At 45.0% G+C, this 68,661-nt stretch overlaps 6 protein-coding genes across 11 annotated transcripts in view; 3 read left to right on the forward strand and 3 right to left on the reverse strand.

The window, feature by feature from the left end:
- Positions 1-311: 311 nt before the first annotated feature.
- On the reverse strand, positions 312-19,328 carry GTPBP1 (GTP binding protein 1). 3 transcript variants are annotated; one of them, XM_059472298.1, is made up of 13 exons: positions 19,119-19,328; positions 13,835-13,946; positions 11,474-11,654; positions 10,094-10,442; positions 9,538-9,661; positions 7,504-7,618; positions 6,902-7,046; positions 6,577-6,759; positions 5,569-5,704; positions 4,844-5,022; positions 4,147-4,344; positions 2,998-3,039; positions 312-2,567 (listed from the first exon to the last, which is right to left on the reverse strand). In XM_059472298.1, exons 1-13 carry the CDS (start codon positions 19,311-19,313, stop codon positions 2,475-2,477), a joined length of 2,052 nt encoding a protein of 683 aa, XP_059328281.1. In that variant the 5' UTR covers positions 19,314-19,328; the 3' UTR covers positions 312-2,474. The 3 variants fall into 3 exon arrangements, with proteins under 3 accessions (XP_059328281.1, XP_059328282.1, XP_059328280.1); XM_059472299.1 differs by lacking the exon at positions 2,998-3,039; XM_059472297.1 differs by lacking the exon at positions 312-2,567 and having other exon boundaries at positions 2,575-3,039.
- Positions 19,329-20,328: 1,000 nt separating this feature from the next.
- JOSD1 (Josephin domain containing 1) lies at positions 20,329-30,711 on the forward strand. Of its 3 annotated transcripts, none has more exons than XM_059471946.1 (5): positions 20,329-20,430; positions 20,696-21,501; positions 26,653-26,781; positions 26,890-27,084; positions 28,306-30,711. In XM_059471946.1, the coding sequence occupies exons 2-5, from the start codon at positions 21,317-21,319 to the stop codon at positions 28,403-28,405; spliced, it is 609 nt and encodes a 202-aa protein (XP_059327929.1). In that variant the 5' UTR covers positions 20,329-20,430; positions 20,696-21,316; the 3' UTR covers positions 28,406-30,711. The 3 variants fall into 3 exon arrangements, 2 of the variants coding, with proteins under 2 accessions (XP_059327929.1, XP_059327928.1); XR_009418473.1 differs by lacking the exon at positions 20,329-20,430 and having other exon boundaries at positions 20,577-21,501; positions 28,306-29,189; positions 29,335-30,711; XM_059471945.1 differs by lacking the exon at positions 20,329-20,430 and having other exon boundaries at positions 20,577-21,501.
- Positions 30,712-30,934: 223 nt separating this feature from the next.
- TOMM22 (translocase of outer mitochondrial membrane 22) lies at positions 30,935-32,843 on the reverse strand. Its single transcript, XM_059473178.1, has 4 exons — positions 32,701-32,843; positions 32,482-32,600; positions 32,066-32,183; positions 30,935-31,662 (listed from the first exon to the last, which is right to left on the reverse strand). The coding sequence occupies exons 1-4, from the start codon at positions 32,809-32,811 to the stop codon at positions 31,588-31,590; spliced, it is 423 nt and encodes a 140-aa protein (XP_059329161.1). The 5' UTR covers positions 32,812-32,843; the 3' UTR covers positions 30,935-31,587.
- A 135-nt stretch (positions 32,844-32,978) lies between these two features.
- On the reverse strand, positions 32,979-36,227 carry CBY1 (chibby 1, beta catenin antagonist). 2 transcript variants are annotated; one of them, XM_059473177.1, is made up of 5 exons: positions 36,109-36,227; positions 35,363-35,472; positions 34,556-34,661; positions 34,357-34,472; positions 33,008-33,533 (listed from the first exon to the last, which is right to left on the reverse strand). In XM_059473177.1, exons 2-5 carry the CDS (start codon positions 35,438-35,440, stop codon positions 33,453-33,455), a joined length of 381 nt encoding a protein of 126 aa, XP_059329160.1. In that variant the 5' UTR covers positions 35,441-35,472; positions 36,109-36,227; the 3' UTR covers positions 33,008-33,452. The 2 variants fall into 2 exon arrangements, with proteins under 2 accessions (XP_059329159.1, XP_059329160.1); XM_059473176.1 differs by lacking the exon at positions 36,109-36,227 and having other exon boundaries at positions 32,979-33,533; positions 35,363-35,542.
- Positions 36,228-53,092: 16,865 nt separating this feature from the next.
- Positions 53,093-66,038, forward strand: DMC1 (DNA meiotic recombinase 1). The gene is made up of 14 exons (XM_059472572.1): positions 53,093-53,325; positions 55,568-55,655; positions 56,275-56,319; positions 58,522-58,668; positions 58,971-59,053; positions 59,659-59,711; positions 60,585-60,626; positions 61,824-61,896; positions 62,532-62,623; positions 63,131-63,204; positions 63,295-63,409; positions 64,194-64,254; positions 64,787-64,903; positions 65,346-66,038. The coding sequence occupies exons 1-14, from the start codon at positions 53,093-53,095 to the stop codon at positions 65,413-65,415; spliced, it is 1,293 nt and encodes a 430-aa protein (XP_059328555.1). The 3' UTR covers positions 65,416-66,038.
- A 2,082-nt stretch (positions 66,039-68,120) lies between these two features.
- DDX17 (DEAD-box helicase 17) overlaps positions 68,121-68,661 on the forward strand; it is a 19,638-nt gene continuing 19,097 nt past the window's right edge. The window contains exon 1 of the mRNA XM_059473425.1: positions 68,121-68,518. Coding sequence (XP_059329408.1) covers positions 68,475-68,518 — 44 coding nt within the window. The 5' untranslated portion in view covers positions 68,121-68,474. The remainder of the gene's footprint in view (positions 68,519-68,661) is intronic.

Below are 68,661 nucleotides of genomic sequence, written 5' to 3' on the forward strand. Positions count from 1 at the left end.
TCACACCCACTCACATCTCACACAGCACAGCTCACACCACACCCGTGTTCTCATTTTACCACTCTGCCCCTGAGGTGCACTTCATTTTGGCTAGAGTAAAACCTGTCAGGGCTGTGCAGAAGCTCAGTAGCAGCTCTCCTGTGCTGTGCTGTGCCATGCCCTGCCCTGCTGTCACTATAAGCACAGCCTCCTCTTGTAGCCAGCAAAAGAATCTGGAGCCAGGCAAACCTGCTTCCTCGGGACTTCAGCCTGGTTTTCCAGAGAGACAAAAATCAGGAAGACAAGACAAATCAAGACTTTTACTTGGAACAAACTTTTTTAAAATTTATTTTATAGATCACACCAGCCTGAGTGATCTGTAAATGCTGGTCACAAAAGAGAGATCACACCACCTCCTTTGCACAAATTGAAGTGAACCTTCTTTCAGTCTCGGCAGTCTCCTTCATTTGGAGCACAAGGAATGGAGAAAGAGAAAACCGCCTGGAGCTCCCTGCTCCCTTCAGAAGCAGAGGGCAGTGAAATCAGATGCAGTTTGATGCTGCTACAGGGCCAGAAGACAAACAAGCCAGGCCCTGGTGCCCTGCTTAGCCACACCTCACACCCCCTCACAATGCGGGTGCTATTAGTGTTGTAGCCGCCTATAGTTCCTCCCTCGCCAGGAGAGTGCTGGTATTTAGGCACATAGCTTGGAAAAGGACTGTCTGACCTCCCCTTCCACCCACTGCAGTCTCTAAGGCAAAGGATCCTGCTCTCCAAACCACCTTTCTTGCCTCTCCCGTGCCGCTTAATGCTCTTGGAGTGCTGGTGTTGGCAGCGGGAGATGCGCTCTGCCACTCAGCCCGCGTGGAAGCCCACCCCGAGCCACAAGGTGAGCTGCAAAGAACTCCACACAGGTGACACAGAGTGAGGAACAGGAACAACCTGCTAAGGAGGGACAGAAACTTTGCAGTCTCTCTCTGATTAAAATAAAAGTCCTTCATTGGAGGAGGAAGCCCTCGGAGAAACCGAGCCTGACCGCGCCTGCTGGGGGGAGCCATGATTTGCTGAGGATGCCATCTCCTCCTCAAAATGCTACCACGCTCCCAGAGCTCACCACAAGCTGGCAGAGGATAATTCCTGTCCTCACCAGAGCCAACGGAGGAGGTAGGGTTAGAAGAAAAGAGATCAAAATAAGCAGGGAATCAATCACTTGAAAAACTCATTAAATGGTTAAAGAAACCATTCTAACAGTAATTCGTAAACTGTGCTTGCAGGGCCTTCTCGGAGAAGCCAGAATTTCTCATTAAGAAAAATAAAATCTTTTAAAAAATTCAGTGAAAATCAGAAAAATTACCATGTACGTCCAACCTTGAAAGCACTTCTATAAATTTGGTACCAATTTGTCACTGCCCTCTTTGGCCAAGAGGGGAGAAGACAAATCCTACTTCTGCCATGGCAAAGTTTGGCCAGTGAGTTCCAAAAAGGTTTTGGAAATCTTGGAGTAAACAAAATGAAGGAAAGGTCATGTTAGCCTGGTGTCTCTGTTCCAAAGGTATCTTACCACCTGTGAGCTCTGTCCGCCCAGGTGAGAAGGCTTTCTCTGGCTCAAGGACGGACTGAGTGCTCCTGCACTGTTCTTAATACTGTCAGTGGAGTTGCTGCAGCCTTGGGAGGCAGGGAAGATTTGCTCCAATGTGCACTGAACAAACACTGGGAAAAGCAGCAAAATGGGAAGGGGAACTGGGTGGGTAAATGTCTGCCCATTTCACTCTGTCGCTAGTTAAAATTTTAAGTGCTTTCAACATTATTTGAGAATATTGAGCATAGGATCCCTGAACTTAATATCAACGACTGCTTTCCAATTTGTTTCCCTCTTAGATATCCAACTAAGGAACTTTCTCACCATCTCCTTCAAACTTCAGTCATTACAACATTAAATTAAATCCACTTAGAAATAGTTTAAGAGGGAGGGAATCCAAAACATATTTGGCACAAGGCCACAGTGGTGATGAAACGATGTTCCATGGAGCCATCCTAAATAACCTGTTTTAACCTTTGCAAGTCTGAAATTTCTGGCATCTGATAACCCCTGGATCTGAGACAGCAAATAGGGGAGAGCAGCAAGTCCTGTGGACAGAAAGGGCTGAGGAAGGAGGGAGGCAACTAACTGGCTCTTTGCAGCTCTATCCAGACTCCCCTCTCATCTTCATGCACACAAAATATAATAAAAACTAACAAGAATAAAAACTAAGCCCATGATGTACAAAAATGTGTCGACAGGGGGAGGAGGAAGGTGTCAGTTACTCAGTTCTCTGTCTTATCACCTTCATTAGCTTATAAATTATGCTCCTCTCCATCGCTTCCTGCAGGGAGGAGGGACGATTCTTCTGCAGCCAATCAGCTGGGATGGGTTTTGGTTTACGCTGCTCTGGATCTTTTGGATAAGAAATGAAGGGATGGGGAGGAATTCTTCAGAGAGAGGAGGAATAAGAAATTCAGCAGCCACTGGCAGGAGTCACACAGGCTCCCTGAGATTTCACTTTATGGCGCTGACCCCCACGTCGACGGCCTCCTCCTCCAACTTTTGACTGGAAAACAAGACTGACTTTAGTGCAAAGCAACCCCTCAGTTGGGATATCAACACAGCAGGAATTCAGATGGATCACACACACATTCAGACAGTGGCAGGGCAGTTGTGACTGAACAGCTTTCTACCACTGCAAGAAGGAGATAAGGCAGGAGGGAGACAGACACACCATGAGGGAAGGAGGAGAGACAGATGCACCATGAAGTTTTGCCCCTCAAGCTGGGAAGACTTTGATTTCCCAAATTTCTAAATGCTTCACTCCCATGAGAGCCAGTATGTGCCATGGAGTTCAGCATACAGGAAATCAAGGCCTCAGGCTCCCTTGACTTTGTACAGAATTGAAGGAGAGCCCCCCACCCCCTACCATGGCTCTCTACCTGACTTTTCCCAACCTCAGCAAACCCACTGTTTCTCTCTGAGCAGCCAAATACCTTATTGCCCTCACGGCTGTGGGGCTCTTCATCCAGGGCAGGCTGAGGGGACGCAGCAAGGAGAGAGAGGAAGACATAAGCAAGAACAAAAGCAACTCAGAGTCTCAGGGGAAGGGATGAAACAAAGAGCAAGCCAGGACCACTACTTACAACCACAGTGACGCTACAGAAAGACGAGGATGAGGTGAGGACTGGGGTGAAGCCCCAGGCATATGCAGAGGGAGAGAACCCCTGCTAGGGGCCCCCTTTGATGAGCAGTCTGGCTCAAGAGGGTGAGATTTGACCATGGCAACTAATCTAGCTAGAATTAAGAAGGGGAGCACCCTGTCACTTGACAGAGTGGGTTCCTGAACCCTTCACTTCCTGAGGAAGTACCCTCCAAGAAAAGGACCTTTCTTCTATCAGTAATAAAGCTGATCAGTAGGCCTGCAGTGAGAATTGAGTTTCCATTCCTTTCAGGCCAGGTAAAAGACTAGGTATCCTCCAGGGACAAGCTGAACTGAAGTTCTAACCAACAAAACAACCCGGATAAATTTCTCTAAAGAGAAATTTAAAGTCTTTCCTTCTTCTTGGATGTCCCCTCCTGATTTTTCGACAGGGCAGATGACCTGTACCTAATACTTAGGTTGTAATTTCTCTAGTGTAGGGATATTCTACCTCTCATTCAGACATCAAAGACTTGTTCTGTGACTGGTTGTTATGTGTTTCACTAGTTCAGCTACTGGGTATACAGAGACACTTCTTCATTGTGCACATGGTCAAAGCAGTGAAACACATTGCCAAGGGACATTGTACAGTCTTCCTCCCTGGGAGGTTTTTAAGACATGACTGGATAAAACCCTGAGCAACCTGGTCTGACCTCACAGCTAATCCTATTTAGAGCAGGAGGTTAGACTAGACACTTCCTGAGTCCAACCTGAACTGTCCCAGTACCCTGAGCTGCTGTCTGCTGGAAGGTCAGCCATGGAGTCATCCAGACATCAGAGAATTATGATTCCTGCTGTGAGACTACTTATATTTCTATTTGTTCCTGTGGCAAGGTGAGTTCAAGGTATGAGGGGATAATACTTCTGCTTTAGAGCACCCTTCCTCAACAGATGAAACCATGACACAAACAGCTAAGACAGAGATGGTATTTTCCTCACTTACCAATGGTTGCAGGGCAGTAGGTGTTAGTGGTGCTGCAGCTGTTGAGGGGGCCTCATCCCCAGCTGCTGGGCCTCCAGCTGCCATCCCAGCGGCGGGAACACCATCCTCTCGTTTCGTAACAGCTCCCTTCTTTGTTGACTGCATCTTGATCTGCTGTGGCTTGGAGTTCATTGGTGAGTTATTGGTGGTCTGGAGTAGCTGCAAATTGCAAATTGCCAAACTCAGCATTAAAATAGCCAGGATGATCTGGCAAGGTTCAATGCTGCTTTTTAACAAAAAGCCTCTGGAGAATTTTTAAAAGTAACCACAAAGAGAAGGATGCAGCAGCAGCGGCTGTTCAAAGAAACCTAGACCTCTGATCTTCCACCCTTGGAAAGGGCCACTTGGCTGAGGTGACACTCTAGCCTCCACAACATGACTCAAATGGAGCAGCTACAGGATGTCAGAAAGAGACTGAGCCTTAAGAACCAGCAGCATATGGCTCAGCCTCTCCCTTTACCTTCCCTCATTCACACCAGCTAAAGACCCACCACATGACAAAGCACATCGGTCATCCTCGACCCACGTCAGGCCTGATGCTTTTGGTTGACGCACAACCTCTCCCCTCAATCTTCCAGAGCTATCTGGATTCTCCTGCTGGCTTCTGAGTGCAAGAAGTCACTAATGGGCAGAAGCAGGTGGGACTCGCAGCCCTTACCTTAGTGATGGTACCCACGGCTTTGGTGCGGCCTTCCCGGAAGACGAGGCGCTGGTCTATGTGTAAATACTCCGGGGTTTTGATGAAGCGGAAGTGCACGGTGGCCTTGTCCCCTGTGCGCAGGCAGTCCTTGTCCATGCTGAGAATCGTGGCTGTCTGACGGATGCTGCCACAATGCACTGTCAATGTAAAGCACACAGCTTTCAGCAGCCAGGCCCATTAGTGGAACCAGCTTCAGAGACACATCTGAGGCAGCTCTTCACCCTACAGCAAAGACTGTATGGGTTACGCAGCTGCCTCTGTTCCATCCCCAAAAAGAACATGCACATCAGCTAGAACAGCTGCCTTCAAATCCTGCCTTCCCTGAAGTACCCTCAACAGAATCCTACACACCAAGCAGCTGGGCTGGAGGACAGCACACAAAACGAGCATCAGCACTTTCTATCAGCACTTGAAAGTGAAGAATCTTTGCACCATGGAGATACAGCACAGATAGGCTCCAGATACATTTGAGAGTACATATCTCCTTTTTACCTTACAGCTACCCCACTCTCCTCTGTAAGCACCCTTCCCTCTCCCTTCCACAATGCTGGGAAAGGCAAAACCAGGAACTATGGCATATATTCAGGTTGACAGAGACATCAGGAGCAAAATTGTCTTAGGCTAGATCAGATACAAAATGCTACCACTGGGAAACAAAGACAATCCAGCACTGACACACGTACCCATGGCCTGGTATCGTGGGCTGATGGTCGTGGGGTGATGGAGCACCAGAATCTCTGCTTCAAACTCCCACGACGCTTGTGGATTCAGGCGGGGTGACACCATCACCATGCCTTTCCGGATGGAAGAACGCTTGATCTGAAAAGCAGAGACACAAAAAACCTTAGCATGATTCTCTGGGGAAGAAATCTGCTGCTCTGCCTGACTGCATCCAGCAGAATCCTAAGGGATTTCACAGATACTACCTCATGCCCAGTAAAAGGCAAAGCAAGAGGTGCAGAACTCTGTATGTTATGTATAGGATACTATACATAACTGTATCATAACTGTATGTTATGTTATGTTATGTTATGTTATGTTATGTTATGTTATGTTATGGATATCATGTAAAGGTTGTAAAAATCAAATTCAGCTGAAGTTTATAAGGAAGCTTTAGAGTACTGGAAATGCTGGACACTTGGCACATTTACTTCACTGATCCTTTAAAAGCAAAACCTACATCCTGGTTGCACATTATCCAAGGAAATCTCTCCTAAATCATGATGTTTGTTAATACAACATTGTAAGCCTGATCACATAAAGTATGGTGTAGGTTAAACTATATCCCCTTAAAATCAGTGAAGATTGACAGAAACCTTTCGCAAGAGGAGTAATATCAAATATTGATTTTTAAATCCCAAATCATGCAGCTGACCCTACAAGCCAAGAGTAGTGTAAATACACTGTGCAGGCTACTAATGCAGTTCCAGCACAAAAGGAGACTTTTCTTGAAATTCCTCCACTTTATTAGATATCTCTAGCATCATTATCTAGTGGCATTGCTATCCCCTGGCAGCTGCTAGGAGGAAAAACCAGGATGTGGAACCACAGAAGTTCTATGGGATTCCATTCCACTGCAACATGAGGCAGCTGATGTTTACAAAAACAGCCTTATTGCAGCTGATCTTCTAGAACAATCTAAAATTAGGAGGGCAGTTCCTGTTCTGGGGGTCTGGAGGAGATCACCTCACCTTCTTCAAGGCAAAGGAGGCAGTCTGGCCTCCCCGCACCTCCTTGACGGGCATCCTCTTGCGGTGGATGGACTTGACAGCAATGGGGAGGAAGTTGCCAAGGGGATCTGGCCCCAGCAGCAGGGTGTCATTTAGCTTGATTAAGCCTCTCAGCGTCGTCCCAGAGACAACTGTTCCTACACCCTATGCCAAAAAAGAAAAAAAAGTAATTGTGGTTACTCTACCAGGCCAGCAGCAGAGCTCTGGAACTCTCCTCTCTAGAGAAGATCCCTGCTTCAGCCTAAAAAAGGGAACACAATGTTCTTCCAAACACCAGGATCCTTACCGGGACAGAGTAAGTATCATCTATCTGGAATTCTGCTGGCTCTTCTTCCCTGTAACTGGTCCGTGGAGACAAGAGATTAAGAAACATCTTCAGCAAATCTAGATTCTCCCCAGTAACATTTGAAATCTGGAAAATTGGGCACATCCTGTAAAGGAAAATTGATGAAAATGGAGTTAGTTCACTTTCCTACCCGGCTTTCCACATGTAGGGAGACATCCAAAATCTTGGGACTAATTCAATATACTGTGCTAGAAAGGGAGAGCCTGGCAAGTAGTCAGATGCACAACACCCCATGTTTGAAAACCTGCAACATTGCCTCTGCCTTCCAATGAAATTTGGGAAAAGGTGTAAGGTTCTGAAGAAAGGACTGAAGGAAGCCAAATGCCCTGCTGTCTTCTGCAGACTGCCCAGAAGCAGCCTCTCATTTCTGCCTCAGAGAGGGGAACACAAGCAGGTCAACCTCAAAATCAACACACTCTTATGGAACACACTCCACATGGCAAATGCAACCTTCACACATCTAGACAATGGGACTCTCTGAATCTCCTCACCCAGTCTCCACATAGGATTGAAAGAGAATCATTCTCCTCTACTCCAGTTACCTCTCTGAGCTGAAGTTGGAGGCTGTTACAATGACATCATCCTTGCTCTGAACCAGCACGGGAATCTTCCTGCACCCTGGGGACTTCAGCAGTCGCTGTAACAGCTTCAGGGTTTCTTAAAGGGTGAAATGAATATTGTTAGGGCAGCATCTCCCCTCTTTACAAATCACCTTTGTGGGGTCTCTCCCCACAGGGAGACAGGTGCTCTGGCCACAGATAAGACAGGAGAAGATGGCTAAAGGTGAGACTGTGAGTTTGCTGCAGCCCAGGTAGGACTTAGGAGCCATTCCATCTTCTATTTCATGCCAGCTAGCCCGCTGCCAAGCGACGCCATGAACAGACAGACAAGTTTGCAGTGCTGTGAAGGAGACGTTTTTGTAGCTGTCTATTAGTAGCTTTAAGCAGTTACAAGGTATTTCCTCTTTCTAGAAAGGATTTTTCATAGTGTATTAATTGAAAATCACAACTCAGTCACAGAAATATTTGAGAACATGCTAATTGCAAATCAATTTTGACCAAACAAATCTCAATACATTTTCCCTGGCAGTCAACTTGCCACAGGAGGCTGGAGAAGCATGAAAGAGGTAAAGATTATCATCACAGACTAGGACAATGTGGGTGGACCACATTCAGAAATCTGTGTTTTGGAACAAATCTCATGGCTCCCAATTTTCAGCTTTTGCCGCTTTTTAACTTATTTTCTAAGCCTCATATCCAGCAGCCAGCAGGGTCATTACCTGATGCACTAGTATCAACCTCCTACAAAGTGCCTGACAATAAATAAAGAAAAACCAGAAAAAGGTACTAAGGGCTTAAAAGAGCAAACCATTTATGTTCTACAATTGTCATCCAATTAGACAGGTTTTTGTAAACAAATGATTGCCTATGGGAAAGTAATGTTTTGGATACAGAAACACAAACATCTAATCAGGCCATCTGCTCTTCACAGACATACTTGAGTCAAATCTTTAGTCTATTTACTTTAAACAGAGCATGTCACAGGAGTAGCTTCTCCCAAGAGCAGCTCTTCTCTCCTCACGCTGAGCCAAAGGTTCTCCTTCCTTCCCAGTTATTATCTTATGGTCAGGCCTTACATTTCTTTTGCCAAACATCTATTATAGAGATAAACAGATTATCATCTGATCACATGCATCTATTTGCCTGAAACATATTTAGGATTTTTATAATAATGCACTGAACTACAGATAGTACCAGGAGCATTCACTTCTCTGATTCTTAGGACTGATTATCAAAAAAACCCATTGCTCCAATTAACCACAGCACGTTTCTGAAGGCATGAGAAATGCTTAAAGGGAATTTTAAAAGTGAGAATAGGTAACAGCCTACAAAAAGCATCATGCATGGGTTAATGGGATACTGCTGGGGTTAGAGTTGCTTCTTTAATTCTGCTGAGAAAAAAATCACTAGCCCATGCTACTTATTGCCATCCCTGCTTGTGTCTAGTCCTGCCTCACAGCCTGCATATGTAGCTGCTTTAAACCATGATTTATTAAGTGTTGGTTGGTTGTTCAGACAAGAGGAAGGAGCTGCTGTAGTTATGCCAGCATACCTGAGAAGTGCCCAGGTGAGCAGAAGGTAACAAGCAGTTGCCCCTTTACCAACAGCAGGGGGAGATCAAGTGCAATCACAGCTTAAGATCACACTCGAACTGTGGGCAGGGAGGAAAGCAGCTTTCAAAAGAACTTCCAGACTTTCCCTCCATACCCAGAGAGAAAGCAAAGCCCAAACCCCAACTGTATGCTGCTCTTCTTAGAGCTCAATTAGGCAAAACCTTGTAGCAAACACTTTTGGGCTGCTAAGTTGAGTCCCCAGCATGGATAAGTTTGACATAGTGAGTGTAAGTCAACCACCTGCAAAATGAGCAAGGGAAAAGGATAGATTTCTGGAAGGTGTTTAGAATGCAGTCAGAACCAGATTAAGCAGCTCTCTTCCAGCAGTAATTGCTGAACCCAAGCAGAGGACAGCAACACACAGAGGTCAGAAACAGCCCTGGAGAGAGCCTGTAAGACTCACCTTGCAGGATGTTGGCAGGGCACATGTCAATCTTGGTCACCACAACAAAGACAGGAACGTTAAGTGCAAGCGCCAGGCCTAAGTGCTCCTTGGTCATTCCAACAATCCCAGCATTACTCCCAACCTACACCAGGGATATAAAATACAGGGATGTTAATGTTCCTGCTGCAGTAAGATGGATTACCAAGAAGGCCTTGTGTCACACATGCAGTAGACTGTGGTTAAGTTACAGATGTGCCACTGGGGCCATATGACCAGACTCAGCTCATCTCAGATGTTGCTGGACACTGGCAGAGGACTGACTCATTTCTACTCAGTTTTAAAATTCAGAAATCCTTCAATTTTCAAGAATCATCTTGGGCCTGTCTGGGACTGACAGTTCTGGGGCACTTGCCTCACAGTACCGGAAAGAGAGCCACAGAGGCTTCTGCTCTCCTGTGAGATGCTGCCTCCCTCCAAAACCCACAGGCACTTTGCAACAGGAAAGAAGTCGAGGCTGTTAAAGCTGTGAACAGCCCCACTCCAGCTGGTACGGTCCATCTTTCTTGCTACCTACCATAAGCATGCAGAAGTCAGGCAAGTGGCCGGTCATGCCAAAGACTGTGGTTTTCAGGTATTTTTCGTGACCAGCCAGGTCAATGAAAGTAATGACCTTGGTGGATTTCTCACAGATCTTTGTCCATTCCAAGCTGCCACCGTGGCTGTCAGGTTTGTTCACCACGTTGCCCTCGCTGTCGAAGCCCAGAATGTCATTGCCCACGCTGCTGGTGCGGCCTGACTCGATCTCGTGCTTGTGGCGGAAGAGCTTCTGCCGAGCAAAGCCGCGGCCATTGTCTAACTCGCCGTGAGTCAACACACCCAGCAAGGTGCTCTTCCCTGCGTCCACATTGCCAACTACTGCTACCCTGCAGGGGAAAGGAGAAGCAGCCTGGTAAAATATGGTACCTGAACAAATGAACAAGTGAGCCAAAAAACCCAAACATCACTGCTCCTGCAAATAACTGGCTTTTGCTCCCTATCCTTCAAACAGGGATTAAAAAATGTTAGAGCCTCACAAGCAGAGCAGAGATCCCAGACTCTGGGGACTGGGATGTGGAAGATTGTGGAAACACTGTCACAGGTGTCCATAACAGTGAACTGAATGTGACGTTGCTTGATGCCACACAGAGTCTCTATTCCAACTCCTCGTCTCTGCAGTCCAACATAAACAGTGTGACAATTCAAAAGGAAGACTAAATCCCAACTTGGTCTAGAACACCTCTGCCTTTCTCACATTTCTTATGTTGCAACAGCACCAAGCGCTAAGAAGAGCACAAAAATTAAAATTGTTGTTCCCAGAAAAGGATAAGCTAAAAAAAAAGTGAAATATTTTAGGAGAAAGCCATGTCCTACAGCAAGTTCCTTTTTTGATCAATGTGGCTATTATGGCTGTTGGCAAATGTTGGAAATCCTCTCCATCTAGGTCTGGGCAGACTCTCAAGTCATGTTACATAAGCTAGTATAAGTCCATTAAAATGTGACTTGGATCATCACAGTCTTGGAACAGAACTGGACCCTTTGTCAAAAGTATTGTGTTCCAGCAGTGTGCATATATACACACATACATACCAGCCACATGTGCACACGTCCTCTGGCAACCCAGCACACTAAAAGATGCCCCCACCTGTGAGGTTGTCACCCAGAGAGCCAGCCAGCTGTCACCCAGCCCTCTGCTGAACACAGGCAAATTTCCACCAACAGTTTGCTCACAAAAGAGACAGCAACAACAACAAAAAGGCAATTTCATCAGCAAGGAGTGGTCAAGCTTGACTCCCTTTGTTGGGTAGCTCCAACACCCAGACCTGAAGCGGCGTTGCTGGCTCAGCAGCACGCACTGCTCACAGGGTAAAAATGCAGCTGAGCTGCTGACTAACCCTGTCTCCACCCAGCTCCTCACCTGACCTCCAGGAAGTCGTTGTCACCCACACGTTTCCGAACCAGGTAGTCGCGCACCTTGCCCCCGGCCTCCTGGTGCTCCCTCAGGAGGATCACGTCTGCCTCGATCTGCTCGGCCATGCTCTTCAACGTGGCATAGGACGCCTCCATGTCTGCCTCGCTCAGCCCGTACTCAGTCCCATCTGGTGTGGTGTGGGGGAGACAAAGGCAGGCAGTGAGCACCACCTTGCAGCAGGCACAGCATTGTCATCCTGCCTGCGACTTGCACACCCATCGGGATTTATGTGTGGACCAGAGGTGTCAGCCATGTACACAGAATAAACACCCTTGGCCCAAAATAAAAAGGGATGGTCTTCACTCTAAGTCCTAAATGACAGTAGAAAACCGCCATCTTTAATCTAGAGGAGCTTTCTTCACAATCTTTACAAGCAAATATGTAGGAATTGGCAACAAAGACACATTTCTAATTCCCTTACTTCACCTGCTGAAGGTACTTTGTGTCCTTCAGTCAGATAAAGTATCTCCTCTCCCATTGCAAGAAGAGGTAAAGCATTAATAAAAGGAAAGTTCTGAGTGAAGCATCACCACAATTAGCCAGTAAATGTGGCACTGCAGCTCACCCAAGCAAAAGAGCTGACAAACCACACCAGTGGCAACTATCTAGACAGGGTCAAGGAGATCACTATCTCTTTCCCAATCCAGGTGCTGTGAAGGTGCACAGATTTGACCCCAGAATCTCCTCTGTGGGTGAAAAAAAGCCCACAAAACAACAAACAAAGGTGGAGAGCCACACTGCCCCTGGATGACCAAAGTTATTGCCATGTGTACATGCTCACATGCATGGCTGACTCATCGGCCGGTAAGCAGGAACTGTAGTTTGCATGAACTTATCAGCATTTTAATTACTGCCCAGCTCTAAAACCAGCTGAGTTACTGGGCAATTTCCAACCTGGCTCATAAGCTGGCTGAGACTGAGGAAAACTAAAACAAGCCTTGGGTTATAGAAGGGGAATGAGAAGTAGGGGACAGGAGATAGCAAAACCCAGGGGAGAAAGGGAAAGGTCACTACTGCTGAACTAATAATCTTCCTATGGCAGTCTTCAATTGCTTCTCAGTCAGCTGACCTGCGTATCTGGGATGATCAAAATCACACATGCTGAAAGGGAATGAGAAGGAGTGACAATGGCAGAGATATCAAGATCCTTTCTCTGTTGAAAATATCCCCATCTTCCTCAACTACCCTGCAACCCAAAATGAAGTCAGAAGTTTAACCGCATGTTTTAAGAAACAAACGCCTATTTCTAAGTGAATCACTGCAACAGCTACCAGCTAACACTCTCACAAGGTATCCTAGAAAAGAAAGCAGGTACTAGCCTGTCTAGCTAGATCTCCACTGCAGATGTGCTTATCCCAAACACCAAGGATATAGTCTACATGTGGGATGAACACTAGCCATCTAATTCTGGCTTCTCCTCTGTGTTGGCTGCTTCACAAAACTCCATGAAAACCCAAAAAGCACACAGTTCTGGGCTTACACTCCCTCTGTCCATTATTTCAGCCAGTCCTGGCAGGGTTTCATACTCCTCCTCAAACACAGCAAATGTCTGATCATGACAACTTCATATTCAGTAGATATCCAGTGTTCTTGAAACATGTCTTTTGCCTTATGATAACCATAAACAATTATTTGATACTCAGAAATTTCTATTTCAAAGCAAGGGCATGCTTTGCCCTTTACCAGCATTTACCAGCATCAGATGCAAATACTGGAACTGTCAAAAAGAACAAAAATGTAATCCATGCTAACTGCTAAAATCTGCAAAGGCAAATGACTGCAGTCACACGCAAATTAATGTGACAGTAAAGGTCTCATGCTGAGCAAAGGAAAACCTTTCCCTCCATAGCAGACACATACTACTACAGAAAGTCAGCAGCATATATTTTGGCTATGTGAAGTATCTATCATAAATTCCTGTGGGGTAAAAATATGTTATTTCCAACAGAGCAGTGAACAAAATCAGACAGAACAAGACCTTCACAGAAATTGAGGACATCTGTACTAAAGCTGTTATTATAATTTTAGATTTTTGTCTTTTCCTGGTGTGCTCAGACAAGACATGCATTATTTCCAAAAAAGAACTTGCATAATTTTATAAAAAATATATATTTAGCTCCACTACATGAGACAGTTGTCGGCAGGGACAAAACAAAAGAATTCTGTCCCACATATTCTGCTATATTTTATGAACATTTTCAAGTCATTCTGGAAAAATAAGTGTTAACTTCAGTCTAGTTAGATGAACCAGGTTTTTCTTATAATTTTAATAATTTTTTGTTGTTTTGCTGGGGAAGCTATACTCACCTGATCCTTGTCCAATGACATAGATGGTCTCCCCACATCCCTCATCAATCCTTTCTGACATCTGCTGGAGCAAACTGTCATACTGCTCTGAAGTTGGACTCACCATCACCAGCTGGAAAAAAAGATTGAATATCTATTTGCAGATGTCAGGCAAACAATTTCTAAACCAGCTTCAGTTACAAGCACAATCAATCTATGTGCTTTATTGAAAGAGAAGGACTCTTTTCCCAGGACCGCTTTGTGGTGGTTTGGTTTTGTTTTTTAAACCAGTTTTGCTGACAGCTACTTCCTTGTGACACTGCATAAGATTGTTTGTCTGAGCTCAGAGTTCATTTATGCAGGAAAATACACTTCAAAGCAAGTAAGAATACCAAGCATCTCATTTTGATGTAACCAGTGTTTAAAAGCCACATTTAAGTGAACACCCCAATGTGTTTTCATTCAAGGAAAACAGAAAGGGGAGCAGATATTTTCTCCACAGAAATTCCCTAGCTGGGTACCACAATCTCTGCTGCAAAAAGTGCTGCTGCTCCCCTGAAGCATGACTGGACAGCCAGAGAAAGCCAACCAGACCTCACCGCAGAGAACACCTGGGCACCAAAATCCAGAGCATCTTTTAAGTCTTTCACACATTTATGTCCCCTTCTGTTTTCTGAGGGGGCAGAAGGAAAGGAGAGAACACAAATAAGCATTATTTTCAAATTTTAGGTACTTTACACAATGGTACCGAGGGGCAGACATGCAAAAGCAATTTGTATGAGCACATCTGGAGGTTTCAGCAGTGGAGAGCTGCAGTTCTGTAGGCCAGCAGCTGTGCTACCAACAAACTTTGACTGCAGCTATTGCAATAATCAAACTTCCTTTGCCCTTCCCTGCAGGAACATCAAGGGAATGAAAAAACAAAAAAGAAACAAAGCAGGAAACGAGGACAAGAGAGTGCTTTAGGAATGATTTTTCCTAGAATGGAAGAGCATCATTTTTGGCAGAAACCTGCACTGCTCACACAGTACAGCAGAGGACACTTGCACAGAGCAGCCACAATGGTGGCATGGCAGTGACAGACCAAGGAGACCTCCATCAGCCACTCTACCTGCTCTCTGGCTGCCTCCACGGTTACAAATCTGTTGCTGGCTGAGCATCCCAATGCAGCAGCCTAAGAGCTGAAGCAATTGATACAGATTTCTGTGAAAAAGGCACTTTTAGTAAGTTATTAAAGGCTGACACCCACCAAGAGCCCTAAGGGTAGGCACATCTGTGCCAACACTCAGTGACATCCACAGCTGTCCCTACATACACGTCCCAAAAATCACACCCAGAAAGAAGCACTTCCCTTCACTATGCACTGAGACTGAAAGCTGTGCTAAATTAGATGTTTGCCTAAAACATATGGTTTAGAGCAGTTGACAATAACATCCTCAAGTCTGCCCAACAAGCCCTAACACAGCCTGACTTGCTTAGCACAGTTAACACAATGTGTTTTCAAGGAGAAACTGCCTTTACCACCACTATTACACACTTGATGAAGGCTTTTTTGGAAATATAGAATGTGAAGGAACCCAACCCCTCACAAATAATGTTGATGCAGATTTCCAAAACCATAGTGACGATGCTTGGAGACTGAAGCACAGACAGCAGGTGCTGGTCAGAAGGTTTAAGGCTGCCAAAGCAACTTTTTCCACAGATGTTAAGGGTCCCAGACAGCAGGGATGTGTGTGCAAGGGCCAGACAGCTACAAGAGATACAACCACCTTCACGTGCCCCTTTTGGACACATGCCCTACCTAAGCCTTTCAACTACTTGGCGTGGTCTGCAAAGTGTACCAAAGCACTCTGCTCAGCAAGGTCACAGTCTTTCTATTTCATGCTATAAAAGAATGAGTTTTGCTTTTATTAAATTTTCTTTCAGTTCTGTTTTCCTTTTAGTTTCATTTTCTTCTTGAGGGAAACCACTGGATGCAAATGCACTGAGAGTGAAATCAGCAACTGTTGAGAGGCTCAGTCTGGGGAGGAAGGGAAGGCTGTGTTTTGATGTGTAGGGCTCCTTTTACCCTGCAAGTACTTTCAGGAATACCTGGATGCACAGCAGACAATCTCACTCTTTAGGCCAGTGCACTAGCACAAGCCAGGGACTCAGAAAAATCTATTAAACAGGCTGTAACACACACAAAGATCAATAAAATAGCTGGGGCCACCAGAGCAGGGCAAACTAACTTCAGTTTCTTCAAGTCTCATCACCAGCTTTGTTCTTCTGAGTCCAAGTGCTTCAGCAGTGTGAGCAGGCAGGGTGCTGTAGCAAGTACCAAGGCACTCAACAGCTCGTTGTACCCTTTCCTCTGCCAGGCAGGAGGGCTGGGGGCCTCAAACAGCACAGGCTCACTGACACCAGCCCACAACACTGCTCCCCCACACTGCTGCCTTCACTGCCACACAAAGGGGCTCCTGAAGGGTGTTCCAGCAGCAGACTGCCTCCAAAGGTTACTCTGCAGCCCATGAAGTTCAGAGCTTGTACGACACAGTAGGACACCACGAGAAGTATCTGGAGATAAACCAGCAGCTTTCACGGATCACACCTTCCAATGGCACTCAGCATTACTGACAACTATTTCTGCAGTCACAGCCCCAGCCAGCTGGGTGGTTTCCTGGGTCACTGCAAGACGTGATGTGCTGTTCTGAAGATCTCTTTAGCTTCCTGGATGGAGAAAGCCTGTCCTCTGTCATCTCCTTGGTCGAAGAGAAGCCCTGCATTTTGGTTCCTCTGTTTTTTTTTGCTTTTCACCTCTGAGCAACCCCTCCATGCCTGCACTATGAATGCATGTTTTGAAGAGGCTTTCACAAAGTCAAAAATGTTCACTTTTGTTCTTTCCACTTTGTCAGGCACTGAGCAGTTATCAGTAGGAGCCATGCAGGTCTAGCAACCTCAGGTTTCCTATAGGGCAAAAAAATGACAACCAGTTATTGTTTTATGCTTAAGACAGCAGAAGGAAACATCTCACAAGTTCAAAATGCCATCTCTCAAATCCCTTCCCAGTCTCTGGGGAGAGGTGGCTTTGCCTGCCTCCATGAGGCAGACAAACTGTAAGTACTAGGGGCAAACCCTATGTTTGGTACACAGTGCTGCCCTTTATGGGAAAAACAGAGCCTGTCATTCTGCACGGCTGGAGAGCCACCAGCAGCCATCAAGGAGCTGGGGGAAAGGCACCTTCTGCAGTGTCATATTTTGTTTTCTATGCCCTGTAGTCATACATTGTTCAGGTGCCATTATGCTCTGTTGTCAATGTAGATCTACAGTAAGTATCAGCTTCACTAATAGCCTTGTGTGCTATGGTTTTTGACCTGAAAGTTGATTGCTGCTGCAGTGTGCTGGCACTGAAGGGAAAACAAACACCCATTAAGATCAACATGGTAATGAATTTGTGCTGATGAACAGAACTGTTTCCCTGACCAGCTGACAAGGTGCACTTGATAACAGAATCCCAAAGCGTTCCTCTCTAAAAAGAGCTCAACTTACACATAGGGAAAGGACCAGGGAAAAAGTATTAACACAGCCAGGGGTGGGTCAGAAAGACCAGGACAGAACTAGCAACTATCAAACAAACTGATTGCAGTGGGAGTCCCCATTTTAAGTAGGGACTGGAGTGGAAGAATTCAACTGGGAGGACAGAAAAGACTGGGGGGGCAGTCAGGTTAGCTACTGCATTCTCACCATATGACTGCTGCTTTGAGCACACAGTGGGAGATTAACTCAGAAAAATGGAGCAGAGTTCACAGTTAAAGCTCTCATCCAAGGTGGGGATGAATGAAAAGTCCAGGGAAAAGACAGCAGATGCACAATGCTGTCTGGAAAAGTTAATTATAATAAAGGTCCAAAAAATGCTTACCTACCACTTCCACAGCACCTCCAGATTTCTAGGAATGGAAGACAGACTGACACCACAAATGGGAGTTTGTGGGAGAAAAGCACTCTTCTCTCTTTGCTGGAGTTTTGGTCAGGTTCCTGGCTGTCGAGAATCAGTGATGCAGTCCTTGGCATCCTCCTTGGCTCTCTTCCACAGCAGTCACATCCAAGACAAAGCACAGATCAATATTGGCATCCTGTATAAAAATCTTGTCCTCATTAAGGCACGATCAATAGATACTACAGGTTTGATTTCTGTTCTTTACTATCTTACAAGATAATCTTTGCAACATTTGTTTTAATACAGTACCATACTGTAAAATAGCCATTAAAAACAAAAAGGTTGCCATGTCCACAGACACAATTCCTCTTTCCTTCTCTGTGCATAGAGGGCAACAAAGTCCAGGACTCTGGAACAACTTAAGCTGGAAGCATGAAGAGGAGGGATGACAGAAAACTAGGAGGAAATAACAGCTATGCTGCCTTCTGGATCACATAATTACAAATGGATCAAATGAAGTTTTCAGGAGACTTTATAGTGCGAGATAGCACCACAGTACACCAAACCCGTGGCAGCAAAAGGCATACATTTAAAGAGATCAGCCAACTGGGAAAAAAAATAGAAGACAGTGACAGAAGGCAACTAAGTCTGTGGCAGGTTCTGGCACACACATATTACTACAATGTACCTTCCTGCAGGATGGGAGCGAGAATGGTTCTGACAGAAATAAGACCACGACACAGTTTTGTCACTGGATCCTAGAAAGGAGTTGCACAAGGTGAACAAGCCTTTTCTGGGTTGACTTAACCCTCTTTGCAAGATCAAACCACCCTTGTCACTGGGCTCTTATGCTCAAAAGTTACAAGCTCTGACCTCCTTTTAAGATTGTGGAGAAAGTCCCAGGAACTAGTACAACTGGCAGCAGAGATAACTACAGAGACCCAGCGCGGAGAGCAAACGTCAGCGGGACGTAGCAGCAGCTGACAGCTCCAAACCCGGCGCTTCCTGAGGCTGCTACCCCGGCTCGGGCTGGCGTTCCCCCCGAGCAGCCAGCGCGGGGAAGGCGCAGGGCGGAGCAGCCTGCCAGCCCCGTCCAGTCCCGGCCGGGGTACGGGACAACTTTGCTGAGCCTCTCCCGACCGCCTCCACACGGCACCTCTGGCTCTGCCGCCCGCCCAGGTGATGCTGGGGCCGGCGGAGCGCTCAGGGGAGCCTCCCGTCTCGGCGGAGCCAGGCGGGCCCCCGCCTCTCGCTCTCCTGCGAGGGGTGCGGGGGAGCGGTCAGGCTCGGGGGCAGGCCCCCGCACACGGCCGACCGGCAGCGAGGAGAGCGGCGGGGGCCTGGCGGGGTGATGGCGCTCGCCGCCGCCCGCCCCCCCGCCGGGCCTACCTTACTGGTGAGGTCGATCTCGGGCTCGCCGTTGAGCGCCTCGCCGTCCTCGCCGTCGAAGGCTGCGCGGAGGGGACAGGCGGCCGCCGCCACGCGAGGCCGGCCGCCCGGGGAGCCGGGCTCCGGGGCGAACATACAGGCCGGCACCGGGGACCCCCCGGGAACCGGGGATCTGCTCCGCTCCGCCGCCGCCATCTTCCCTTCCCTGCCCGGCTCTCCGCCCCGGCACCGCCCCCGGGCCCGCCAAGGCGGCGCCCGCCAATCACCGGCGGCGCAGCGGCTAAATTTGCATGTTGCCATGACGACAGTGGGTGGAGTAGTGGTTATTCATGAGGAGAGGCCACGCCCCCTTGAAGCGCGCGAAGCCAATGGGAAACGCAGTGCCAGCTCGGCTTGTTTTCCACACATACACACACACAACAGAGCCCTCTCGACGTGTCCGGAGTCCCCTGTCCAATAGGAGACCTGGGCTTCCTGACAAACAACCTCGGCAGCCAATCGAATAAGGGATCCCAAAGGTGTGGGTGGGAATAAGTGCTGCAACAGAGCCCGCCCTGGTGGGAGGGCATTCTCTCGGGCTAGCCAATGAGAATGAGGAGGCTTTTTACTGATAACTGTGTCAGCCAATGGAACAGGGCGGGAGTGCGCCTGGCGTTCCTGCAGTCCGCGGGACCGCCTGTCCCGGCCCGTCGTGCCGCCAGCTCCCGGAGCTCGCAAGGGACCCCCACCGCCCCTGCTGCCTCGGGCTCCCTATAGAAAACCCCCATGCGAGCCCACAGTGTTCAGACCGCCGGCGGGGGCCTCCGGGCACGACGCCAGCGCCAAGGAGGAAACCCCTCTGGCTGAGGGGCTCTGCGGACGGGCAGGTGACCCCTGCAGAGCGGCGGGGAAAGCTGCCTGTCCTGCTCCTCCGCCTAGCCACACGCACGCTTGTGGCACCACCGCCACAGGCGCTGACCTGTGGCACAGAACGAAGCCGGAGGAGATTTACGTTTGTTTATTCAGAGGCTGCTTTCGTTTCTGTCCCGGCTCGTTTTGCCGCTGACGTCGAGGGGGCGGGGCCGACGTCGGCCCGTGCGGGGGGCGGGGGGGCGCGCGCGTGTGTGCGTGCGTGCGCGAGAGTGGCGCGAGCGGGGCCCGGCGCGCGCGTGCGCCGGCGCGGGGCGGCCCCGGGGGCCGAGCGGGCGGTGAGGAGCCGTCGGCGGGACCCGACCGGCCTGGCCCGGCCCGGCCCGGCAGGACCCCTCCAACCCTCCCGAGGGCAAGGGCGGGCGCCTCGGCCCAGCGGCGAGCCCCGAAGGGCTGGGTGGGGGTTAGACTGGGGCCTCTCCTCAGCGCGGTGGGCTGCGGGGGTCGCAGGGCCTCGGCCGTGGGAAGCGGCTCCCGCCTGGATTGCTGTTGCTGTTGTTGTTGTTTTGGTGGTGGTGGTGGTGGTTGTGAGGGCGTAGGGCGGGGAGGGGCGGGGTGGAGAGGTGCGAGGCAGGCCGTGGGGCTGGTCCCGCCTGCCCTACCCTCGCTCCCCCGGGCTTGGGGCTGCCTCTGGTTGCTAACGGAGACTTCCCTTTGTCGGAGCGCAGGGTGACCAGTGAGGAGTCGCCTTCCCCGCAGCCTGGACTTGGGCTTCTCGTGGCCTAGCAAGAAGTGGTTTCCTTTCCCGAGCTGTTGGCATCTTCCTGCCGGGATTCAGTCGTTCCCAAAGGAATGGAGGAATGCAGCTGATAAGTGCTTAACCACCCTGTGCTCCTATAGGCAGTACCCAGTGCTGGCTTCATCTTCTTCACTTTGGCACTTTGGGGTTGGGCCTCTCCTGTTACCTGGTCTGGGTACTTTTTTTAGTGGCACTGTAGACCAAAGGAGATGGAAGAAAAGGAACGATGTGATAAATTCCAGCTGGTACCTTGAGACTAAGGAGAATTATATATTTTGACATTTTAATTTTTTTTTTCTGTGGAGGGAAGGGAAATACTACATTTTATGGGGTATGGGAGGAGGGAGGTTGCAGATCTTCATGTGGTTTTTAAAACCAGCTGTCAGAGGCAATTACTGAGTAAACTGAAGCACAAGAGGAGGATTCGTAAGCTGGAAGCACCTCTAGCCCACAAAAGAAAGGAGCAGTGGGCTGCTGTTGTGACTGTGGGGGCAGAAACTTCAGCCTCCTTCATTTTTCACCACCTACTCCCCATCCACCCATCGAGAAAATGAGCTGTGTGCCATGGAAAGGTGACAAGACCAAATCAGAATCGCCAGAGCCATCCCAGCAGCTGCCACAGCACATTTACCATGAGAAGCAACGCAGGGAGCTGTGTGCCCTCCATGCCCTCAACAATGTCTTCCAGGACAGCAACGCCTTCACTAGGGAAACCCTGCAGGAGATTTTCCAGAGGTAGGCTGCTCTCTGTACTGGCAGTAGCTTCCCCTTGTCCTCAGCTGATTGCAGGGATTTTTGGGTATTGTCTGGGGGGAAGTAGAAAGAAAAGGAGGGATTCAGACTGTGCCACTGCTTTGAACTGAATGTATCTTGGTTTTTTAACCCCAGCCTTTTTTTTTTTTTTTTTGTCCCTCCATGCAGAAATTCTTTCTCATTTTACTTGTTTCTTAATCTGTTCTGGCTGCCAGCTATGGGTCCAAGGGTTTTATTGTAGATGCTGTCGTGGTTGGAGTGTTATCTTCCTCTCTACTCACCTTAGTGCCTCTTCTACCTGTCTTCCATATTTTTGCCCCTCACTTGTGTAGATAAATTACTTAGATTTAATAATGGATTTGGGAATTGCCTTGGGGGAATGAAGGCAGCAGAAATGACTTACTGACTTAGTACTGCAACATTTGTAACTTTTTTAGAAATTAAGAGTTTTGCCAAATGAGTGATTCTTATTCAAGAGATTCAGTGAAGTTCTTCAAATATTATGGGCTTTTTTTCTTTCCATGCAGCAAGACTCTCTGTACTCTCTCAAACTGGCTTTAATTTCAGTAGCTGGATGCCTGTTTCCTGTGGCATTGCTAAATGTTTCCCAGGAGCTTCAGATAATTAATAAAGTAGGTTTGAGTTTTACAGGGATGAATATAAATTATTAACGTGGCCTGTGCAATAGCTCATATTTCGCTCAGTGTTTATTTTATGGTGTTTTGATGCTTTATGGAAATTCTCCTGTGTGAACCCTTATGAGTTCTGGTGACCCACTGCTGATGAATCTGTGATGATAAAGGAAATGATGGAAAGGGGCTCTCCTCTGATAGTCAAGGTGCAGATGTTGTAAACATGGTGTAAGTTTTGGTTGAATACCTGTTACCAGCAGCTGCCAGCACCTTGTGTTTGTGAGGAGCAGGAGATCCCACACCATGGCAGCTCATGCTGTGGCACGAGGCAGTCATGGTACCCTGTGCTGATGACAGGGAGCTGTGGCCCTGTTGCAGCTCCCCTGAAAACTGGCAGTTTTATGAAACTGGTGCTTGACTCATCAAACTCATGCCTGTCTTTGGCAGAGAATGTGGTGAAGGACAATAACAAGTATCGGATTGAAATGCTCTTTATTGTAGTGTTGCAGATAAAGCTCCTGCTAGTGGAGTGGAGCTGGTCCATGGCAGGCTCAAGGCACTCTTTGTCCAGCATAAACACACTGTGGTTTTGTTCCAGAGCAGCAATTGTCAGAATCTTACTCACAGCTGGATTGCTCTTGGCCTGAAGCAAACAAAGGCAGTTCATGTGGTGGAAGGAGTGTGATGATCTAATTAGTTGGCTTTCATTGCGTTTGGTGAGACAGAATTAGTGTGCAGCATGAAACCTCTCAGAAAAAGACTGGATATTAATCTTGCTGGACCTCTTTCCCTAGAAGGGAGAGTTTGTCTTTTATTCCAGCCTGGATACACAGCTTGATTCAGCCCCATGGTAGTATGGAAATGCACATGGATATTCCTCTTAAAAATGGATGAGCTATAAGTTATACAAAATAATTGCTGCTGCCTTTCTGTTTCTGTTGGGTGACTACTTGTGTGTAGCTCTTTGACTTGCCTTTAAGAAGTGTGAATTTAGTTGCCCTTTTTATGTCACTTGTATTTTCCTGTGTCTACTCACATTCTATGTATTGATAAAGGTAGGATGAATATTTTTAATAACCTCCAAAAATGTTGAGGTCTGATTTTTAAACCTGGTGTTGATAAGGTAACAAAATCACAAATAAACTTAAGCTCTCTGGCTTTTACCACATTCCTTGGAGAATGATTGAACCACATTGCTTAATCATTAGCTTCCCTTTTGCTGCATCCTATTGTGTAAGGCCAGGGTAGTCTGATGATTATCGTCTCAAGCATGTGCTGAAACTTGGTCTGGACACCCCTCCAATTGTGTAGCCTTTCCCTCTTCTTTCCTCTAAAACCAGAAATACATTTTTGATGTTCCTCTGGCTTTTGTTGCAGGAAGTATGATTGCATGTTCCAAGTGTTGCATGGAGATACAAATAAATCTCTTCGCTTCACTGGAGTCTGCATATTGGCACCTGATCAGGAAAGACAACTGCAGGAATCTTGGAGCCCCTTGTGTTAAGACAACATGTTGATGAAAGTTTCTGGTAGAAAGATCAGGAGGATTATTTACCTGGATTTCTGTCCAGCTTTGTCAGTCTTCCTCTGCTCAGTGGCTAGATAAAAAATACCAAAACAACAGTTTAATTCCTTTAGTGGTCAGAATCCTTCAGCTGATGATTGTGGACCCTGCTTAGGTATGTGTGGGTCAAAATGTTGAGGTGGTTTTTGGGGCAAGTTTGCTCACACATGCCAGTTTCTTGTTGCCCATGCTGGTCACCTCCTCACATTTCTGGGGCTGTGGAAGTTATGTGAAGGAACAAAGATAAATGTGTTCTTTCAGCTCTTGAATAAACTTGTCTGGAAAGTGGAGCCATGAGAGGGTGCTTCTGCAGCCCAAAGGGCTCTCTGGGTTGTAAGGTTTTCTTGTGGGGATTAGGAGAGTTGGTAGGTTGAAGCAATGATCTTGAGGAATTAGGCATAGCCAAGTGATCTTGCTTTATAGAGATGCTGGAAGAGCTGTGACAAGCTGCAGGTTCTGTCTCTGTGATTAGTAAAATACACCCTAAAATACACCCCATGTTGGATATTAACAGCTTTTCCTCTTAGCATGGTATTGTGGACTCCTCTCCCTTCTGTAGTGAGCATGCTTCCCAGACTGTTATGCTGCAGACTGCTCCACTGCAGAAAAACTTGCAGCTGAAAACAAAACCAAAACAAAGGCTGCCTGTCTCTAGCCTCTCTAGCCTTGGTTGCTCTGAATCTCTCTACTCAGTCCACTGCTTTCTTGTCAATGCCTTATGCTGTCAGGCTGAACACTGGGAAGTGAACTCTCCACAGCTGGATAAGTAAGAAAGCTGAGATTACTACATTCAGCATGCTGGGTGCATGGGGATCGCTCCACCCAACGTGTGCACCCAGCAGTGTACTAGTCATACAACCAGACCAGGTTATATGCATGAAACCAGTACATATGCACTGCATTTCTATTGCAAGTGCATTGTATTTCCTGAATACATGCATATATGTTAAATGGATTTATTTGGATATCAGTAGGGGTCTTTTGAGAGTCTTTGGTGGTCATTTGGGAACATCACATTCCCCAAATTTTCCATTTTGGTTCTGGATCTTCTAATGAATCTTTTCACCTTGAGACTATCTCAAGTATGTTGTCAGGTCACAATGCACTTCTCTTATCATTCTTTGCCCTGGCATTCTATCTTTGTTCTCAAAACTAAGACATCTGCTAGTACATCCCAGTGGCTTATATAGGTAAATAAGGAAGCACTAGCTGATACAAGACTGTTAGTCACAGATGGAGGGAGTTAACATAAAACCACGTTAATCTCTGGAATTTGTACAAGGTACTGTATGGTACAAAACTAAGCATTAATCACAGATATGGGGATCAAACACTATTCTGCTAAAGTTAAAAATAATTTTCCACATTTTCCACCACTGCTGCATGGACACCTTTTTAAAGAAATATAATTTGTTGGGTAAGAAAGGCAGGAATGAAGAAGGGCTGCAGGATTTCCAGTGGTGAAATATGCCTGCAGAATATTCAGTGTGGTAAAGGCTGAATGGAAAATGTGCAGAAACATTAGGATTTTTGAGGATGCAGTTGACAGGAGGAGGAGGCAGGTAAAATACAGATGTTTGGATGATATGAAATCTGAACTTTGCACTAGCAGAATTAATAGAGTCCTTATCAATGGAAAGATCAACTCATCACAACATAACTCATTTGAGGCTTGACTTTCTTTGGATTGGCCTTATGTGACGTTGTTCTCTGCTCTCAGTTTCCCCCATGCTTGCTTTTCCTGCTGTCATCTTCATAATAGTACATCCTGTTGTTTTTCCTCCTTACAAAATTTCTTAGGCAGAGGGGGGGAACATAAAACCATAAAAGTGGCTAACAGGCTTTTTTGCCACATCTCCATGTTGTGTCTCACATCCATTATCTGAACTTGTGCAAAGGCTGTTACATATTTTTGGCATGTAACCTCATAGCAGCCCACAGCTTCCTCACAGGAGGAGGTGGAGGGGCAGGCATTGGTCTCTCCTCTCTGGTGACCAGTAACAGGACCTGAAGGAATGGCACGAGGCACTGTCAGAGGAGGTCTGGTTTGGATATTAGGAAAAGGTTCTTCACCCAGAGGGCAGTTGGGCACTGGAACAAGCTCACCAGGGAAGTGGTCACAGCAGCAAGCCTGACAGAGTTGAAGAGGAGTTAGGACTGAATGAATGCTGTCAAGCACACGGTGTGATCCTTGGGGCTGTCCTGTCTGGGACCAGGAGTGGACTCCATGTAGATCCTTTCCAACTCAGGATACTCTGCAGTTGTATGAATGTGATGGACTCTGGTTCTGCATTTTTAGATGCTGTAGTAATGCAAATGATGTCTAAGCAAACTTACCAGTTGAAGCTGAAGAGATTTGTTTGCATCAGGATTATCTGTTTAGTTACCTACAGCAACAGATATTTTTTTACCATCTAGCAACCACAACAGCTTTGGAAAGCTCCCAACCCCAAGTATCTTCACAGCTTTGTGTCTGAATACTTCTTTCATTTTCAAGTGGAGGAGGAGGAAGAACAACCTTTCCTGCAGCCAACCTCCCATGCCTCTTTTTCTCATCTGGTCTTCAGGACTGCTGTTGACTGTTGGACTCTTGTCATTGTAATAGCTGCTGTCCTGAATAGCAAACTGGCATTTACTCTGACTGTAAATTGTGGAAAAATCATAATTGAAGCATCCTTCAGAAGTACCAGTTCAAGGGGTCAGGGAGAAAGAGCTTTGTGATTTCTTTTGCATCAAAGGCAGGATTTTTGGAGGCTTTGTACATCAGAGTTATTCTTAATGCATTACTTAGTTTCCTCAGCCCATTTGATGAGGGATAAGGGGGGCACGGAATAGTTTGTGTTTAAACACAAAACCCCTGGACTTCAAGTTATATAGCAGGTTGTGGAATACAGGTTCAACAAACATCTGCTAAGCAGTCTCCTCTTCTGTTTGCAGGCTGTCTCCCAACACCATGGTGACCCCCCACAAGAAGAGCATGCTGGGGAATGGAAACTATGATGTGAACGTGATTATGGCAGCACTTCAGACCAAAGGCTACGAGGCGGTTTGGTGGGATAAGCGCAGGTACTGAGAAGCTGTGTCATTCTGGAGGTGGCTGCTCTTTGTAAAACTGACAAAGATTGAAGTGAAAGCACCAGAACATAATCTGGTTGATGTTGTGCACTCTTTCAGGGATGTTAACGCCATTGCCCTGTCTAACGTGATGGGCTTCATCATGAACCTGCCCTCCAGCCTTTGCTGGGGCCCCTTGAAGCTCCCCCTCAAGCGACAGCACTGGATCTGTGTCCGGGAGGTGGGAGGCACCTACTACAACCTCGACTCCAAGCTCAAGGTGCCCGAGTGGATTGGAGGTGAAAGTGAGCTCAGGTAGGATTTCCTCTAATCTGTCCCTGTTGGAGGTAAGAAGTCTGGCCTTAAACAGTTGCCGATTGAAATATGTATGGCTGACTTGCAATTGTAAAAATTTGAGAGTAATAAGGTTCTTCTGCCTCCACTTGGATTTATGCCCTGTTTGTGTAAAGCCAGGGAAATGCTTTTGGCAGCGATGTCTCTATCAGCTTAGAAGAACTTGACTTGGCCTCTTACGTGTCTGGCTCTGTCTGTGGCAAAGGTAGAGGCCTTTTCTGGTATTAGTGGGGGACACCTGCAACACGATGTGCTGTGCCCTGCTCCCTCCTTGAACATGACAGTATCAGCATTCTTTGCCTATTTAGTAACAATCTGCATGTCTGCAGCAAAAGGCTTTCCAGACTAAAAGTGCAGCCTTATCCCTGAGAGCAGTAAGAGCTGTTTGTTAGGAATCACTTTTCCCATGTAAGCATACACTGCCCTTCTGGCTTGGCTCCCCTTCCCTCTTCAATCTTAACACAAGAAGGTCATTGTAAATACTTTGTAAAATTTCACCTGCTCTTGATTGCTGTTTAGCTTCCATTCCATCATGCCATAAATCCTACTAGCAGCTTTGCTTCCTTGACTGGTCTTGTTCTGAGATAGGGACTGGGGATTGCACATGTGCAGTGTTTGCAGAGCCAGCCATGCCACTGAAGTTTTGGTAAATTTCTGGGGTAAAGTAAGTCTTGTGAAACTACTGTGCAGAGGTTCTGGTGGATTTTATCCTAGGTGTATCGTTCTTCAGCAATAAATTAGGGCTTTCTCTACTTGGAGTTTTGGAAATCTGGATCAAAAGATATTGGAGGAGATGTTGATTTTTCATATTTATTGGAAGTAATCCAAGTTTGGTATTAGCAAAAGCTTACGTGCAGAAAAGGGCTAAAAAATCATGTCAAATGACGAAGTGATACACTGCTGCTAAGGACATCTGTGTGATAGGGTGTTCTTTTTTTAGAATAAAAAGATTATTTTTCTCCCAGATTTGTTGGAATTATTTAAAGTTAAGATGGGATTCTTGATCTTGAAAATAGGAAGAAACTAAATTTGGTTTTAATTCTGTTTTTCTTCCCTTGGGAAATAATAAAGTAGCATCTATATAGACTTATCTCTGTTGAGGTTAAGATAATATTTAATTGTTATTGTAGATGATGAAGTTCTACATTCAGTAGCCCTTGTTTCTATTTCTCTTTATGATAGGAAATTTTTGAAACACCAGCTGAGAGGAAAGAACTGTGAACTTCTATTGGTGGTACCAGAGGAGGTGGAAGCACATCAGACCTGGAGAGCTGACGTGTGACCTGGGCCAGCTCTGTCCTCCCACTACAGTTCTTCCCCTTTACCAAACTCCTGATGTCCTAAAACCTGGATAATCGGTGCCCCAACTCTCTTCGTCTGGAATTTCCTTTGTTAGGCTCTTCTCTTCCTTCCTTGGTGCAATAGGGCAATGGCAGAGGACATTGGGGTGGTGGGTGGGGAAGAACTGAGGGCAGAGCAGAGGAAACTGGAAGCCAATCACTTTAATTGCAAGGTGAATGAGTTGCAGTGCCCTCTGGCCAGCTGGGAGGCATCACACTCTTGAAAAACTGGGCTGGGGAGAAAGAGTGCCTGGAAACCCTGGGCTTCCATTTCCCCACGTGGTTCAAGGCTGTGTGTGGTGGGACACTGCTCCCTCCAGGGCTTGTCAGGAAGGAGCAGGGACTGAGCACGCTGCCACCTCTTTACAGTTCTCTCCCTCCAAAACAAATTGTTGTGAAGACATTTGCAATTCCTAAGGGTCTCTCAGGACACTCAGAACACTAGGAATGGTACGGTGCTCAGCACGACCCTCTGCTTCTTAGGGCTGGTTTGTGCCAGGAATTAAGAAACAATAATAAAACCAGAGTCATCTTTCAAGAAATTCTTCGGGTAGCTAGAGGATTCTTCCCCAGGGTTTCCAAGGATTTATGTATGTGGTGAGTGGTTGTTTGGCAGTATGTGTCTGGCTAAGGTGACATGGAAACAGCAAGCACAGGATGACTGAGGAGTATCAAGTTTCTGGACTGAAGAGAAGCCACAGTCTGCTTGGGTTTCTTTGTGCTATGGTGGTTTTTTTTTTTTTCACTATTTTTTAACAGTTATTTTGGTTTTCTGCATGGTCACCCAGTAGTTTAGGGGCTCCTTGGAGAGAGGAATAAAGCTGAAGAGGTTTTCAAAGAAATTAACTCCCTTTTATTTTCCACTCTCCAGAAGTCCAGCCCACAGTCACAGATGTAATGTGAAATGAAAGAGGTCAAGTTAAAAAATAAAAATGGGCTGAGGAGGGAAGCCTTTATAGCAGTCAGTTTTCCTCATTTATTGCTACCATCTGCTGATCTGGGAGCTGCAGAGAGTCCACCAGAACTTCCAGGCATTGGAGACACCCTGGCTTGGTAGTTGAACCAACCTCTCCTTTAGCATTGGCCAACAAACATTCCATGAATGGGTGAATTGCTTTTTTCTGCCTTCCATGGAGAAGAGAAACTAGACACGGAGACACTGAGGAATCTCCACCGGCTGTTTCCCAGTCACCCAGGAGAGCTGTAGCTTAGCCATGCCTTCCGTGGCAGGAGGAGGAAATGCTGAATCTGGAACTCCCTTGGTTGTGTTTAGCACTTCCTGGCTGAGCTGCTGGTTGCTTCCATCTTTACATGTGTTGGTTGAACAGCAACCTCTGGCACCTGATGGAGCTCGAAGGATCCTGTTCCATCATGCAGGAAACTCTCATTACTGATGTTTGAGCTGGTGAAAGGAGGGATTGTAATGACATTTTCTCAGTTATTTTTCTCTTCAGAGCTCTGCAAATGCATGAGCAGGTGCTCGAACCTCAGAGACCACCAAAATGGCACCGTCCCAACAGAGAACAGAGGCCACATGACGACAGGATGATGGTGTTTGCTGACCCCCGGACATCTGGCAAGCACTTCTGCAGTCCTTTGAGCACAGCCTCCCACAGTCAAGGGCAAATGGCTTTTACATTTTAAAAAGTCCTATTTCGTAACACATTCCAATGACCAATACCAGCTGGCAGAGTTTTTAAACACTTTCCAGGCAGGATGTTCAGCCTGCAGGCATTCTGCTCCTGACTTGAAGCCATTTCTTCAAGAGGGGAAAATATAAATCTCAACAGCAACATTTTCTATGCTGATTGAAGTTGCACTTTGGAGAAAAACCCTGTTTGCATGGAAACTGCAAGCCAATGGATCAGTGCACAATATGCAAAGATGTTTTAAAATACTTTGGGGCTGCTTTCCCGGGGGAGAAACAGTGTGATCCAGCTGCTCAGGTAAAGGGAAAGTGTGTGATCACATCCCTGTGGGAGGTGAGGCTGCTGTGCCCGTGGGTGGGTGAGCTGGTCCAGTCCCACTGCTCGGGAGCAGGGAAGCCCCTCTTTGTTTTCTTGCTTGTTTGGTTTTGTTAGAGCCTTGTCTTGGATTTGTTTACAGAGATGTATTTTGTTTAACCAAATATTAAAAATGGAAAAAAAAAGTTTCCATATAAATGTCCTATCACTTCTGTATGTTCAATTGAATTGTTCTGTAACAAAGTATGTAAACGATAAATAAATTTTTTTCTTTGGTTATAAAACCACCACGTTTCTGTGCATTAAGAACCTTGAACACTAGACACTGGTGCTGAGGTAGGATCACCTCCCAGAATTCCCTTAAACCAAACATGGCTTCCCCACCCCTCTGAAGGTGACAAGGCCACATCTGTTCCTTCCACGCTGCCAGGCTGTGCATGAAATGGAGAGATCCCTACCCAGAAATCCCCCAGCAGCTCTGAAAGAACTGAGCCTCCCTCAAGGACATATATTAAAACCACACTGCTCAGGTTGGATTTATTTAATATTGCATACAAAAAAATACGCAGCTGATGTCTGTTCTACTTTATGAGGCAGAGAATCTGCGTGGATGTGATCGTCTCAAACCTGGCCTGCTGCTCCCTCGGTTCTCACACACACACAGCTGCAGTGAAAGTGTTTCTGCAGACGCATCTTTCCAAAGAGTATTTTCCATGGGGTATTGATTGCCACCGGCACCCCTCCTTCCTCTGCGGGGAAAGTCACACTTCCTGCCACCACTGTCCTTCAGGTCCAAATCAGGCAGGAAAACACTTGTTGTGTCTGCCTGCTGCATTTCAAAGCCTGACCTGTGCCCCAGGGTGTTTTGTGGGGGCAAGAAGCTGGCAGAGGAGCTCCCCCGGTCCAAGTCTGTAACTGCTTATGGCATAGTGATTGAATAAAAGGAAATACTCATGATTTCTAAAGGAGAGGGGGATGCAGACAGGAGCCATCATCAGGTCCATAGGGGGGCTTCCCTCCCTCGTTATGAACAGGTCAATGTCCCAAAGGATAACCAAAAATAAAAAGAAAAAATGCCCTGGCCCAACAAATCAACAGTTCAATATATCATAATCGCAAGGTCTTCCCACTTGATATGAATCCAACTCAGCTTCCACAAATTAGATTTTTCCCGACAGCGGAGGCAGGGCCCCTGGCATTCCCCCTGAGAGCCCTGTGTTGGGTCCAAGGAGGATCTGGAAAAAAAAACATTCATTGAGGAGTTTCAAGGACACAAGATGTCTTGCCATGCTGTCCCCCCTCCCACAGGTATTAGTGGCACTTTGCAGCACCAGCCCCATGCCTGCTGCAACAGCCAAGGTCAGTGCCCAACCACAGCCCCTACCGCAGCCCCTTAGAGCAAGTTTTAGCTGGTAAAAACCAGGTTGGGCTTGCCAGGCATTGCCACCACTGGGAATCAGCAGGATTGTCCAATGAGAACACCCAGTCGGGGAATCTGGTGGGATGAGTGAGGCCACAGCATACAACAGAGTGCACCCTTCTGCCCCAGCGACCCCAGCACCGCTCACAGCGGGAGGTGCAGGCACTCCCGGCCAACTCTGCAGGGCCAGGACAGACGGCTGGGCCTTCCTGTCTCACCTGTCGCTGCTGCAGCTGCTGCTGTTGCTCCATCTGCAGTTTTTCGGTTTCAAAGACGACAGGAAGAACCAGAATCATGAAGGAGGTGGTGCCAATCCACAGAGCTGCCCTAGAGAATCTATTAAGGATAAAGAACCCTAGGAATCAGTTCTTATTGGCACAATCCCGCGTTTCCCTTCCGTGCCTCAAACATAAGCCTGCCTCCAAATTCAACCCCGAGCTCCGGGGTGTCCCCTTATCCCAGCCCTTCCCAAGCAGCCCATAAACAAAGCCCGTGATTCTGCTGCTCCCCGCAGGCCCCGCACTGCGCTACCAGCGCCCAAAGCCGCAGCGAAGGCCGGCAGAGCCGCCCGCGCCCTCGCTCTGCCCGCCGGGCCCGCTCCGAGGGGCTCCGGCCCGGCCCGCCGCCCCCTCACCTGTACATCTTCTGCGCTACCGTCAGCGAAAGGTCGAATGTAGCCCCGGCCGCCGACCGGACGCTCTCGGGGAACATCTCCGTGAGTCCCCACAGCCGCTCCGCCAGCGTCTCGTCCAGCTGCGGGCGGCACCAAGCATGTCAGGCCCCGCCGCACGGCCCTGCGCGCCCCGCGGGGTCACCGCGCCCGCCCGGCCTTCCCCGCCGCCTGCCCCGATACCTCCTCGTCGTCCTCCTCCTCCTCGTCGAGCTCGTCCTCCAGCTCCTCGGCCTTGCCCGCGCCGCCCTTGGGCAGCAGCTCCTCCGGGGACAGGGACGCCGCGGCCGCCATCGCCACCAGACAGGACGGAAGGAGCGGCGGCCAGAGCGCCGCCGGAAGCGGGGCCGCCCTCCCGCCACCCAGCCCGGGCCGGGCAGCGGCCCCTGGCGGCCCGAAGGAGCAGCGGCCGCCCCCCACCCCGGCCCCCGCCGCACAGCGCGACGCGTTACAAACACCCTCAGATACGGGTTTTAATTGCAAGGTTTTATAACAAATATGCAAAACTCTCGAGAACGGGCAACTCCAGCATCCTGCTCGCCCAAGGCAGACGGTGAGGTTTGTACGAGCACCCGCGGGCTCCCCGCGGTGTGGGGGAGGCAGAGGTCTCTCCTCTTCGGAGAGCAGAGAAGGCGAGCAGGGGCCCTCACGGAGACGGATCGGCCCCACCGCCGGCTGTCCGGCTGCCTGTGCTGGGCTGCGCTGAGCAATGTAGCAAGCTAAAGTGCTCTGAGGAAAATCGTGTTAATTAACAGCGCTGTGGTGCCAAACCAGCCATTAGCAGTACCCACGGCACCACACTGCGCTGGAGGCATCTCAGCACTCGTGGTCCCATGAAACAAAGTACCTCACACAGTACCAACATGCCTGGGAGGCCCGAGCCAGCCCCAGCATCCCGTGGGCCAAGACCCAGAACCAGCCTGGCCATCTCTTGTTCACTTCTTCCTCCGGCTGTGCTGCTTCAGCTCCTCCAGCTCCTTCTCCATGAGGTGGGACTCGGCAGTGGTCTCAGAGAGCTGGAACACACAGCAAACAACAACAGGAGGGAGTTAAAAGCTGGTGAGGCTTTTCCAACTTCACCGTACAACCAAGATTTACAGCCACAAGCCAGGTCCTGCAGGAGGCAATTTATTCCTGTTGAGCAAGGGGGAAGCTGCCATGTCATGTTTCACTGAGATTGCCTGGAAAACCTGAAGAGCAGAAAGTGTTTCTGCTGAGTGTTCCAGCCACAAAAGCCATTTTCCAGTTTTAAAACACGTGAAGGGTAAGGAAATAAAATATTTGTTTAGAGTGACATAAAGGCTAAATCACTTATTAACTGCCAATAGATGTGTGTTCTATTTCCCTGAATGTCTCTCCAGATTTTAAGCATGAAACCTGTGATCTCTGGGTAAGGCTGAATTTCGGTTTATTTACTGGAAATTCTTTCATTCACAGTTTTACACAAAGGATACATGTCTTGCCCCTCATGACAGCAGATGGAAGCTTTAATCTTCTGTGACCAGAAACAGTGGCTGTAACTCAGTTTCATAGTTATGGAAGAGAATAGAGTGGCAAGAAAAATGCCATATTCTGTGCAGAAAGGGAAACAGGAGACAGCAGGGACTTCTGTCTCTCACAGTGTTCACAACAAGCTCTGATGTGGGGGGAACCTTCCCCTCTTTCCACAGAGGGGATCAGGCTTTACTCCCACAGTCACTTTGCCATTACACCCATGTTGCACGACAGGGTAAAGCAGAAAGTGGGGTGCACTGAGAGAAGCCTTCTTCAGGGAACCCAGCACCCTTTGCCCGGGCATCCCCACTGCTATGGGCAGGCAGGAGCTGGGCAAAGGCTCACCATGTCCAGCAGAATGTCCACTTTCAGCCGAAGTAGGTTGTTTTCTTCCTCGAGCTGCTGGTTTCGTTTGCGCAAGCGCTGCAGTTCCCTGCGATCCCCCAGGAAGCCTCCTGATTCTTGGAGGAAAGAAGGAGGTCAAAATACAGATTGTCAGCCAACCATGGCTACTTCAGACCAGACAAGCTGGGCTGTACTCTACCTGAAACCCAGTGGCCATTTTCGAACTTCAGGCTCTGGCCAGCAAGGTTCATTGTGGGGGTGCCATATTCCAGGCCCAGCTCAACCTCACGGGTGGATCTATCCAGCTGCAGGAAGAAGATCACACTCAGAGTTTCACAGAATTCCAGAGCCACCCCCTGATCTCCCATTTCTTAGTGACTAGCATTCCAGTGGAAGATGCTGATCCAAATGGCCCCTGGAACCTTCGAGCATGTACTCCTTTGGTCACGTACTGCTGCAGTAGAGGACTGGTTCCTCTCACTGCCATCCCTGCACTTCTCCCACCTACACACTCATCCATCTCCCTGCACTTGGAGACCACAGGTGGAAATTTTTCAGTGACACAGTTCTGGGCTGCAGGTGTGGTGATGATGATTCTTCCCTGAGCTATTCCATTTCTAGCTTCATGTACAGTCACAGTGATCAGGAATGGTGCTGCACTGCAGCAAGAAAGCAGCACAGTTGGAATAACAGAATATACTGACGTGGAAAGAACCCACAAGGATCATTGAGTCCAACTCCTGGCCCTGCAGAGAACTGTCCACAAGAGCTGCACCGTGTGCCTCAGAGTATTGTTCAAACACTTCCTGAACTGTCAGGCTTGGTGCTGTGACCACTACCCTAGGAAGTCTATTCCAGAGCCCACCCATTCACTGGGTGAAGAATTTTTTCCTGCCCCAGAAGCAGCTGGGAGCCCTTGTAAGGGTTATGGCACTGACAGCAGGAGCCACCCACCCCTGGCACCAAGACATGGCTCCTGCAGCAAACCGCAGTTGCAGGCACTCACCAGGTGCAGGTTGGACAGGGAGGCCCATTTCCTGGGGGGCGTCTTCTTTGGGCTGAAGGAGTTCCCAAAGAGAGGCATTGCACGCTGCTGGCCAGGCCTACGGTGGGCTCCTGAAGGAGCGGGAGAGACACAACAGCTCTGAGGCGGTGGGCCAAGAGCAGTGATGTTCTCCCCAGGCATGTTCTCCCCAGGCAGAACCCCTCATTCTCTCCAGTGAGCTTCTCCCCAGGCAGAGCCCCCAGCTCTCAGGGCAAGACAGCGATGTAGGGGGGTCCGGGCCGCCACCCCGCCACTGCCACCGGGCAGCACCGGCCCTCCGCGGCCACGTCCCTCGCACCTCCACCGCCACGTGACCGAGCCGGGCGGGGGGGCGGAGGACGACGGTGCGCGGTGTCCCCCCCCCCGCCCGGCCGGTGCCCCCAGTACCGCGCGGCGCGGCACCTCGGGGGGGCACGGGCCGTACCACCCCACGGGCACGCCGAGCAGCTGGAAGGGGATCCCCGCGGGGCGCTGTTCCCCGCACGGGCCACCACCGGGATGCTCCTTTGTTCTGCCTTCCCTCGCGGCATCTCACTGGCGAAAGCAGCGGGCTCGGCAAGAGCGGAGGCGATGAAGAATGCCCCCCAGCCCCCATCCCCCCCGCGCCGCAGTGGTAGGGTCAGCCCCGCGGTGCGGGGGCGGTTGGGCCGGGCTGTTCCATCGAGCTTCGCCTTAATTCCGGGGGGGGGGGGTGGGCGGGGGCGCACCTCTCCGTTGGGCCGCGCCCGCTCCCGGCGCTCGCGTCCGCCGCCGGTGGGATCCGCCGCGTGTCCCGGGAACGGTTTGCGGCCGCCGCGTTGCCGGGGCGATGGGATCCGCGGCTCCGCTCCGCCTCCCGTGCTGGAGGCAGACGGGGGCGGAGTGCCGGGCAGCGGGCTCGGGGGTCGGCCCTGCTCACGGGGGCAAGCTAGTGCCGTGCTGACGGCGCTTTCCTTAACACCTTCCCTGAAATGCTCGAATCGCCTGGAAGAGTTGTTAAAAATGTTTTTATGGGGATTGTTTGTTTATTCGCCCAGCTAAATAACTGAACGCCATTAGGCAGAGAACCCTCCCTTGCTTGGGAGCGTTGGAGAAGAAGTGGAGGAGATCTGGCGTCCTGGACTGCGCGGGTTCAGGGGATGATGGATGAGGAGCTGGAGAGAGCAGAGTGGTACAGAATCACAGAAATCACAGAATCAGTTCGGTTGGAAAAGATCTCTGAGATCATCAAGTCCTGTCTTTGGCCGAACACCACCACCATGTGAACGTGACCGTGACACTAAGTGCCATGTCCAGTCTTTTCTCAAACGCCTCCGGGGACAGTCACTCCACAGCAGCAGCAGCTCCCCACACGCCTTCCTTTGAAGCAGTCCCAGCAGCCTGATTTCTGTGCACGTTGCAAAGCCCTCCCTTTCAGCACATGATGGAATAAATTTAGATTCCTTGTGTTACTTGCTGGCTTCTATTCCATGGGAGGTGGCAGTGGCAGTTGGTTTAGATATTTTGAATGAATGGCATGGGTATGTGACATATATCACCAGCACTTTTTATGTTACAGAGGCAAAATGCCACTCCTAAACTATAAAGTAATTCTCCAATATGTTAGAATAGCAATCTGAAGTTACTTGCTTCATTGTTAAAAAAGCTTATGTTGAGCTTCCTGTGGCCTTCCTGAAAATTTTTGGATTAATGAGGTACTAAGATGCTGACTTTTAGTTAAAAGGGAACAATAAAGACAAGAAGAAAAAAAAAAAAAACAGGGGGCAGGAAGATAAAAGAAGAAAAGAAGAGAATCACCAACATTTTGATTTGGTTTGTACATGTATTAGTACTCCAGGAAAAAAAAATTATCTAACAGACTTTCATTCCCAGAGTGCTTAATTGGCACCCTGCCTTAAGTGAACCAGAAAATTGCTCACTTGGAATGAGAATTGGAAAAATAGCACAGTTAAATCCAGTGACTGGAGAGAAGAAAAATTTCTGGTGCTGCTGTATCTTTTGGTAGTCCAGCTAACCAATATCTGGTTCTTGCAGGACACATACTATAAAAACAGTTGCTTTCAGACCCAGTATAGCAGAGTCTGTGCACTGGAAAGCTGTGATTTTTGCAATAAGAGAAGTGATTATAATGGGGTAGGGGGGGAAGTCAACACCCTTAAAAGTAGAATAAAAACTCACTGTTCAGAGCAAGGCCTTTGTGAAGTAGCTGTGGCTTCTATCACCATTTAATACCCACACGAGTGTGCATATATTGGGTAAGAAAGATGAAAGGAAGGTCCAGATAAATGAAGGCAAGAACTTTGGAAAAAAAAGCTGAGAGCATGTAGAATTACAATTTTAAAATGAGAACACAAAGGCAGCTCACCTGGGTGCTTATAAGAGCCAGAGACCGTACAGGAGAGTGAGGGACTGAGCTCATTTTGGTTGGGGTGGTTTTTTCAGTAATGTTCACCTTCCTAGAACAAACCTGTATGCTTCAGCACAGCTGTTGCTTGAGGTCTCCTTGTGCTGAGCAGGATGAGTGTAGTAGAAATACACTGTAATTATTATAAAACTACACTGTCTCATGCATTTGGGGTCACAGAGTGACTCTCTTACTGCCTCTTTCTGTGGAGCAGAGACTTGGAAAAAGCCAGGCAGCCCATCCCCACTGCCTTGGCATGGGAGGTGAATGTTCCTCCTGTGCCTGGTTGCTGTGCCCACAGTGAATAATCCCTGTGTGAATGGTCTCAGAGTTGGTAGGGCTGGTCAACAAGAGTTCAGAAATCTTCCCCTGGAGACTAAGAGAAGGAGGTTCAGTGTTTTGATTTCTGCTGCGATTTGCTTCAGGAATCTTTCTTTTTCTGCATGGTTTGACAAAATTTCATTTCTCACCAGACTCCATTTCCTTGAAAAATGCTACGGAATTTCCTCACTACACCAACCTCCCAGAGTATTTTGGCAGCAGCTTTTCATCATTGTTTCTCCACCTACATCAGGTAAATACCAAGACAAGAACTGGCTGTTGCTGTTTCTAGCATTGTCTCTCAGTAAATTGCAAATACATACACATATATATATTTATATATAGTTTGACATACGATTCTCAGCTATGTTAAGAGCATTATGGTGCAGTAGTTGCATCCTTCTGTTCCTGTCACTCTGTGGGGAAAAGAACACCTAGCACACACACTTTCTCCAGGACAATAACTCCAGAGATCACTTAGGAACTGCAAAAGCCCGTTAAATGGTGAAGAACCTGTATGTTACAGTCCTTGTGTAAGGAAGCTGCCTATGTTCCCAGGAGGACATCTTGGAGAACACTGGTGGAAGGCTGAGAGATTGACAGGATGGAGATAGGGCTGTAGCACATGGCAGTGTGGAAATTTTGGAATAGGTCCAAGCTGTTCTTGGTAGCCTAATTTGGAGCATCTTCGTCAGCTTTTTTGGCTCAAAAGTGATAGAGAATCTATAGCTTAGATGTTCTCAGAGCTGCCTTTAATTCCATAGTGTGTCACTTGCTTTTTCTAATATATGCTGCAGGATTGTTATTGTTCTCTGTTATATCAATATTTACAGGGAAACCCCATTGACTGGTGAATTCAGTAGACTTACTCTAGGCTTACTCTGAGTATTTATTTTAGTTACTGTATTGAAAGTTGCTACATTGCCTGGTTGTTACAGATACGTAAGGCTTTAGAAAGCCTTACCTACCTATCCTGAGTTAAAAATTTGTAAACTAAAATTTTTTGCATATTGAAATTAATTCCCCGCCCAATTAAATTTTTCAGCACTGAGGTAATGCTTGTTGTCTCAATGCTGTGTAGTTAAAGATGTCCCTTCTTTTAGAATCCTAAATACCTCACCATATAGGTGTTGTCAAAGCTGACACTTCTTTTTCTCTCTCTGTTTCTCTATTTCATTATAGCTAACTCAGGAGATAAAAGAACAGCCGTTTCACTGCTTTGTTAAGAAACGTGCTCTCCTCCCGCTTGACTGTCTCAGGTTCCACCACCAGGAGGCCCTCATTCCAGTGCTTATAGCTAGGCAAAGAAAACAAAAGCAGTGAAGTGGAGAAACCCATCCTCACAAAAGTAATCTGAAATTAATGCTTATCCTAGAAATTGAGATTTTCAGAGTACTGTGAAAGCATCTATTAATTATTTATTGCAAATATCCTAATATCCAACTGTCATGGATGCTGTGACTTTTGGAGATAATGGAATGTCTGTCACAGGTGGTACCTTTCATTGGTACCAAGAGCTGAGTGATAGCCAGGAAAGTTCATGCCTGTGTCTTCTGGATGGATCTTAGTAACCTATAAAAATAATAAAATACAGTAAAGCCAAGTTATATTTCTCATCCCTCATGTGTGCCTTCTATCAGCTAACAAATATGCCTTCACCTACTTTGCCTCTGCCTTCTCTCTTTTAGCTACTTACTTATTCACAGGTTCTTAATTCTCTTTCACTTTTCACAGCTAGCTTTTATAGTGTCCTAAAAGTTCTAAATATCTGCACTAGCGCTCTTTCTGATTGTTCTATTTTGCTAACCAGACTTTTAAAGAAAGGAGGAAGGAGAAGTGTTTTTATCCTTATTATTTTACCAAATCACTTACTTCTTCTCTACTGGCTTTTCAAAGCTGCAGTCATTGCCTTGGATGAAATGTAGACTTTGTTATTCAAAAGAACACTGTGTACATGGTCTCTGGACTAAAAAGTATGTGGAGTTGTCATTATTTTTTTCTTTAAACCCTATTTATTTTTCTCTTCACTGCTGAGTCAAGCCTTGTCTTGCTTGTTTCCCACGGTCATGTTTCAGTACTGATGAGTCCAAGACACAGCTTTGCAATGCAATTTCAGAATGGATGATAGGTGAGAACAGTTTTGCTCCTGTCAGGAAATGCAGCTCCTGCAAGCTGTAAGTTACCCTCAGTTGCCCTTGTCTTTCAAACTCAGTTCCTGCCCCCCTTCCCTGAATTCACACATACATACAGCATGTTTACATTTGTGTACTTTGGCCTCTCTAATATGGTCTAACGTGGAAAACATATATCCTCTGCTGTAAGAACAAAAAAAAGGGTAAATGAAACCATGCATGAAATATGCAAAGTTCCCAGGCCTCTGAGAATATTTTCCAGTCATTGCTCACCATTCTGGTCACACTATTCACTTGAAGGAGTTTACACAAATACACAGGTAGCTGAGCCACTCACATGCTCTGAAGAGAATCCTTTGCTTCCTGACAGAGTTTGCCATGAGGGTGTCCTTGGTGACGGGGAGAACAAAGGTTCATAGAGCATGTGCAGCCCACATAGCAGTGAAAGTTGTGTTAAGCTTTATTTCACTCTGTTCCTGTTACCTGGCTACTCTTTGCTTGCTTCCACATCTGTATTTCATTCTTTTCCTTGCCTCTTACTTTCACAGTCATCTGTTTCCATAGCTCACTTAAGATGTCCTTTCCAGGAAATGAGGAAATTGAAGCCTCCAGTCTGTACATTCCTGATGAGCAGATTCAGGAAAAGGGAATACCAGGGAAAGGGCCTTGAGCATCTCTCTGTGTGGGTTGGTGTTTGGTGCTGCTGTAACCCTTCACCACTGGCAGCTGCTGGAGACAAGATGTTTGGCCTTTGGACTGTGCTGCTGTGATGTTTACAAGGGAGAGCAAACAGGGCCTGGATTCTAAATTCTCTGCCAAGGCAGTTTCATCTCAGGCCTCAGAAGAGCATCAGCTGTGCTTTGCCTGTACAAACAAGCACGCTTGTGTATCATGGACTGCATCAAGAGATTCTGTGAAGCTCAGTGTGTATAGCATGCTATGAAGTGGGAGAGGAGTGCTAAGTATTCTTTCCTCTTCCATGTTCTTCCACCATTCCTTCTATACCTTCACTTAGACACACTCCAAAAAGCTCCAAGAAGCTACACTAACTGGGACTATTCCCAGCTGGAACCAGAAAAATTCCAGATGAACAAATTGCTGTCGCCAAAGAGAGTCACAAGAACACTGAGGTAAGCATTCTCCCTAGACACTGCTAATCAAAATAAGAATTTTGTATCCAACCTGGGTAGTCTTTTTCCACCCAGGATGCCCTGAACTATTGGTCTTACTCTGCACTAATTTTTGTGTTATAAAGATATGCCTGTGGACGGCCTCTTATCCATCAATGCAATGCAAAAATTGGAAGTAATGTGGTCTTTAGATGATGTGGAGTCTGCAACAACATGACAATGGACTGTGTGGCCCAGAAAGTCCTTTTGGGTATGTGCTGCCAGCTTGAATGTAGATGACATTGCTTTTCAGGCTTTTGAGGAATGCAGATGACAGCTCACCAATGGTCTGCACTACTCCAGGATGCCAGTTTAGAAGCCATTCCTATGAGACCTGTGAAACCAAGGTACAGGAGTATTTACATATAAATGGGAGATCAGGTTGGTTTTGGTTTCTTGTTCTATGTTGTTCCCTGGGGTAGCAAGGGATGCAAATATGAGACATATTAGGAGCAGGCAGAAGGGATCTTGGTAGGTAACAACTGTCATACAAGTAGCTGCACAGGGTCAAGTGTGTTCAGCAGCACTAAAGCTCATTGGTTCACAAGGTAAAGTGAACCCTGAAGGTCTAAATTTTGAATTTGCATTAAATGCCCAAGCAAAATGAGCCATAATGGAGGGTGCTCTCTCTCAGAAACTGAAAATAAAACATAAACTAAGTATTGGATTCTAAACTCAGGAACTGTGGTTTTTGTTCTGCCTTCCTTCCCCAGATTCCTCCAAGATGACAAGCAGTTCAGAGAAGACTGGTAAGACTGGTAGGAATGCAGGATAAAAATATATTCACAAATATGTGCGGCCAGCAAGTGGATGTGTCACAGAAGCTCAGGCTTTCATTAAAAGTATTCATTGCTCTTAAGGAAGCTTTCCTTGTCTGACCATCCAGAAGCCACTCTGTCAGTCACCCCGGGATTGAAGCCCTTCCTCAGCAGGCAGCTCCAGTGACCCAGCAGGGCCTCCTTTGACTCCCTACACTCCCACACTCCCACAGTCAGACCAGGTTTCCTTACTGGCTCAAGCTGGGATATCCTTTAGAGTCTCAGACATCTGGATCTTTAAAATAATTTAAACATGGGGCAGCAAAAAAATAGCAGCTCAATCTGGGTGCCTCCAAGAAAGGACCCCAAAGAAAACCCTGGGTTTTTATACCCTCCCAGTCTGTGTGTGACAAAGTCCTGGCTCTTCCTGCTGAGTCCTCGGCTCCTGCTGTGTCTCAGTGTCCGGTCACCTGGCTGTGCCACAGGTCCTGTGCCCTGTGCTGTGCCAAGGGTCAGCACCAGTTCCTGGCCTCCTGCCTGGGGCTCTCCCAGCCCAGAGCCCAAGCTGCGGCTGGCACTGCAGCTGCACGCCGAGCTGCCAGCACTGAATGTGTTCCTCAGCACTCTTCATCTTGTCACTATAACTGAAAAGGTTGTCAGTTTGGGTTTGTTGGATTTTGGTTTTGGGGTTTTTTTTGTTTTGTTTTTGATCAATTTGTCAGATGACATGAACCATTCAGAAAGATTTTCTTGAAGTCCTTGGTAGATGTTCTATCACCCTCATTTCAAACACAATGCCCACAAGCATCTTTTGCACTTTCTGTGCTCTTCAGGGATTCTTATTTGTTGCAGGTCATCATTCCCCAGGCAACATTCACTGCCTATATTTTACTCACTAGCCAAGATCCAAGATACAGCAGACATTTCCTTTAGAAAAGAAGTAAGGGAAGAATATGGTACAGGGAAAATGATACTTAACTTTGACTTTCACACCAAGTGTTTAAATATTGTAAAGAATCTAATCTTTTTAATGGGAGGGAAGGCATGTCATATTTAGAAACTGGTTCCTAACTCACACATCTGTGTAATTTGATTCATTTTGGACATAAAAGCAAATGAAAATCTGAGTCTCTGAAGATTTAAATTTTGTCACTCTGAAAGAAAGGGAAATTGTTTTCATGGGTCAGCAGACAAGCTGCTCTCACAATTCATTCATTCATTTACAGTTGAAGTAATGTGCTACTTCAGTTCCAAGATTAAACAACTGGTAGTGATAACTTGTTGCCAGGGATCATGTTAAGGATGTCAAGCCTGGTGTAGAACACGGCCAAGCTTGTAATCTAAATTGGGACAGGTGAGCCAGTGTGCAGTGGGCTGCAAAAAAGGATAATCTGCCAGTAAAAAATGGGGACTGCAGTATCCAAAACAAATGTCTTAATCTGGTATTTAGTCACCTAGGTAGGTAGTGGCACTTTCCAAAATGCTCCAATAATAAGCACTTATTTTGCAGTCAATGGGAACTGCAGTTCCCATTGTACTAAAATTTTAACTACTTAATTATGAGCTCTTGATTTAATTCCAGGTTTGATATCTTGAGACCTGAATAATCTGGATGATGGAGTATAACGCAACAGCATGACCACTGTAGCTAAGTAGAGAGTAGCAAATTGCCTTCAAATATCTAATAGAAAACTACGGGAATTTTTGACATGTTTTTGGTTAATGTTTTAGGAAAAAGGAAAAGTGCTTATTTGTCACACAAAAAAGGGAAAAGCTCTAAGCACAGGGAGAAAAGAGAGCAAGGCAGAAGGAAAAAAAGCAATTTTGGCAAAGCAGCATGGAAGAAAGTATGAGCAGTGGAAGGAATGGTAGTGGTAAATGCACACAGGCTGCATTGAACCAGAGGCTGGGAACACTGAAACTAATACAGAAGCCTATGATGATATTCAAAGCTGGTGTTCATAAAGTCAAACATTTATTTCACTACAAATGCTTCAGAACTAAGCTGAATTATATTGCTCTTAAATTGAAGTTAAGAACAATGTTTATATTGTTAAACACTTTGGGAATTTTCCTGTATCGTACATTGAAGCAGGGAGGGGAGGTGGGGTGAGAAGGAACAGGTCATCAGTCACAAGTCTGTCTGCTCTGTTTAAATCCAGAGCCCTGGAAAACAAGCTGGTAAGGAGGGCAAGCTATTCTCCTTAAAATCTGAAATTAGGTATAGTAAACATTTTCTTTTATATTTACTCATGCTGCCAATGACTTCTCTCAGCGTAACACACAATTTACTCAGTTTTCAACTTGCTGACTTCTACATATTTTTGTAATGAAAGTTTGTGCTGCCACATGTCTGTCAACAAGTGGAAGCAAAATCTTTGGCTTCTCTTGACCAAGCTGAACTGAGTTTGGTTTATTTTTTTCTTTTAATAGTCACTATTAGACCAGTGCTGATGGAATCCAGGTCACGTTTTATTTTTTTGAATCCCTGTCCTTATTTATGTTTAAGTATCATCCCAGTGACACTGCCATGCTGCCAGCCACATTCCTCTTGCCACAGGCAGGGCACTGCCATTACAGCATGTTAGAAAAAGCCCTTTAACTGGTGCTGCTTTGTGACTGTGGAGTGGCAAGGGGGAAACATACTTCACTAAGGAATTATGCAGGGAGTGGAATCTGGGAAAAAACTAGTCTGCTAATAAAACTGTCTAAGAAAAATACAGTACCCATGAGATGCTAGTGTCATTTTCTATCCAGGCCGGCAGACTGAAACACACAAGTGTGTTGTGATTTGTTAATTTTGTGAAAGCAGTTTATGGAGTTGTCGCAGACATCTTTTCATGAAAATCCTTTCCTTAGGATTTTTTCCTCCTGAGAAGCTGAGAGGCCTCAGGAACAAAATGTAAACAATGGTTATCTGCTGCTGTGGAATGCAACAAGTGGATCCATGATTGGTCTCATGTGGATGTTTGGAATTAATGGCCAATCACAGCCCAGCTGGCTCAGACTCTCTGTCCGAGCCACAAACCTTTGTTATTCATTCCTTTCTATTCTTAGCTTAGCTAGCCTTCTGAGGAAGCTTTTTCTTCTATTCCTTCAGTATAGTTTTAATGTAATACATATCATAAAATAATAAATCAAGGCTTCAGAAATATGGAGTCAGATCCTTGTCTCTTCCTTCAACATAAGACCCCTGTGAACACCTTCACAGGGAGTCAGTAAATCTTGAAGGAAGAAATATTCCAAACTCACTTCTGTTGGAGACAGCTGTCTTGGCTATGAGCTTTATGGAATAATTCCATTAGTTGCTTTTCACTAGGTAAGGACATTCCCTGATGTCATAGCTATTTTGCAAGACTACAATTGCCTTCTATGACCCTGAAATTTCTCCTGCCATTCCAACAGGAGAGGATGCTTTTATTCCTTTTCCCATGCCTGCAGTGTGGTACTGCTAGCACTAGTGTTGCTGTATTTTGTCCTAGAGATAGCTATGTTTCACTTGGGGATGGGCCAGGCTTTTTAAAGGGAATGCATGAGAATTAAGACCTTAATCCTAACAATATGGTAAATTACTGAAATTTCGTCTGGCTTTCATTTCTCTTGAAGGAACTGAGACATGGACAAGCTTCTAACAAGTACCATCCTCATCAAACAAGCAAATCTTCTAAGTCCAAACAAGTAAAATATAAGCCAGTGAGTTTTTCAGCTATATAATGGGAAATAAAAGGTTGAACACTATTTGTTTTTCTAAGAATTTTCTGGCTTGTTGTTGTGAAGACCTCTACTATGCTATGATACATGCTCCCCATATGTGAACCGGGAGAGCGTGTATCCACAGATGGGTATGTGTTTGTCAATCCCAGACAGCTGGAGCCCATCAAAACTGCTTTTGTGTGTGTGTGTAAGTGTGTGTGTGTGTGTGTGTGTGTGTGTTCCTTTATGTGCCTACGTAGTACAAACAGTTTCCTTAGGTTTTGAATTCACTGACGTGCTAAGCACAGAGAATCTGGACTGCTAATATTTAGTATTTCAGACCCCCACACCCAAGATGCAAAGCTTGAAAAGGGGGGGTAAGAAGGAAAAGGGGGTAAGGATAAGAAGGAAAGCATTTGGAAGCAGTCTCAACATTGTTTGAAACTAGAGGACTAAAAACAGCACCTCATCCTAGAGAGGTGAGGCAGTGTTTGAGAAGGATAGGCCATGATGTCATAGATTGAGTTAATTTTTCTCCCTCCTGCTGACATAGCTGATTTGTTGGCACCCATATACACCCTGTCATACAAAAAAAATTCTTAAGGGCAGTTGCTCATGTAAAGGCAGTGTGGAAGTGGGATTGCTTTGCACATTTTAGTGTTGCTTTTTCGTCAGTTTTCCTCACAGGTCCTGCCCCTAAGCCAGTAAGGTCTATACCCATTACCACTTAAACCTTTTTGTCTTCCTGAGAAGAATGGGTGAGAAGATATTACTCATCTCTTTGGAAGCAAGTCCCCTATCCTTTCAAATATACTTGAATTCCTCCTGAAGAGACACCCAGGAATGTCCTTCACCCAGACAATTCAGAATCCTGAGCTGATCTGCAGATGCTTTTACTTTGGAAAACATTCTTCAAGACCACTCAGTCATTTCTAACAAATGCCTGGGATGAAAGATGGTTGTTGTTCTCTTCAGCTTCTTCTATCCAGTTTGGTTTTGCTGTATCAACAGCATGTGATAGCTGAGGCTGGGGTACTGTGGCTGGTCAGGTAGGAACATCTCATGGCTGCAGTTCTGAATACTGAATAAAATTTTGAAATAAAATATTTGAGTGTCTTATAACTTCCTTCTTGTTTGATGCTCATTGCCCAAAGGACAGAGGTCATGTGTAAACTCTGGTCTCAGAAACTCTGACCTATTCCTCTGTCTTGGATTGCCTGGCTGACTGTTAAAACAGGAAGTGTTGCCTTAATAATCCAGTGGAAGAACAACAGTGGAGGACAGACAAAATAGGAAGAAAGACGGCAGCAGAAAGTACTGGGGTATATTGAACCTCTGTGGGAGTTGTTAATGAGTAGGAGTTGTGCAGCAGCACAGAGTTTCAGAAACACAGATATGTCACTTATAATCACCAATTCAGCAAAAACATGAGAAGGAGAGATTAACAGCTTTTTTTTCAGATATGGACAGAGAAGTGTTTAATAATGAACTCGCAGTAAGACTGGTAAAGAAACCATGGTAATCCATGGAAAGGAGAACAATGGCTTAAAAAAGAATAATCAGGCTAATGAATCTCTGAAGTTTAAAGGTTTGAGATTGAAGAAAATTATTAGCCAGATCATTACTGAAAAATAAGGCCCTATTGTAGCAAAATCAAGGAAGCAATATTTTAAAGCCAATTACAATTCCTAAGACCTTTAAATATTATTCTAATGTAAAAATAACTGTATGATGGTGTACTCAATGCCTATCCAAGTTTTGAGGTTTGAAAAACAAACTGCTTATGATCTTTTGTGGCCAATAACCTGACAAGCATATGGAATACAAATGGAGCAAGATTGGGGTTTTTATCTATGGTTTACATACAAACTCAATTGGAAGCAGCAGGCAAAGCCAAGAGTAAAAAACTGGCCAAAGGAGGAGCATGTTCCGTTCTGCAGCATGGTTGGTTTAAAAGGAAAGCTGGTACCAACTGAGAGGCCAAGATGGAAAACCTGAGCTTTTCCATACTGATAAGGAATGTGGAAAGACTGTTAAATTTATTAGTTTTTCAAGCAGAGGCTCTTCAAAATTTGGTTGGTTTTTTAAATGAAGAAATGTCTCAAATACCAGTGCTGAATTTCTTCCAAACGTGAATTTAAAAATGTTTTTCCTGTAATACATCTTTTTTTTTTATGTGACCAGTGAAATCTGCCACGACCTAGAAATTTAAATTTTTCTATCAGCTGCACTTTAAATACATTCTTCTTTCTGAATCATGCTAATGAAAATGCTGTCCTGAGTACAAAACAGAGCAGTGTACTCAAAGTTATTATTCACCCTACTTGACAACAGAAGCACTCAGCTTCTTTGAGCTGAAATGCATTAAAGGGGAGAAAAAGACATTCAATGAATTACGCTTTTTTCAGCTGTAGCACTGAAAACTCTGCTGTCCTATGTTTGGTGCGTAAAGCTGCTTTGCTTCATGTATTTTTCAGACTAATTTTGAGTGCTAATGTGTGAATAAGTTAAAGAAGCATTGACTCTTTTGGCCATAACAGTTAAGACAGTATTTGCAATACTTCCAACTTTGTTTGCATTAGGAGTCAGAATCTCTCTGTGAAGAATACACACACAGAGGCCTATGTTCTGCAGCACTGAAACATTTTCTTGTTTTAACTTCCTTTCTCATGAGTTATTGCAGTTAAATCAAGTTTTCTGACTCGGCTTCCTGCAACAAATCCTTGTTGCTTCTCTCTCACTTTTTATTAGGCACCAAAGTGTTCAGCCAGACAAACTCTACCCCCTGTATCTGCATTCAGTCCCAGATAAATCCCTCTGTCTACAGGAATGGTGACAGTCCACCAAATGACCAAACTGATCCAACATCGTGCCAAGGCAGTCTTTCTCTCTCTCCCTCAACTCCCAGCTGCCTGATTCCATCTTTCCTGTTTTACTGTTCAGATAAGCACCAGAGGGAATGCAAATAGGAGAAAAGCAAATCTTAATGCTTTGCTGGGTTAAGGCTAAGCTCAGGCTCACTCTGAGAGCTGGAACATGGGACATCAGTGAGGGCAGTGCAGGAGCCTGGCCATGCTCTGTACTCTGAACAGGCCTCTGGTGCCAGGGACTGGCCATGTGATGTACTTCATTCCCTTAGGGCATGGCTTCCCATTTAATCTGTGAGCACAGGATTGGTTAGTCAATTCTTCTGGTTTACTTAGCAAAATGAAGATATTCACCCATGGACTTTAACCAGGGCTGTGACTGAGCTTTGACTCAAATGCAAGCTTGTCAGAGGCATTGTCACCAAATCTGAAGACTGATAAGAGTTTCATATCAAATAAATTTTATTATTGCTTTCTTCATCCTACTTTTATCTGATCTTGGAGGTAATTCAAATGAACAAAGACATATGCAATTGCAATTACTACTCCCACTTAGCTACATATGTGGGCAGTCTTACTTCAAATTAGTCTGTTACTTCTGTTTATCATAAAGTTAATATTAAGCTGAAGTAGAACAAGGTGCAGTTATTCCAGAATAAAAATCTATGTATGTGGAGTTAGTAAAGAGCAGTTATTTTGGAATTTGCAACAGCTGTTTAGAAAGCTCTCACAGATTAAAAAAAGACCTGCACTTCCCAAAGTATACATTTCATGATTCAGAGTAATATATTTTACCAACTGCATTTCGGTTTTTTTCAATAGTGATTAAAATAGAGATTCTTTTTTTTTTTTTTTTTTTGTGCAGAAACTGATAAACTGTAAACGGTTGCAGCACCAGTTGATCAAGCAGAAAGAAGTGTTAAAAATGAGAAAGCTGCTTTAAAAAGAAATGTTTTTAAAATTATCTATTAGCATAAGTTAGAAATGTGCTCAAAGGGTTAGGGTAGTGGCTAGGGTGAGGTTTAGGGTTGAGAGAGTCAAAGAGCCTACAGCTCCAGGAACACAGGGGCTGGAAAAGGTGATCCTGGCAGGGCCTCAACTTTGCTGCACCTACACCTACCAGCACCACACTGCATCTGATTTTATGGCATGTAGTGCTTATTATGAATGTTACTTTTTTTTCCCTTTTCCTTTTTTCTCTTTGTTACCCCTAAATCCAGCTTCAGCTCAGCTTTTCTTTGGCTGCTCACTGGTGAGATGTTCACAGCCATCATGCCAGCCCTGCCAAGCCTGTGCCTTGCCTGTTGCCTTTATAGCCCTGTGTTCCTCAGCAAATCTCATGCCCCCATTCCCCAAGGCTTCTGCTATTGCTCCATGCCTGCATTTCTCTGCATTGCATCACTGTGCTAGTCATAAGTCTCTTTTTCTACGCAGAATAACTGTTTGCTACTTTTGTTTATATAAAATGATGGTTGTACCACACACAGATAAACAGAAGTAAAATAAATTAGCCACAGACCTGGTTAATTATGGAAACTGCTGTCACAGCTAACCAAGGAAAAGATGCAGAAGGGTCAAGAGAAGTTCAAAGCAAACAAACCTGACAAATCTCAGTCCTGAGGTCTTACACATTCATTACAAAGCTTATGGCAAATTACTGAGAGTGGCAATATCATATTCCAGGGTTGCGTGTTTCAGCTCCAAAGGTCATGAGCAGGTAAGAGCAAGCTGCACACACTATGACATAATCCATCATGTTTGGGCATTTTTTTTTAACTGGTTATGCTGGCATTTTTTTCTCTTTTGGGGTAGAAGAAAGCATGCAAGAATTAGAGTCTCTGTTACCTAAACTTTTAAAAGTAGAAGTTAGCTCAAATATTGCATATTTTTTACAGATAAAATTGCATGGCACAGTGAAGGGTAGCCAACAAGGGTAACGGCAAGGATAGGCAAGGACTGAAATTGTCTCGTCCTTTCTCAAAAGATAAAAGAAAATCCACAGCCTCCCCAGCCAAATGGACATCAGAATCTGCTTTGAGATAGATAATCTCTTGATGTCTCTTTCAGTCCTATTGTTCTCTATTACTAGTTTGTATTTTTATCTTAAATAAAAAATTTCTTGTGCATTCTCAAAATAGACAGGTTTTTTTAATCTCCTTTGTCTTTTTGATAGATCACATGTGATATACTGATGTATGTCTCCATAAATCCTCTAACTTGGTTTAGGTTTTGCAATGACTGCAAGTGGCCTTGTTTCCAGTTTGCTTTTTAAAAAATATTTTTTATTTTATCGTGTCATTCTTAATTATATGTATAAAGAAATTCTAATTTCACAATCACCTATAAAAATAGTGAATCTTGTGGGGCTTGGACTGCCATAATTTACTGTGTTTGTACAGTGGACATACAGATTATTTATTTCTCATTTAGAAAAATATCCATTCCTGAATTCTCTAGTTGGTATTTTGATATTACTGTTACCTTCTTTTCCAGTCACATACAATCTGTCGTGTTCCTGACTTGACCTGACATCTCTTTAGTATCAGTGGGCACAGCCCTCCAATTCATCACTTCCTTCATAGCTGCAATGCTGCACCGTGGTCTAGACAGGACATCTTGATAGACAGAAGGGAGGTCTCTAATCCTATAATATATCCTTAGTGATTAACTCAAAATAAATTAGAGGTAGCAAAATCTACCTTTTAATGTGTCTTTTTAATGCAGGATCACTCCCAATACTGTAGCATTGAATGCTTTTGTCAAGGCTTAGCCTAAGGATCTCAAGACTAGGACGGAGACATAACTCAGTCCCCCAGTACTGTCTCTATTCTTTCCAGTGATTCAATTTTAACAACAGAGCTCTCCTGTTACTTCAGTCTGAATTTCAAAGCTTGGCTGATCTGATATTTTGCCACTCCTACCCTGAGACCCATTGTATGCACAGAGCTTTTGCAGCTCATCTTAGCTCTGACCAGAGACGGAAAACAAAACCCCAACAACAACAAACCTCCTCATGATTTCCTTATTGCAACTATGGATGAAGTTTGTGAGGATGAAAAGAAAAAATCAGCTGGATACTTAATATTTTATGGTAATGGTTTGACTTGGTGCTTGTCCAAACAGGTACAAGATCTTGAGTGAGAGGAAATGCATATCACAGGGGTGTGTCTCATTCCAGTACATCCCTCGAGGATGGAGACGCATTGGTCAGCAGCAGAACCTGCAAATGGAAGGAGAAGATGGAGGGATGCATCTACAGTATGGGCTCATTTAGTGTACAACACCAGGTGGAAGCCAAATGAGCAATTAATGATCACACAACATTTTGAAGGTGCAGAATGTAATTTATTGCCCAAAGTAGCTCTTTGGAGTGGGAAATGGTCTTAAGATTCTGTGCATTCATTGACCTTTCTGAGAACCATTTTACAAACTAAAAGGATAATGAAGGGAAGGCTGTTTACAGAGTGAGGTATTTTCTGCTGCAGAGCCACTCAGCAGCACCAGAAGGGTCATCCTCTTCATTCTGTTCTGGAATAAAAACGTACTTTGTGAAGGAATTCACCTTTAAAGGGCTGTCTGCCTAAGTGCTCTTCTGGAATAACTCTTGTGGAATAATGTGGTTTTCAAAAGCTGTGCCAGCCGCCTCCTCTGTACAGACAAAGCCTTGGGCTTCTAGGATTGGACTTTTTGGTACTTAGAGAAATTGCTCGATGTTTCAAATGGAGACTCTGCGAGCACTCCCGTGGTGTGCTGATGATGGCACGGGGCCCTGGGTTTCGTTGCTTGTTTTCTGACATGGCTAAGAAATGGCTTGGGAAAGGTGCCCTTAACCTCCCCCAGGCAGAGGGTGGGGAAGTTTTCACAAGCCCCTTGGAACTTGTGAGGCTGAGATGCTGCTCCAATCCCTTCTGCCATTCCAAGCCCACACAAGGGGCAGCCAGGAACTCCTGCTGCTCGCAGGAGATGCGATGTCTCCTTGACATGCAGTCCCGTACCAACTGTGCCACCAGAGGCGAGCTAAAACGGGCGATTGCTTTCCAAATACTGCCTCCAAGAAGCCTGCAGATGTCTCACACAAGTGTTCATATCCTAAAAAGCACCTTTTCCATCCTTTTAAAATGGCAGATTAAGTCATGTATATGACTCAGACTCATTTTCTTGTCCTGTGACTCCAGGCAAGTCACTTCTCTTCCAGCTCCCTGACAGGTTTTGGCCATCCAATCCAAAACCGCCGTGTGTGCCCTTGCTGAGGAAGATGCGTGAGCGGCACCCTGGAAAAACAAAAGGCAGAGCTGCGTTGAGCTAAATGCCTTCCAAACCAACGCGGTGTTAACTAATGCTGCCTTTCCCAGCTGTGGAGCGAGGGCAATGCAATATTCCGGACAGACAGCGATTACAGTAGCCGATAAACCACGGGTGATGGACTCACTGAAGACGGAAACTGAGGCGTCTTTCAGCGCGGGGCGGGTGAGGGAAGGGCCCGCGCCCCCCTCATGGCGCCCCAGGGCCCCGCCCCGCGCCGCCGGCGGGAAAGCGGCCGGGCCGTGCCCTCAGGAGGAGCGAGGCGGGCGGCCGTGGCGGGCTCGGCGCCTCCGCCCCGGGTACTGCCCCCACTTTCTCCCCGGGAGCTGCCCGGGCATGAGCTGGGGATTTAATTACTGTTCTAATTTTGCTGGGGAATTACGGTGCTTTGCGGGGGGAGGGAGATTCAGGAGTCCCTCGCCCTTTGGGAACAGAAATGTACATCTCATGAGAAGGCAGCTGGCAAAGAAAAGCCGAATAAATCTGTGTGTTGTTGGCGATTAATCGGTTATTTTCCTCTGAGGCAACAGATGTGAGGTCGCGCCGTGAGGTTCCTTGAGGGAGGTCGGATCGGCCCCGGCCCAGGGAGCCGAGCTGTGCCGCCACTTTCTGCCAGCCCAAGGCCAGGGAGAATTGCGGGGTCCCTGTCACGCCAGCAGGCTGGAAGGACACTGCGGTATCCTGGTCTTGCTCACCTGCCCTCGGGTACTTGAGGTGGCACAAGGTTGTTGGTGGTTTTTCATGGATTTGCTCTGTTGTCTCAGACTTTCACCCTTTTATCTGCTTCACTGCAGGCAGTGGTGACTGGAATCCTTCAGGTGTGCCAACACACACCAGCAGCAGGACAACACTAAGCAGGAGGATTTTTTTCATACCTAAAGCTTTTAATAGGGTGAGGTATAATTTCTCCATTTTCCCTAATAGCCTGCAGGAAGGCGCAGGTCTGGGTCTGCCTGCGTCTGCTGTGCAATGCCAAATGCCTAAGGATGGGGAGTAGAACAATCCCATAACCTGCTCAGTGGTGGCTGAAGGGCAGAATTATGTGCATTTTGTGAGGATGTTTCTAATGAAGAAGGAGATTGCAATATAGTTTTAATGCCTCTTGCACTACTTGTTTTTCTTCCTTTGGTATTTGAAGCTAGGGAATTTTTCAAATCTCCCAAAGTATCTTTTAATTAGTGTTTTGCTGTAATTATGCGAGGGCATGATTTGTCACTCCATAATTGTCAGAGTTCTGAAACAGAAATTAAATATACCATGACACTATCAGAAACAACTGATTTTATAAGAATGTTTCCATTAAATGCTAACAGAATAAGATAATTCTGAAATTCTGATATCCTGTTCCTTTCTTACCCAGCCTCTATGTACACAAGATTCTTGCAAGCAAATTAGTATCCATTTACAAGCTGAAAAAAAGGCCTTTTGCAGATATTTAGCCTAAACTATCCCCACCTCTGTTAGACATAGCCCATCTTATGGTTTGTGGATTTTGTTAACAAATGAGCAAATAAATATATGCACACATTTTGATGTGGTGGTCTACAAAACTTTTGATCATCCAGAGCTAGAACACCAAGTGTAAGCTCACAATTTAAACAGAAGCAATTTAACCCGTTTACAAAGCCACAAAAATGATAGAGTAGTTTGGTTATAAGACCATGTTTCTAAGAAACTACTTTGTATTCACTATTCTTGGGTTCATAAAATTTAAGGAGGTCACACTTTGCTCATTTAACCATGGCGTCACTAAGTGCCTATTCCAGTTCTAGGCCTTGCTTATAGCAAGTCACATAGAGAGGGTAGTAAAGCTGTGCTGGAGTGCAGACATGGCAAGTTAACCATGAAAACACATGAAATGAGCTCTCTGTATATAGGTTTTCACAATAAAAGTTCCAGGTTTTTATTACCCTTCTTTTGTTCTCTCCATGCAAACATACTCCTTACAGCCATTACCTGCACGTGTTCAGCATTTATTGGTCATTTTGAACCTCAGCAAGAACTTCAAAACAAATACAGCTTTAAAAATCTGCTCTCAAGATACATCACTAAGAAGTTGTAGCCTTCTCAGCACTGTTTTGTGTATTTTCTGTCACATAAAGATGGAGAGGCTGAGCTGTTGCATTGCCTTTCCATTGCCTGTTCTGTCTGCAACTATGCTGACTTTTGTTATAAAAACACAGACTGCCTTTAGCATTCTTACCAGAATAAATTCCACTAGTGCTAATTCATTTTAAATGTTCCCACCTCCAAAACTCATCTCTGACCCAAGATTCTCACAAGGGAATGAGATCTCTTTTCCTAATACCTATGCAGCCCTTTCCAGCCAAACTGGTTTGTCTGAATGTAAAGCCTTAGATTTTCTCCTTTTGGCCTGGTAGGTCAGATAATGAAGAGTTGGAAGCAGAATCCAAATTTAAATCCATATATGATGTCATACTGACATGTTGCTGTAGTTCAAGGACTTCTTAAAAGTCTTTTTACAGACATTTACTCATTTATTGCCTCCTCATGACTCTCTTTGTTTGCATTTCCCACTAGTGATCAATACTTTATTGCATGCTCTTTCATGATGAAGGCCATGGAGGATCAAGTAGTCCAAGAAGAACCAGGATACCAGGATGATGAGGTAAATTTGTTATTGATTGAAAACTATATGCAGCAGATGTTCAAAGGTATTTTGAGAGTCTTAAGAAACCCATGAAGGGACAGGAGGTCCCCAAAAAACATCTGGGAGTTCAATGCATTTAAAATTTTGTTCCAGTCTACTACCAAGAAAATATCATTCCCCATGTCCCTGTACAGCCTGGCTCTTCAAGTAATCTTCATTAACCTTTCAAAAGCTGTGCACGGTTTTTAATGGGATTATCATTATTTCATCATATTTTACACTTCTATATTAAATCCAAGGGGACTATAAGTTAATTTTCTGCTTCTGAAGAATGATCATCAGCACGAAAAGTGTGAGAAATTATGGTAGAAAAGCTGCAATTATGATGGTGCTAACACAAGTTTTATTAGCACAGCAGAGGATTAATCGCCTGTGAAGATACACTTTATGGAGAAGATGATAGCAAACATGTAGGCCTTTTTGGCTCACTATGGCTTTGCTTATTTCAGTTGTCCAACAAGTTATGTATTATTTGTGAAAAGTCAATAAATGTTTACAAATCTGAGACAGTCATGTATTGAGAGAGATGTAATAACAAGAAAAAGCAACATCTATTTTTTTCTGCTATTTTGTTTAGGAGTCCTTTTTTCAGGATATTGACCTGCTGCAGAAGCATGGAATTGTAAGTATTAGCAATCACTTGATCACACAGAATTGTCCCTCAAAAGCTACTGTACGATTGTTTCCAAAATTGTATACACATTGATGCAAATAACTGAAATTCCTCCTTGCAGTAAGTTCTAACTCAGTCAGTGGAGACAAATTTTGCCTTTGGTGATAAGACAGATTTTTAGAAAATCTCATTCACATCAGATTCCTAAATAAAGTGTCAAGATACTCAAAGTATTTAGCACCTAGCACTCTTGAAAAACCAACTGCTTGCTAATTTATTTGAAAACTGTGTGATAGATTATTTCCTGTTCCTGCCAATCTTTGTAATTACTCCTGCATTTTTGGTGCCTGTGAAATTACACTGTGACAATTGTTACTCTACTATTCTCAGCATGCTAGCACAGAGGGTAGAGTAGGAGTGTGGAAAATAGTAGCTAGAGAAATAAGTGGTTAGTTTTCTTCATCAAATGTGAATTTCTATCATTGCTACCATCATCACATAAACATCACCTGTTTATTTTAATTGCAATTATTATATGTTTATCTAGGAGACTGGCTCATGGATTGGAGTCCTGTTATAATCAGAGTTATAGAAGCAGAATAAAAAGTTGGATTTGTGTGCAGTAATGTGAGATTTAATAAAAGTGACTACAGACAGATAAAGATGGGAAGGACATATCACAGTGACTCATCATTAGTCAGCACTGCAGTTACTGTGCTGACCATGTCAGCAGAGCAATTGTTGGCAATTTTTTTTATTAGCAGTTCACTGGCAGTTTTAAAGATAGTTCTGAAGAAGGATCACATGGTTGGGAGCTCCAACTATGGGTCAACATAGGAAAAAGAAACAAATTATTGCTTAAAAAATGTAGCAAGTTGATCAAAGAGTGTGACCTGAGCTGGAAGGGAGCTGTACTACCCTATCAGTATGAAACAAGGCATGCCATTCACTGAAGGATACAAATGGATGAAAGTTGGAAAACTAAGAATAACGACTTAGGCTGTTCTGCTGGGGTTGTAAAGGTTTTCTGCTCCTTTCCATCAATTTTTTTTCTTTCTTGCAAGTTGTTATTCCCACACCTCAGAGGAAGTTTTTGGTCTCAGCTGTGCCACCTAAAAGCTTAGTGCAAACATAGGATGACTGCTATATGTTAAATTCATTTACCTGGAGAAGCAATTTTTGTGGGTTTAGAATTTTTTTTCAAGGAGTAGAGAGAAAAATATTTACTGGATATGCCAGTGTGCCCAGAAAGAGAATCAGAATGAGAACAACTGAGAGTGTGATTTGGTGATCCAAAGGTAGGATTTAAGGTGCTGTTACCCCTCAGCCTCTGCTGAGTGTCACACATGTATCACAGGATGAGAAATAAGCTTTGAAATAAACATGACTAATTTCTCACACAACCCCCCCTCCCTTCTTATGCTCAATGTACCCACACACTCTAAATAAATAGATTATATGTCCAGTTCATAGGTTTTTTTCAAAGAATAATCTTGAACAGAAACGGCAAATTGATGTATTATCCCACACCTTCCACATAGTATGTTTTCTTGTGAGTAATCTGTTCTCGCTTTTACATTTCCAGTGATGTCAGAGTCATAAAATGAGGTGAAGGAAGGTAAAATATGTCAGTAGGGTGCTGTCTGAAGTTGTGCTGTTCCCAATTTATGAAAAAGGAGTAACTCAGTCCAGCCCAAAGTTTCCCTCAGATCTGCAGGACACGTGTTTTAAACTGGACATGCTGAAACAGCACAGCAGTTAGACTTTCCAGTGATCCTTGTGAATCAGCTCCCAACCCTCCACCACCAGATTATCTGGTTTACAAATTATCTGTGCTGAGGAACCAGGGACAGACTGTATTATAGGGTGTCCAAGGTCCACACTATCTGAAATAATTCTCTACTGTTTCTTTACTATCAGCATTGATCTAGAAAAACTGACACTGAAAGGGGAGGAGTAAATACCCAGACATCTTTCTCTCAAAACCACCAGAAGCTGCTCTCTGCACCATGATCCCTCACACCAATGTTACTCAAAATTTAGTTTTGTTGGTGTCACAAACTACACAATGAAGAGTTTACTGTAAATCTGTTTCTTTCCTGGCAAAAACACAGGCATATGAACATAAACTTAAAATATTTTGCTAAGGTTTATTTCACCTTCTAGTTGTTAACTGTCCTGAGTACTCACAGAAGGGAAATCTCTTTGCAGAATGTAGCAGATATTAAAAAGCTGAAAGCAGTTGGGATTTGCACAATCAAAGGAATCCAGATGACCACAAGAAGGGCACTGTGCAACGTGAAGGGGCTCTCAGAGGCCAAAGTGGACAAGATTAAAGAAGCTGCAAACAAGCTTGTTGTAAGCCAGTCACTTTCCTGAGAGTTTGAACTTATGCTGGCCTCTCCAAAATGCTGTCCAAGATTTCTCTTAGCAGATTTCCCACTGCATCATCAAAATAATTTTGAAAATTATTCTGCCTGTTACTCTAAGGCATAATACTTTATACTCCACAACAACCAGACGAATGCTGTGGTGTTTTTTATACCCAACCCACGGGCATGAGGCTAGGGGGAGAAGAAGATATTTGGGTGGGATATTGCACTTTTAACTTCAGGTTAAAGCTAAAATAAACCTCTCATGTTCTCTTTGGTCTTCCCTAGGAACCAGGCTTCCTCACTGCCTTTGAGTACAGTGAAAAACGGAAGATGGTATTTCATATTTCCACTGGCAGCCAAGAATTTGAGTAAGCTTATCTTTTATATTCTTCCTTCATCCAAATGTTCCCAATAATCATCTTAATTGTCTCTAATGAGATTCAGAAATATAAGGGAATAAACACTCAGCTAGGACACATAGATTCCCCTTGCATTTGGAGTTAGTGCTGCCTTAAAGAAGTCTACATCAGTAAGCACCAAAACCAACTCCTTTTATGAGAGGAAACTGCACTTTGTACAGTCACTGTAAACAAATATTTGGCATCTAGAAATCTTGACTGTATAATTTTTTTTTGCCTATCAAAATAATCTGCAGGTTTGAGGTCAAAATTGCAAGTCTTCAAGTCCTCCCTTGAGATATTTTCATGGAATGTTATTTTCAAATATTATTTTCAATATTATTTTCTCTTCTTTCTTTCCAGTAATAGTTTGTATAGATCTTTCCTTGCACACAAAAAGGGAGGTGAAGACAGAGTTAATTTTTTATGAATCAATGATCATTTAGTACCCTGCACTTAATGCATCAAGTGAGGGGCTTTGGGGCAGAAATTACTTTCCTTAAAGTAGTAAAAATGTCTCTGTTTTATTTTCCTCTTGTAATTTTTTTTTGATCATAACCTCTCCCTTTCTGTAGTAAGCTTCTGGGTGGTGGAATTGAAAGCATGGCAATCACTGAGGCCTTTGGAGGTGAGAGAACCACATTAAATGAATATTACCAAACAAAGAATTGCAACTTAATTTGGATTTTAATTCAACTTGGATTACTTCTATCAAATTTACCCCATTGTAGTTATAAAGATGAGTATCTGCATGTGTGCAAGAAGAAATAATCCACTTTATGTTTTCCCATTTTTCCCCTTCATTTGCTTGCAGTCTAAGTTTGAGCTGAGTAATCATTACTGGGCATGCTGATCCAGCACAACATAGCATGACTAAGACTATTACTAACATGCCAGAGTTCTCCCTGATAAAGTGTAACAAAATTGCCACAAAAGGTATTTTAGTTATGCACACTTAAGGTACACTGCACTTTATATAGATTTTGAAATTACAATTAAGCTACTGTTACAGTACACCTAATTAGTTGGTGCTTGACACTTCAGCAACAAGAGTTCATAAAACAAAGTACTCTTCCCTTTAGAAGACATAAACTGGGGGCTCATGTGTTTTGTAGAATGAGATTAACAAACTTGTAAGCTTCTCCTTGATCATTTTACTGGAAATGAAACCGGGCTAGGTTAATGGAATCAACCATTTCTTTCCCACCCCGCCCCCCCATTATCACTTTTCCACAGGTGCCATATGGTTTTAACTTCCACACACAAGAGAATGACTTCAGCAGTCAAGCACGATCAAATTAAAGCATTTCAGATTTTGCTGTTCATGTAACACATTTCTCCTGCGCAGAATATGATTTAGAAATTGAGGTTAAACGATTTTAACAGGTAGAGATTGAGGTGAATTTTGTAAGTAAGAGTTTCTAACTGCAGTAATTCCTGAATCTGGCAAACTTGGAAAAAGAAACCCTGACTCTTTTTTTCCCTTCTCTTTATTTAACAGAGTTCCGGACAGGCAAAACCCAGCTATCTCACACTCTTTGTGGTAGGTATAACACCTTAAAATAGAATGATGTTTCTTCTCAGTGAATCCATTGTTTACCACTGTATCAGAATTAAACACATAGAGAAAAGTCAGAATCTTTTATTTTTACAAATACAGTTAAACAGACCTTGGTGACTCTTACCTCCATAAACTGTGTTTGAGTAGAGAATTCATACAAATTGTTACTTTTTAATACTGCCCACATCCATGAAGGTTTTGCCACAAGGAGAGGAAGTTAATAGGCTGTCTTAGATAAACCAATGAAACACACCATCTGGAAAAGCAGAGCACAAATGTGTGTCACATGTAGATGGGCATTGCTCAGAAAAGGGCAGAGGCAAATTTTTTTCCTCAGCAATTCTTTGACTGTCCTGGTTTCAAGAGGTTTTGCTGAATATGACATTCTGAAAGGGCACTGGAAGGGTACTACTGGCTGTCAGTGACTGGATAAACAGACTTTGGCAGCCACCATATTTGGGCAGTGCCAAAAACAGCAGGACGCTGATTTCCCAGAGATATCTCTCAATGTGTAAACAGAAGTAAACAGTAACTTATATAACTGTTAATGCTGCTGGAATTACCAGACACTGGGTAGGCAATTTCTATTAAATTAACCCCCTATATTCTAAAGTGAAATATGGCATGTTCTGGAAAAACAAGGCCTCTTCTGGTTAGTACAGTGTAATGGTCAGCAGAGTCATACCCTTTTGCATGAATGATTACAACTGGATTGAGTATTTTAGCTTATGCACTCCAAAGAGACTAAATCCACAATCAGCAACTATTTGCCTATCAGGAAAAATTTATATCCAAAGAATTTTTGCTCATAGGAGCTACAGCTGGAAAAAGTGCCTACTAAGTCAATAGAATTAATTTGGGCAGAGGATTAAGAGGAGACTTTGTGTGTAAGAACTCAATAATAATATCCCTAAAATACACAGATTTAGTGATGGTACTGAGTAAAACAGTTTTGACACCATTAATTAAATCTCATCCGATCTGCATTCAAGAAAAGTGGGTTGAGCTTATTCTCAAGATGGCAGTAAGACAAGATACTCCTGATTTTCACATTGATTAAAACTGACAGTTCTTTGTGATATGGATAAACAGTTGTATTTTATTTTAAAAATAATGATAGATGGAGTAAGAAAATATTTTTCCTGTTTTTTCATTTTAATCTTGTATGCTTCTCTGTAGTGACAGCTCAGCTCCCAGGACCAAATGGCTACACAGGTGGAAAGATTATCTTCATTGATACTGAAAACACTTTGTATCTTTTTGACTGTTAAAAGCTACAGGTGTGATGAACTGGAAAGTTAATGCATTTTAATTAGTCATAAGGAAGCTTCATACATGTAAAACATAAGGGGCACAGAAATCGTGGAGAGGACAGAGTGTAGTGGCCCACAAGGAAGTGTTTTTCTTTTGTCATTTGATGTAATCCAACCTGAAAAAAATTAGTTAGGAATTGGATTTTATTTTAACTGGGGTTTTTTTTGTTTGTTTGTTTTTGGGGGTTTTGTGCTTTTGCGATCTAGTAGGCCTCCTACAGGTTATAGCAGCTTTTCTCTTCAAGATAAATTTATCTAAGTACTAAACACTATTTTTAACACTTCACATTTGCAGTAGACTGTGTATAAACAGGTTTTGCTAAATTCCTAGAGCACAGATATCCATATGTCAACCCCCTCACCTCAAACCCTAAACACAAAACAATTACCATCGTGAGCCCTAAACTATCTTTAGGGTACGTGGGACAGCCTGAAGACAAAAAGTCAGTCTTCTCTAGGACTAAAATAAATATTCTTCTTTTTTTTCCCCCCATAGTCCTATTTTGGAATGGAGTTTATTATTTTCAGAGCATGGTTTGCACTAGGAGAAACCCTTAACTCTGACTCATGCCAGCCGACCGGATCGCCTGCGTGACATTGCGGATCGCTTCAATGTGGACCACGAGGCAGTGCTTGACAACGTGCTCTATGCACGTGCATATACCAGTAAGACCATTTCTGCAATTGGCATGATAGCTAGGCTTTTCTCCTCTCAGTTTTTTCTCTCTCTCTTTCCATTTTAATAGTTCTCAGTTTATTAACACTTCTCAGTTTACTAACAGCTCAACACACTCTCTCTGTCACAAGACACCGCTTTAAAACTTCAAGAAATTTTGAAATAAGACTTCTTCAAGAATGCAATATAAACATAAATGATTAAAATGTTCTGTGTGTCATTTAATTCAAATTAAATTAAAATGTATATATTAATTTTCAGTTCTTAACAAAAAGTTGTCTTCATGCAGAGTGAAGATTTTCACAAAGAAGTTTTGTGAGATGGGTGAGAAAAAACTGGAACCTGCTAAGTAGATTGTTACTGGGCACTGGATTTAAAACTGCTGGCAATGAACAAATAACCAGTGCAGACATTTAAAGTGGAATTTGAAGTTCAGGCTTTTGTTCTTTCCGAGTTCTTTCTGGTCCTAATTTCTCTTGGTAACTGCTTCCCACTAGGTGAGCATCAGATGGAATTGCTTGACTATGTAGCAGCCAAGTTCCATGAGGAAGCTGGTATCTTCAAGTTATTGGTACAAGACTTCTGTATGCTTACTGTTCTCAGAATAAGTGTTCCTGTTTTCTTTCACTATATTTACTTACCCAGCATGATTACAATGCAGATCATTGACTCCATAATGGCACTTTTCCGTGTGGATTTCAGTGGTCGCGGAGAGTTGGCTGAACGACAACAGAAACTGGCTCAGATGTTGTCAAGGCTCCAAAAAATATCAGAAGGTATGGGAAACATGGCAAGATTTGGAAAACATGGGCTGGAGTCACTACCAGTAGCTGTTGGTAGCACAACCACGTAGTAGTCCAGGTGTATTATCAATCAGGCTCTAGCCCAGGGATCTTTCCTCACTTTACACCTCTGTCAGTTACCAAAAAGAGCAAACTGATAATATATTATTTCAAGATGACAGATTGAGAAAACTTATGGACTTTCCAACATGTAGAGTTTTTCTAGAAATACTGTCAGGTCCTAAATGAGATGATAAGTTGTAGAACTGGACAAATACTCAGTAATTGTTTTCCCCAAATTTCAACAAAAGAAAGACAGAGAAAGGAGGATGAAGGCATAGAGAATTAAAAAGCCATGCCTCTAGCCACTTTCTCAGTACTTTGCAATGCTTTGAGGGATGATGACAGGATGAATGGAGTTCTTTCTCTTTGGAATGTCTCAGAAATGTTGATGAGGAATGAATAAATGCTTTTTTCCTGAAGTGGAAAAAAAAAAAAAAAAAGGCAAAAACAGAGAATAGATGGGAACTGAGAAAGACTTGTTCACCAGAATTGTGAAAAGGACTCATTTTTGGTGTACAACAGCTGAAGCCATGCAAGAGCAAAGCTAGGCTGTGTCCTGATTAACTGCAGCCATCAGTCATAAAGAATATTTTCTTCTCATTCATTTGAAATTTGAAATGCTTCAGCAGAAACCTTGCTTTTACCATGGACAAGAGAATATTTTGGAACTCTAATTGGAAGAAGTCTACCTTCTTTGCAATGTCTTCTCTTGCAGAATATAATGTGGCTGTGTTTGTGACCAACCAGATGACTGCTGACCCAGGAGCAACTATGACGTAAGATACTTCTTCTCTCTCTTTTAAAAAAATTCCTGTACTTTGTATTATGCATTTAACAGAAATGAGAACTGAGATTGTGAGGTGCAAGAGGCACTGAAATGAAAGATCAGATTGGTCACTGTTCCCTGTGGTATTAGGAATTCCTACATAAATTACCTCTGGAAGTTTCTCTCAGTTTTTGGAATTAGCTTTTTTATGTTTATCTGCTGCCTGCTGTGGTGGTATGATTTTACCGTGACTTAAACAAAGAAAATGAGCTATAAAAATATTGAAAAGGCACAACATTTTCCTCTGGAGCAGCTTATATGTGATATTTAAGGTGTGTATTTCTTGAGCCTCTTGAATTTAATGGCAGGAAAATGATGCCAGCATTGAACATTTGAGACAAGTGTGCAAAAGTCGGGTTTCTAATGTATTTCCCTATTGATTATTCGTTACTGAGTTGAATAGGGCTCAGTCTGACAGTTAATCACAGTATTAACCTCTGGAATTTGCACAGTGAATCACCACAATTTTCTTGCTAATTCAGCTTTCAGGCAGACCCAAAAAAGCCCATCGGGGGCCACATCCTTGCTCATGCTTCAACTACCAGGATCAGTCTGAGGAAAGGGAGAGGGGAGCTGCGTATTGCAAAGATCTACGACAGGTAAACAGGAGGGAAGGTGACAAATTTCAAGGTATTGAAACTTTCTGGATGGCACACTGGGAGAAAATCTGAAAGGACAAACTAATTAACAGATTAAACGACTAATAAAGTTGTCTTGCACATTGCATACATTAAATAACATCATCTTTCATCATAAATCCTACTAGATGCTCAGCTCTTAATGAAAACCATCAAATACTTTGGTAGAACTGGTGGTCCTTTGGCAGGAAAATTCTGGACATGTTAAATTCCTAAGTTTTCCTGACACAATAATTTCACATTTTCTGATCCTGATGATATCAATCACGTTCTACAGTTTGCACATAGGTATAAAGGCACTGAGGTATTCCAGGTTGCTCACGCCCACAACATTTTGGAGACTGTTTCACAACTGCATTTTACATGGAGAAACCCACAAGTTTCTTGTTTCTTTTTCTCCCAGCCCTGAGATGCCTGAAAATGAAGCCACATTTGCAATAACTGCTGGAGGGATTGGGGATGCCAAAGAATAGGTAAAAAAATGATGTAAATGTACGGCTAAAAACCAGCTGGGCAGTTGGGATGAAGATTTGTGAAAGGTCGAGAACTACCTGGCTGCATTTGTAGCTTTTGGGAGATATTTAAGATATTTTGGGAGAAAATAGGATGGACTTTGTACAGTTCAGTTTTACTGAACTAAAATTTTGGTCATTTAGGATTTTTGTTTTTCAATAGAACTTTTAGCACACAAAGATTTAAGCCATTAGATTGTGAATTGTTCTTAGAATCCTTTTCCTATCTTTTGTGAAAATCAAACCTGTCCTTTCACATGGGAGTGAATATACTCTTTTTTAATTTATTTCAAAGAGAGTGTCTAAGTGGTAGAATTTAACAGTGTGAAATGCAACAGAACTGGAATAAACTCAGTTATAAAATTGATATATATAGATGGAAAAGGCAGTGGGAGGAACAACAGCTCAAGAACTTGACGGATTTTCATGTACTGTAGAGGAACAAGTAGTTTTAAGAATATGTTTTTAAACATTTTTATCTTGACTAGATAATGTTCATGTTTTTATTTAGCATTTTCTACTTCTTGGACAGAATGTTTGAAACCTGTTCTTAATAAAGTTAAAAATAAAGACTGTGAATTAGAACAGAAGCCTGACTATGTTTGGGTGCTTCGAATAAAACTCCCCTCTCAAAAATCTCATTGATCTTTCATGAGAAAAATAATCTGGGTGCAACCCAATACCTTAAAACCTTTTTTCTAGTTCTCTAAAGAAACAAACTTGATATAATTGATTTGTCATTCTTCTAGTATAAGTAAGACTATTAAATATTACTTTAAGTAATATTAAATATTGTTACTATAAAAAAAATCCTGAGGCTAGATAGGAGGGGCTGGCACCAGCACTTATACCAAGGAAAAGGCACTTAGGATTCAGCTTGCTGAGGGAGCAGCCAGCACAGGCACAGCTCTGAACTAGCAGGAGGTCTAGGTCACAGGGGGCAAAAGAAGAAGCTGGGAATAAAGACAGAAACAGGGCATTGGGGCCAAAATAACAGTTCCTTTTACAATATCTCCAATGCTCATTGAATTGCTTGTTTTAAATAAATTAAACAATACATGCACACACATGGATATAATGGAGAAGTCTTACTTTGTCCTCTGGTAATTACAATGAGTCTAATTTTGGGATCTGGTCGAAGAACTCGTCTTCACTGGAAAAAGAATTTTTTTGTTTAGGTTACCAAATGCATGTAAGATAACATCAAATAAAAAGGCAGCAATGACCAGAAATTCATGGAAGAGAAGCTTGACATTTTAGCCAGGCTTTTCCTTGTGACAGACCTAGAGGGCTTGCCTTCTTTAAGTGGTTTCTTAACAGACAATTGATATTTTTCCTGAAGTAAAGCACTATTTTTCACAGTGGAGAAAAGACTAGAGAGCTGAAGGCTGGGAAGCCGGTTCATCTGAGAGAGCCAGGAATGGATCAGCCACTGTCATTTAATGCACTGTCCAGTCCTTTGCACGTGCCAGGCTTTCCCACACTGGGCATTTGTATCCAGTGGCCAAGTACCCAGTGTCAGTGAGAGTGTGCAGTGTCACTTGACTCCCTGCCACCCACTTGAAAGACCCAGGTTTCTTACAGAAACATTCTTCCATTTTATTTTAAGCACTCGGATTGCTTTTTGCTTTCTCACACATGTGATACATACATACATATATATATATATATATGGGTGTGTGTGTGTGTGTGTGTATATATAGCATGTGAAGCTAAAATGGTAATTTGCATGTTGTTCTAGGCTGGTATTTTTATCCAAGGGCCAGAAACTAAAGGAGACCCGCTTTCCCTTCTGCCAGTATAACCAGTGTTTGATAACCTCACAGCCCAGAAATTACTGCTGATAGCGATAACACGGTGTGGGCCAGGGCTGTGTTCTGTGTTTGGCTGGTCTAACCCCACCATCCACGGGACACGGCTCTTTGTGCCAGGACACACTGACCTGGCGACAGCACATACACGGCACGAAAGGATTTATGATCTGTGCCACGTAATCCCCTCGTGGATGATTCTGATTCTGCCTTTCAGCGAGGAGTCTCTGGCTCGTGGGGAATTCTCTCCCGGCCTGCTGGCGCTCAGGGGACAGCAAACATCATGGCCGCTATCACTCTGCTCCTGCCCCCGCTAATCTGACAGGGAATAACCTCGGCCCGCTGGAGCCGCCACAGAGGTCCAAAGGGCCGCTCCTGCCCCGTGGCCCAGCGTCCCGTTATTGTTCCGCCATTGTCCCATCACCGTGTCCTCAGCCGCGCCGCCACCTTGGCGGAGCCCGTAGGCGAGCAGGCGACGGGCCGTATTCTTCAAACCGTCTGCGAATCCAGCGTAACCCTCCCGCCCGGTACGCACGGTCCGCGTAAGAATGTTACGCCATGCACGCCGGGATCTACGCCAGCCTGAGTTACGCACCTTGCGTACACCGTGTGTTTACGTAACGTGCGCCTCGGCCCAGGTATTCCCTGCCCTGCAGAAGGGGTTACGAGAGCGCTCCTTGCGCAGCTGACTTTGGGGAATAGCGTTACTCCTCCCCTCCGCCTTCCTCACGCAGGGCCCCGGCTCTAAGTAAAGAACGTTACGCACTTTTCGTAGCCCGCCTGCTACTGCACTGGGCTGTGTTTCGCCGAGAGCGCTTAGTGCGTAGTTGAGCTCCGTGAATAGGCGTAGGTGCTTCGGAGGGCCGCAGTTTGCGCAGCGCCGGGCTGCCCGTAACGTAAGCGGAGCGGGCCGGGGCGGTGGCGGCCATTTTGTGCCGGGAGCACGGAGGAAGAAGACGCTGGTGTCTCTACACTACCCGGGCCCTGGAGCCGACCGAGAGCCCCGCCGTTCCGGCCGCTGACGCCCAGCGGGTCTCGGACCCACTGACCACCTCTTCTCCTTTTGTGTCACAGCAAAGAGGCGAGGTGGCGCAAAGCGAGGCCTCCGAGGCGCAGCCGCCCCTGGCTGGACCCTCTCCCCGTACCCCCAGCCCCTCGCCGTCCCCACGGCCGGCGTTCCGCTGCCTCTCACCCACCCCTCCGGGGGCGATGAGAGGCTTCGGGGACCGGGGCCGCGACCGAGACCGCGGCGGGTAAGGGGGAGGGGGGGTTCTGCGCGGCGGGGGGCGGTGGGGAAGCCGAACGCTTGCGTTGGGGGCGGGGGAAGGCCGCGGGGTTGGGGGGCGTGTGTTGGAGTGGCGGTACTGGGGCAGCCAAAGTCCCATCTGTGGAGATT

The sequence above is a fragment of the Ammospiza nelsoni genome, chromosome 5 (assembly GCF_027579445.1).
Source record: "Ammospiza nelsoni isolate bAmmNel1 chromosome 5, bAmmNel1.pri, whole genome shotgun sequence".
In the NCBI taxonomy this organism is placed as follows: Eukaryota; Metazoa; Chordata; class Aves; order Passeriformes; family Passerellidae; genus Ammospiza; species Ammospiza nelsoni.

Coding starts and splice junctions, on each gene's coding strand:
- GTPBP1 (XM_059472297.1), bottom strand. CDS start 19,313: ATGGCGGCGGCGGAGCGGAGCAGATCCCCGGTTCCCGGGGGGTCCCCG. Junction 13,947..19,118: donor AGATCGACCTCACCAGTAAG/GTAGGCCCGGCG, acceptor CTTTTTTTCCAG/CTGGTGATGGTGAGTCCAAC. Junction 4,345..4,843: donor CCGTGGGTACCATCACTAAG/GTAAGGGCTGCG, acceptor TGCAATTTGCAG/CTACTCCAGACCACCAATAA.
- DMC1 (XM_059472572.1), top strand. CDS start 53,093: ATGCAATATTCCGGACAGACAGCGATTACAGTAGCCGATAAACCACGG. Junction 53,326..55,567: donor GCTCGGCGCCTCCGCCCCGG/GTACTGCCCCCA, acceptor ATTTCCCACTAG/TGATCAATACTTTATTGCAT. Junction 63,410..64,193: donor GCTCCAAAAAATATCAGAAG/GTATGGGAAACA, acceptor CTTCTCTTGCAG/AATATAATGTGGCTGTGTTT.
- JOSD1 (XM_059471946.1), top strand. CDS start 21,317: ATGAGCTGTGTGCCATGGAAAGGTGACAAGACCAAATCAGAATCGCCA. Junction 21,502..26,652: donor CTGCAGGAGATTTTCCAGAG/GTAGGCTGCTCT, acceptor TTCTGTTTGCAG/GCTGTCTCCCAACACCATGG. Junction 26,782..26,889: donor GTTTGGTGGGATAAGCGCAG/GTACTGAGAAGC, acceptor GCACTCTTTCAG/GGATGTTAACGCCATTGCCC.
- TOMM22 (XM_059473178.1), bottom strand. CDS start 32,811: ATGGCGGCCGCGGCGTCCCTGTCCCCGGAGGAGCTGCTGCCCAAGGGC. Junction 32,184..32,481: donor GTAGCGCAGAAGATGTACAG/GTGAGGGGGCGG, acceptor TATCCTTAATAG/ATTCTCTAGGGCAGCTCTGT. Junction 31,663..32,065: donor AGCAGCTGCAGCAGCGACAG/GTGAGACAGGAA, acceptor TTTTTTTTCCAG/ATCCTCCTTGGACCCAACAC.
- CBY1 (XM_059473176.1), bottom strand. CDS start 35,542: ATGCCTGGGGAGAACATCACTGCTCTTGGCCCACCGCCTCAGAGCTGT. Junction 34,473..34,555: donor AAATGGCCACTGGGTTTCAG/GTAGAGTACAGC, acceptor CTTTCCTCCAAG/AATCAGGAGGCTTCCTGGGG. Junction 33,534..34,356: donor TGGACATTCTGCTGGACATG/GTGAGCCTTTGC, acceptor TGTGTGTTCCAG/CTCTCTGAGACCACTGCCGA.